General features: G+C 35.2%; 3 protein-coding genes across 5 annotated transcripts; 1 reads left to right on the plus strand and 2 right to left on the minus strand.

Annotated features, from left to right (window-relative positions):
* The first annotated feature begins 12,289 nt into the window (after positions 1–12,289).
* On the plus strand, positions 12,290–30,948 carry LOC142624580 (protein ALWAYS EARLY 3). Its single transcript, XM_075798191.1, has 21 exons — positions 12,290–12,478; positions 14,943–15,090; positions 15,259–15,357; positions 15,610–15,672; positions 16,025–16,102; positions 17,087–17,276; positions 17,596–17,858; positions 17,953–18,313; positions 19,118–19,183; positions 20,074–20,285; positions 20,406–20,459; positions 21,596–21,919; positions 22,004–22,182; positions 22,285–22,567; positions 24,128–24,319; positions 24,550–24,711; positions 25,865–26,008; positions 26,738–26,956; positions 28,894–29,193; positions 29,871–30,038; positions 30,299–30,948. The coding sequence occupies exons 2-20, from the start codon at positions 14,962–14,964 to the stop codon at positions 30,036–30,038; spliced, it is 3,486 nt and encodes a 1,161-aa protein (XP_075654306.1). The 5' UTR covers positions 12,290–12,478; positions 14,943–14,961; the 3' UTR covers positions 30,299–30,948.
* A 2,292-nt stretch (positions 30,949–33,240) lies between these two features.
* On the minus strand, positions 33,241–36,187 carry LOC142623933 (uncharacterized). Its single transcript, XM_075797418.1, has 6 exons — positions 36,082–36,187; positions 35,569–35,659; positions 35,291–35,448; positions 33,898–33,956; positions 33,690–33,806; positions 33,241–33,610 (listed from the first exon to the last, which is right to left on the minus strand). The coding sequence occupies exons 1-6, from the start codon at positions 36,107–36,109 to the stop codon at positions 33,551–33,553; spliced, it is 513 nt and encodes a 170-aa protein (XP_075653533.1). The 5' UTR covers positions 36,110–36,187; the 3' UTR covers positions 33,241–33,550.
* Positions 36,188–38,055: 1,868 nt separating this feature from the next.
* On the minus strand, positions 38,056–51,455 carry LOC142624556 (sucrose nonfermenting 4-like protein). 3 transcript variants are annotated; one of them, XM_075798161.1, is made up of 14 exons: positions 51,163–51,435; positions 50,652–50,885; positions 50,435–50,522; positions 48,674–48,808; positions 47,933–48,067; positions 47,758–47,817; positions 47,061–47,150; positions 46,101–46,235; positions 44,677–44,821; positions 44,402–44,575; positions 43,430–43,493; positions 43,219–43,288; positions 39,342–39,459; positions 38,056–38,607 (listed from the first exon to the last, which is right to left on the minus strand). In XM_075798161.1, the coding sequence occupies exons 2-14, from the start codon at positions 50,774–50,776 to the stop codon at positions 38,516–38,518; spliced, it is 1,431 nt and encodes a 476-aa protein (XP_075654276.1). In that variant the 5' UTR covers positions 50,777–50,885; positions 51,163–51,435; the 3' UTR covers positions 38,056–38,515. The 3 variants fall into 3 exon arrangements, with proteins under 3 accessions (XP_075654276.1, XP_075654274.1, XP_075654275.1); XM_075798159.1 differs by having other exon boundaries at positions 51,026–51,417; XM_075798160.1 differs by having other exon boundaries at positions 50,652–51,455.
* Positions 51,456–52,948: the final 1,493 nt, after the last annotated feature.

The raw sequence follows: 52,948 nt of genomic DNA on the forward strand, positions 1-52,948 counted from the left end.
GCTGAAATTTATGAATTATTTGGAGGAAACCTCTCAGCCATTGAAGCTATAAAGAGAAATTGGATCTTTCAAGCTAAGCAGGCAATTAGTAAGAGGGAGCTTGGATACAGGCATGCGGCTGCTGTAATTATTCATGTCATGGATTCGAAACGCTGTGTTTTTCTTATTGTGTTGCTCAATCCCATTGTTCTTGAACTTGCTTTGGTTCATGTCCAAGAGTGTAATTAATTCAAGCTAGTTATGCTATTTGTGTTTTTTGATTGTCTACTGTTTCTTGTCATGATTGAAGCTTGGGCTTTAACAATATACCTATATATAACCGATCTACCATGCTATAAAAATTGATTCTTGGTGATACTTGAGATTGTTTGGTCATTTCAGTTATTCTTATTGTATCACAATCCTGTTCTACATGGAAGCCATTGTTAGGTCTCGCAAATGGTATGATCTTGTTTGTTAGTGACTTAGCTCAGAATCTATAGGTAACGTGTGGAGCTTTTAAATGTGGTGCTCACTGGGATAGAGAGACATGACCAATTAGTACTGCCCCTATGATAAAAATTGCTCCTAACAATAAGTTCCTCTTTAAGTGTTTATCTCTGTGTGCATGACTCTCCTTTTTTTTTCTTTTTTCTTTTTTCTTTTTTTGCATTTGATTGAGATTAGGCCCAAAATTTTTAAAGACAGTGCACAATTGCTTCATGCTGTATAAGGGAAAAATCTTTCTGAATTTGGTTGGTACACTTTTACATCTATTGCAGTCAAAACTAAGACTTTATCATTGGCCTTTGTGGATCTTGTATGTTGTGCAGGTCCTTCAGTGTGAGGTGTTTTAAGGTTTTGGTTTGGCAGCTTTCAAGAAAGCTGAATTAAAGTTTAAGTTGAAAAATAAAATTTAATAGGATATGAAATTGGGCTAATATTCAGGTAATGTTGTGGAGGTGCCTGGCAAAGCAAATTAACACAAGGTGAGAGCTCTACACAGTGATGATGACATTTTTTAAAAGAAACTTCTGTGAGACAATTTTTTAAAAGAAACTTCTGTGAGACAATTTTTTTGCAAGGTTTATGAGAGAGAATTGGTAAGCTTCTTTAACCCCAATCTTGGAGAGGCAACCCCAATCTTAGAGAGGCTGATTCCTAAACTCAAATTCACGATATATCACTTAAATAGAGGGCATTGTACCAAAGTCTAACCCCCAGAAATGAAACATATTTTGTAACCCAAATCCATATTATTTACAGCACTCACAATACACCCAAACTTCCATAAGCACAGTGAATATCATCAAAAGCCATAATCATTTCCCTAGTTGACTTATTAGATGTAGCACCACCACCCATATTCCAAGTACTTTCTCAGAACCTGCATTGGCCAATAGAAGCAACTTTGCATGGGAAAGTAGAAACTCCTAATTGCATCCCTGATAATGTTCAGTTGACTTCAGAATTTAAAACCAAGATACTCATGGCAATGTTGACTAAAGATACTAGCAGTATATTCGAGATCACAAATCACGTGTCAGGTTCATTCTTTTTTTTTTCTTTTTTTAATGAAAAGTTCAATCATGTTTATATAAATTATAAAGCAGCTTCACAATGTAATACATGTGAGGTTGTTGATCTGCACGGCTTTATTTCACTACGAAATATACGATTTTCGGCATCACTACCCGATGATCCAGTGAGAGTATTTCATATATGGCCTTACATTGACACTAGAGAGCCTTCAAGCTAAGGCGACTCTGCATTTTTTTTGAAGCCAAAACCAAAGTTTCATTCATTGTGAAAAATGGATTAAATCCTGAGTACAGAGCCTCTAGAGCTGGGGAAGGAGAATCCTCAAACCAAATAACATCATCAACTGTATGTTTAGCAAAGAGAGCTAATGAGAGCGAATTTGCTTCTCACTTAGCAGTACTAATAGAGAACAAACGGACTCTGAGTAGACACTGGACATCCTGCACAATATGGCAAGCCGGAGGCAATGAGAACCTGAAATCAATGGAGACTTCATGATGGTAACATTGTCCTCTTCGATGACAAACTCTGAGAACCCATCATCAATTGCAAATTCCATTGTCTTTCTGCAAGCAAGAAGTTCAACCTCTTCACTATTGTCTTTGGCGGAAATTGAAAAGAATCTCTTGATGCTCAAAGTTGCCTTTATTGTGCTAATCTCATCCATGTTCCATTCTGTCTAAAAAATTTTGTTCCAGTTCATTAACTAGTAAGAATCACCTCCTATTTCACGTCGGCCTATTTTGCTTGTTACGATCCATTTCGCTAAATTTTGATTGGTGTGATGATTTTAGTCAGAATGTGAAAAAAACTACACACACAAATATAAATATATATATATATATATATATATATATATATATATATATATATATATTTGTTTGACACTCCAAACATGTTTTTAACTCTAGCTATCAAACAATTAGATACAAAATTTTTCACAATCTTTTTTATAACTTGATAAGGTTATAAGTTCTGATTAAAATTACATCACTTTTACATAGGTCTAATATTTCCACCATTTTATAATTATTAACTATAATTGAGCCACATCAACAATTGTACAAAAAAAAAAAAAAAATTTAAAGTTGTTGGTTGGATTTATTGAAGGCCTTTCAAGATGTATGGTAGGAAAAAAAAATTATAGGCAAGCTATAATTAATTTTGGATAAAATTAATGTCAAAGATTGGACCTTTTATTTTTATTTTTATATAAGATAAAAATTCTATTGTAGTTTAATCTAAGTGTACATATGTGTGAAACTCCCTCCAAGAAACTTGAATCTCGACCCTTATCTCTTACACCTCACAAGCACTTATACTTAAATAAATTAATTTTAAAAGAAAAATTACACTGACTTTCCCTAAAGTTTTCCATTATTCACTCACATCTCCTTTAGTTTAGAAAAAGATAATTACATTTCTTAAAATATAAACTATTTACACATCCCTAATGGACCGAAAAGGAATTAAAGAATATTGAATTAAAAAAAAAATTTCAACCATTTAGGAGAGATCAATATAAATATACTTTTTTCCTATCATATATATATATATATATATATATATATATATAAAATACTTTTTTATATTTTAAGGGAAGTTATGTGAGTATCTTATTTCAAACAAAAGACTTTTTAAAAAAATAAGGCTAAAATACAAACCTGACCCTTTAATTTTTTTCAGATTTCATTTCAGTCTTCTAACTTTACTTTCGTTCATTTCAGTCCTTTAAGTTTCAGATTTTTTTTCAATTAAGGCATTTTCGTTAACTTTTATTAAAATTTTTTGAAAAAAAAAAATCTGGAAAATATTTTTCAATTATTAATTGAATTTTTTTAATATAAAAAATTTGAAGAAAAATTTAAAAAATGGAAAAATTAACCTCAACATATAAGAAAAGTTGATGAAAATGCCTTAATTGAATAAACTTGAAAATTAGAGGATTGAAATAAATAAAAGCAAAGTTAGAGGACTGAAATGAAATCTGAAAAAAAATTAGGGAGTTAATTTTATATTTTACCAAAAAAAGAAAATTCAAACACAAGAGGAGTTGAACGGGGGGAATGTGCAGATTAGGCATGTGGATGCATGAATATAGTAAGTTAGGCATAGTTTGAAACTATGTAGGAAAATAGCAACTCGAGTTTTTGAAACTCGAGATTTACATAATAAATCGAGTTTCAAAAACTCGCTTTATGCTCGCTTTGGGCTTGCTGAGGTGGAGAAAATGCCACCTGGATCTCGAGTTTTATAAACTCGAGTTTTAAGTCTACCTAAACTCGAGTTTTATAAACTCGAGTTTAACTATATATCTTATTATAAATTATGTAGTTTATACGCATATAACTCGAGTCTTATAGACTCGAGTTTCATGCAGTAACTCGAGTCTTATAGACTCGATTTCCTCTGGGCATGTTTATTTAAAACTCAGCCCGTGGCATTTAACTCTCTCACATTCTCCAATCTCACTGCTCAACACACAGAGAAAACCTAAAATCTCAGCCTCACTAACTCTCTCACTCACTCACCCTCACTAACTCACTCACCCATAACTCTCTCACACCACTCACTCTCACAAAACCACATTCTCCACTCTCACTACTCTTCCCTCTCAGCAAATTCATATCTAAGGTAAGGGTTTGCATAATTTGATTGTCATTATAGTTGGGTATGTTGTCTATGGGTGTGGGTTAAAGAGTTTTACCATTTATTTTGTAGATAGTTAACATAACTTAGTTAATTTATCAATATTGTGAATTATAGAACTTTGTTTTGTTAGTGTTAATTTTTTGAGTATTTATTTGTATAGTTTTTGTTATCAAAATTTTATTCATCATTTTATTTTGATCATGATCTTACAAATTTCTTTGACTTTATTTATCATTAGTTTGGGTATGAAATGGGTAGTGAATGAATGTAATGAATGGGAATGAGTATGTAATTATCAAAATTTTATTCATCATTTCTAGGTTTTTATTTTTATCATGATTTTACAAATTTCTTTGACTTTATTTATCATTGGTTTGGGTATGAAATGGGTAGTGAATGAATGTAATGAATGGGAATGGGTATGTAATTATCAAAATTTTATTCATCATTTCTAGGCTTTTATTTTTATCATGATCTTTCAAGTTTTTTTGACTTTATTTATCATTGGTTTGGGTATGAAATGGGTAGTGAATGAATGTAGTGAATGGGTATGTAATCATGCTCCTCTACCCACCTAGTTCTTTTAGAACCCTTTTAGGCATTATAGGTCACCACACAATGGAGTAATAGATAATTCCGTCTCTCCATCCACTAGGATTAGAAGGTTTACGTCTTGGCCTTTAGATATTAATGGGCACTCTATAACCTGGCTTGAATATGTTCATTGGTAAGATTGCATTACTTTTTTCCCTCACTTTACGACTATGTGATTTAACTAACATAGGACTTGACTTGTACGGAGTTCACAATGCCCGATATTCTTATAATCATATACCATGGTGGTCCGCTTAAGAATCCCAATGCCAACAAGGGATTGCCATTTGAGGGGCCGGGTATGAAAACCTATTATGCCGAAGTTGATCGTAGGTTGAAAACCCTTGATGAATTGAAGATACTTGTCATGGAAGAGTTGGGTAAGAATCCCGATGCGTACAACATGCAAATTACTTATCGTATGCCAAATGAAATCATGAAGCACCGGATTAATTACAAGTATATGCTGATAGAAAAAGACAAACATGTGAAGATCATGTTTGACAAGTTGGAGAGTATAGCTGAAGTAAGTAATATTGAGTTGTACATACAGTTGGAGCCGCGTGCAGGATGGCAAGAGGATATCCAACAAACAACTAGAAGCTTACAAGTTGCGCTTCCGGATGCTCAATATGAGTATTCTACACATGTAGAGGATGATGATGTTCATGCCGATGGAGATGATGATGATGATGACGACGACGACTATGTTGATGAGACTACTGCCGTTAACAATGATGATGACGATGATGATGACGACGACGACTATGTTGATGAGACTACTGTCGTTAACAATGATGATGACGATGATGATGATGATGATGATGATGATGATGAGAATCTTGCCATTAACGGTGAAGATTTTGCCGATAAAGATGACTATGAAGACATGATTGAGAGAGGGGACTTTCGGGACTTTGGGGACTTTGAGAGGGACATTGATGACGATGAGACATTGGACGGCGGTGAACCTGATGCAGACAATGTTATTAGTGTCCAAAACATTACAAACACAATCCCTGCCTACGCACCTCCTGCGTTGTCATTCTCTGCAAATACTTGGAAAAATATGGTTGATCCTTCGCATATTGAGATGCCATTTGTGTCTACTTGGAGAGAGGGGATGAATTTGTGCAAAGGGTTGACTTTTGCGAGTAAAGTGGAGGTGAAGCGCGTATTAACAATTTGTGCCCTCAAGGAAAACAAAAACTTTAAGATCACTAGGTCGACGAGGAAAATTTTTTGTGCGAAATGCGTGCATGAGTCGTGCAAGTGGTATGTCTACGCAGTTATGAAGCCCGAGCTCCAAAATCTATGGATGGTCACCGTGTATGTGGGTCCTCACACGTGTTTACCGACTGGGGTGCGAAATGATGGTAGAATGATGAGTTGTAATTTTATTGCAGCAGAAATCCATAACAAGTTACTTCGAGGATCACACCACTCAAATTAAGCATCTCGGATCTCTCGATAGAGGCGAAATATAATGGCCATAAGCCTTCTTACTACAAGGTATGGGATGCGAAACAAAAGGCGATTGCGCTTATGTTTGGAGATTGGGAAGAATCTTACCAAAGGCTGCAAAAGTTGCTAATGGCGTATATTGATCAGGACCCGACTACCCAGTTTTGCTATCGTGTCACACCCACCGATGAAGATCACACCGTATTGTTGCATTATGTGTTTTGGTCTTTCGGTCCATGCATATCGGGATTCAAATACGCAAGCCGGTTATCGCATTGATGGGACCCATACGTATGGTAAATATCGGGGAAAGTTGTTGGTCGCAATGGCAACCGATGCTAACAACAAGGTATTCCCTCTCGCCTTTCTTGTTGTGGATTGTGAGTCGGGGTCCAGTTGGAGGTGGTTTTTACGATGCCTCGCAGAAACGATTGGCCACCCGATACCCGACGACGGCATTTGCATAATTTCGACCGACATCTTGGTATCAAAAACGCCATTGCAAACTGGCCTAGAAGGGATGATGGAAAAGCAAAGGTATTTCATAGATATTGTCTTCGACATGTTGCTAGCAACTTCAACACCCATTTTCGAACTCGACTCTAAAGTCAGCGGCGTTGAAAGCGGGATATGCTAGTCAGGTAGTTAAATTTGCTACCATAATGGACTCCATTAAGCAGGTGGAAATTGAGGCCATTAGGAAGAAGAAGAAGGTGACGGGGAGGGATGGTAAAGAAAAGAATCAAGATTATCTTCCATACACATACCTAATGAGCGAGGATGTGGACATGTGGACCCAGTCATACGATGGTGGGAGACGTTTTGGAGCAATGACAACCAATATATCAGAGTGTTTCAATGGTGTGCTGAAAGGTGCACGGGGCCTTCCTATTGCCGCGTTGGTTGAGTTCACTTGGAGCAAACTTGTTCAATATTTCCACGACCGGCGCAAAGAATACCATTATGAGTTGTCAGAGGGTAAGAAATGGAGTAAATATGCCTTATCCACGTGGGATGGAAATAAGCGTAAATCTGAGAAACACTATCTCAAGCCATTTAGCAATGAAGAGCTGATATTTCAAGTAGTTACCCAACTCAACGTGTCTAGCGCAGGAGGGGGAAACCACAGTTACGAAGTTCGGTTACGGGAAAAAACATGCAGTTGTGGGAAATGGCAAAATATAGGGATCCCGTGTTCACATGCAATTAGAGTATGTGACTATTTACATATTGATTCGACCACGTATATTCACCCATGTTATGGTTTGAACCATGCCCTTAGCACTTATGAGCATGCATTTGTGGTTCCTAAGTCACAGTCATTATGGAGGGATCCCATGGGGCCAAAGTGGTTGCCTAATCCGGCATTGTTGCGGGCCAAAGGTCGACCGGTGAAGTCACGAATAAGAAATGAGATGGATGGAGTGAGGAATAAGGATCAAGAACCGGGATGGCGGAGGGAGGACGCAGATTTGATAGAGAGTCAACCGAAGCAGACATGTGGACTGTGTCATGCTTCCGGGCATAACCGCATAAAATGTCCGCAGTCCCGCGGTGCTTCCACAAGCGGCCATGTTCCACACTAGGTAGGTTGGCAAAAATTTATGCATCGGTTAAATAATTGTTGTTCATTCGATGTTTACTATCTTGTCTCCTAACGTAAATACTCTACGTTTTTCAGGCATCCTTCCATGGACGACGTTGTATTGGCTCTATGTGAACTTTTTGATTGTCGTTGAATGTATTTGTAATTCTCTATCCAATGTACCTCTATGAAGATTGTGATTTGAGTAGTATGGTTAGAATTGCAAATTAAGTGTGGTTGGACATGTTTAGAATGGTGATATATTGAGAATGACTTTTGTTGTGATTTGAGTGCATTTACATTGTAAAACAATGCCTGAAACAGAGCATTTTCTGCTGGGAAAAAAAAAAATTTGCCCAGTAAAAATCGAGTTTTAGACACTCGAGTTCCTTGGGAAAAATATTTGCCCAGTGAAAATCGAGTTTTAGAAACTCGAGTTCCACTGGGCAAAATTTTGTGAAACAGGGCATGGCTCTCTGCCTCTCTGCCTGAAACAGAGCATGATGCTGGGGAAAAATATTTGCCCAGTGAAAATCGAGTTTTAGAAACTCGAGTTCCACTGGGGACGGTAGGAGGACAGATGGTCATAAGGTGCACATGTAGTGTATATCACTCAGTCTAGTTACTAAAGGGAAAGAGAAACAAAACACTAACCAGAAATTCTGAGGACAGGTCAAAGTGATGCTAATGAGTGAATCTATCTACTAATAGACATGGCAAAACAAATTTCCAGACTGACAATAAATTTTTTTTTAGGGAAGCAATAAATCTGCTTACTACTTATATCAACCTACTTGGGTAGTAATGTGGAGTGAGACCACATGGTGCGTAGTGAAACTGCTTCATATCAAATAAAGCTTGACATTAAAGTGATTTGTCCAAGTGAATCTTTAAGCCATGATTATTTGATGGCTGAAACTAAAGTTTCAAAGAACAATTTAATGTCAATCGAGTTTGAAAAATGGTAGCCTTTACTGGGATCTAATTCTAAACTGGTCTAAACCAACACATACTGCATAAATGTGAACAAATTTGGCAGTTGAACTGACAAATCTAACCAATTTTTTACATTTACTTTTTCATTAGCTAATGAACTAGTTACGTCCCCAAACCAATGACCTACATAGCAAGTATGAATATTGCTACTACACTTCCTGCAAAATAAGATACTCAAAAACCCAAAATTTATCTCACTAAGGTATTTCTTTTAAGGATATAGAATCTTCAACCAAAAACTACAAACAATGACTTCAAAAAAATTGCGGGGCCTCTTAAAACTAGACCTAATTTCTCACACCTATTAATTCAAATATAAATCCGATCAAGATTGGTAGGAAGACTAAATTGTGATTGTCCCTTATGACAAGGTTATGACGGGGTTATTAATAAGAAATAAATTATTAGTGGAAAAATGTTAATAGCTTTAAATAAAGGGATGTTCACATTGTGATCGATGTAAATTAGCGACGAGATCTAACCCAATTGTAGTCGAATTAAAAATAATATTACATGGTTTAGGGTGTTTAGCCGTGTAGTAATTGTATATTTCATTATGTTTTTCGGACATCTTATTGCTGCTATTTTGTATTTGGTTGGCATCTGCGAATTTATTTTTGGCATATGACCAATGCCATTAAATCTCTATACGATAGGAGAATAGAACTTGTGATTTAGGATATCAAAGCATCTCTAAGTTCCAAGTTTGATTTTAATTTATAAAATAAAAAATTTGAAACTGATGCAACATAATATAGAGAAGAACAAAACAAGAACGAATTGGTCCGGATGCAAGAGATCTTCACCTTACCATCTAATTGAATCAATACCGGTTATTTCACTTTAAAAATTAAATTATCTTAAGTTTAACAAATTTCAAGACTATAAGCAAGTAAGCAACCAAAATTCATCTTCATTATTATTTTCAGTAATATTAAGAACGGCCTTGTCAAAGCACATAATGTACATATGCCAACCAAAAAAGCATAATCTACATATTGAGGATGGTCATAGTCATCAAAACCAAAGATGGAAACAAGGGCATCATAGACATTGAAACATTAAGACGATGAAATAAATTAGAATGAAAAAAGCTGCGAACAAGTAACTATCATGTCAATCTAACTTGCCGTGCAAATGGCAAGCTATCCATAGAGTCTCTATAAACTACGGCATTATTATGGCATGATTTAAGGATGTATCAATTAACCCACTCACATGCCGGTACAAAATTTAAATGTTCTATTCTTTTTCACATTAACTACTATGATCCCGCCAATGAGCTCTAGCTCAATTGGCACCTCCTTCCCTTGTAAGTGCTAGGTGGAGGGTTCAAGACCCTCGTAACTTAACAAAAAAAAAAAAAAAGACTCCCGATCCCAAAATATCTTTTTGCTTATATGAAGTCCATAAGTAGAGAAAAAAAAATCTTATTAAAAGTCCCGTAAGACACGGCTTATACATATAACTAAATCTCCATCAATACCTTTTCGGATTTCGGTATCCTTGTGCAATAGATATAATCATTATGTCCATTACCAAATGATTTATTGTGTTTTCAAATCGTCTTATATTTGTGTTTAGTCAAATATGCTCAACTTCTCCTTATTAATGATTAAGGCGGGAAAATTAGGCCTTGAAGTGGAAGATTCCGTGTAATGCATTTCTACGCCCCATTTTGCATATTGCAAATGGTCGTATGTCAACCTAAAGATAAAAGAATATATTATGAACTCGAATGTAGCAAACAATTAAGAAAAAATTTTCCTTTTCTTTTTTACTAGAAAAATGACTCAAAACGATCGGTACCATTCATTCACACTAGAAAGCATATCAATATAGCTTTCAAAATTTTAACTACACACAAACCGATAGTTAAAATTAATGAAACCATCCGGACCAACTTCATAGATACACCCAATTAGTTTCAAAGCTTGTAAGAGACAATTTCACAAACAACTTCCATGCAATAAAAATCAACATTTGAACTAACTTAAAACAGACACCTACTACCAAACCCATACAAATTCTTGCATTTTATGTCCAAATAAAGCAGTAACACAGATGACAACCCATAAGCATAGAAGAAGACTAGCAAATGGAACCAACAAGAACTAAAGGAGAGGGGAAAAAGAATGTTACTTGCTGCAAGAAGTTGAAGTTGGGTTGCTGGCTGGCAACGATGGTTTTGGATAGGTGGATACCATGATACGGCCTTGGCCAGTAATGATACCAACCCCAAAGAAATTTATAGAACGGGAAGCAAAAAAGGAAAAAGGTAAAAAGATTAGGAGGATCTTACCTCTTCATCAATAAGTATCAAGCTCAGCATTGGCCTCTTAAAACTAGACCTAATTTCTCACACCTATGATGTTCACAAACCCATTACCCACATTAATTGCCCCCCACAAATTTTCACAACCCAGAATTGGTACCAAAGATCAAAGAAAAGATGGAGCAAAGAAAAGAAAGATGAAAGGAAATGGAGAGAAGGGAGAGAGGCTTACCGGCGGTGTTACGGCGGACCGGCGGTGGTGTAGCAATGGCGGTCGGTGTAGCAGCTGAGAAGCGAGAGAGAGAGGGTTCTGAAAGAGGAGAAAGAGCGTTTCAAAGTGACAGATTCAGAGAGAGCGTTTGAGAGACTGAGAGTTGAGAGATTGAGAGTACTGAGAGTTGAGAGACTGAGAGTTGAGAGATTGAGAGATTGAGAGTACTGAGAGTTGAGAGACTGAGAGTTGAGAGATTGAGAGTACTGAGAGTTGAGAGATTGAGAGTGTTTCAGTTACGCGTTTGAAAGGTAAAGTGGGGGAAAATTGTGTGGATTTCGAGTCTTATAAACTCGATTTCTACGTGGCTAAATTCCGACAAACCCAATAACTCGAGTTTTAAAATCTCGATTTTTAATACATATTTCAAGTCTTATAAACTCGATTTCTACGTGGCTAAATTCCTCCAGGTGGAAACTTTGTCCACGTAATCGAAGAACAAACACGACAACTCGAGTTTTAAAAACTCGAGTTTCAATTAAATCTCGAGTTTCTAAAACTCGAGTTGTTAGTTTCCCACATACTTTCCAAACCCAGCCAACTAACGAAATCATTTGCACAGTAACGTTATTTGGAAAGGATGTTCGAGTTGAACGTCATGACAAAAACCATCAAGGGGTTAAATGTAATTTCTCCTAATTTTAAAAAGCCCGTGGGAATTTGTGTGTTTTGGATGGGGCCATACAAATGACGGTGAGGATGTTATCCATAACCGCACGTACGATCTTCCACAATTCTCATAAATTCCACGTGTACGGTTCATGATGCGATAGACCAGGGAAAACCACCGAAGGAGCTCTCACACCCAAAAACCCAAAAAATCAAAATCAAACTCCAAAACCAAACGAAATTTAAAAAAACACAAAAATCTGAGACTGATGAGAGAGAGAAAATTGTAATTACAAAAACTCTCTCTCATTCCGGGTCTATTATTATCACTTTAAAGTTTCGCGGTTATGCCCTCAAATTCTCATTCCCATTTCTCTTCTTCTTCCTCATCTTCATCTTCGTCTTCGTCTTCTTCACTTGGTGCTGTGCTTCGCGTTCTCGATCAGACAGTGGCTCTGTTCTCTTCTGTCGCTGTTTAACGCTTTGTTCGTAGCGGCACACGATTTGATCGGTGAGTGCGCATTTTTCTTGTTGCTGAATTTCTCACTTTCTAGGGTTAATTGCTCAAACAATTTCGAAATTCCGAACCGGTTTTTTTTTTTTTCGTTTTCGTAATTGTTTGGTTTCTGAGAAAACTGAGGGTTTGGAATGAGATCAAATCGAAGTGTTTGAATTATGATGTAGTTGTGTTTTGCTGCTGTAAGTTCAGTGAGTATTTCTTTCTTTCTTTTTTTTTTGAATTTTGAATTTTGATTTCGGAATTGTGGATTTTGTTTACTTTTCTCGCTATTTGTTTTCTCAGCAACCAAACGGTTTCGGATCGTTGATTTTGCTGTTTTTTGCTCTTTTCCTTTTCTTGTTCTGAAGCTGTTTGAATTTTGATTGGTGTGAATACAGTTGTGGAATCTGAACTTTTTTCCTCTCGTCCTTTCTGTTTGGTTGGCGGGAAATCTGAGACTGAGTTGAGGAAAATAGCGTAAAGAGATAGATTGTTGTGCTTATTATTGTTTCAGCTTGTAAAATGTGAAGGATGACTTTCCGTTAGCTGAATAGGTGGAGGATTTTTTTTCTCTGATCCGATGAGTGAACTCAGAAATCTAATTTGCTACTTGAAGGGTATGCGATGCATTTGCTGATCTTGATTTGGCAAGTGGGTTTTTGTAAAACCCTGTCACGTGCTAAGGTTATGCCTGCAGTGCTTGTGTTAGGTTATTTACTCCTGAGTTAGTGGAGGGTGCTATGGATTTGAATTTTGGTAGATTTGGCTCTGAAATGCTTGTATAAGAGGGGTATTTAAGTGAGAGCAGAAATTGAGGAAAAACTAGCAATCTGGGGATCCGATGGTATGGAGTAACACCTGTTTGCTCTAAACATTGTGTTGAACAGACCCACTTTTCGTTGCTTGTTATTCTTGCAAATTGTTAGTGTGGACCAGCAGTTTGGTTCCCTAGGAAAATGAGGGAAAGACAAGGTTGTATACTTGAGTGTGTGTGTGTGTATATATATTATATCAACTAAGTCAAATATTTTGATATGGGTTTTGCTGAGTCAAAAACTTTTCTTTCCTACATTTTCTGAACCTCAATTAATTGCTCTTTAGCATTAATTGTTTGCTTACACTTCTCTTCACGTTTATAACATAGATGTGTTTTGATTGATGGTATTGCTTTGCTGTTGCTACATTAAGGTATTGCCCAAGAATTTGAGCCATTTCTTAGGATTCATTACCTTACATAGGATTTCTATGACACTTAAAAGTAAGATAAAGAAGAAAACAATTTTAAATTTGTCCTTTGTTGAATCAGTTTGTAAATCTTGGATAAAGAAACTTTGCAATATTTCCATTCTTTTCCTAGCTTTGATTAGCAAAAAAAGCATTAATGTTCTTTTCCTTCTTGTTGCTAATCTAAAATTTATGAGGATGTTGGCAGATGTGAAATTACTTTTGTAGCTTATTAGAGATTATTGTAGTTCGGCATTAGCATATAGATGGCAGGCCTGTAAGACTTGATGTTCAAGAGATACCAAATAGTGAGTTTTTGATATCTTTAATCAATAATTCTTAAAAATAGAGAGGTTGAAAAGCATCAACGGTGCTTTATGGTACTAAATGTTGAGTTGTTAAGAAGAAACATATTCATAAAATGTTGAGGTGTTGCGAAAATGAGAATGTTAAGATTGATAAGTGTAAATATAAAGAAAGATAGGATTTGAAATGAAGATATTCTCTTAAAGATAAAGGTGGTCTTTATTAATGACAAAAGATGAGGGAGAGTCGTTTGAGATGGTTTGTTCATATTTAGAGGAGAACTATTAATGCACCAATGAGAAAGTGTGAGTTGAATCAATTTGAGGGAACAAAAAAAAATGTAGAAGAAGACCAAAAAAACATTAATGGAAGTAGTAAAAAGGACATGTCAATTAAGAGAGTAATAGAGGGTATGAATTTGGATATAATAAAATAGTGAAAAATAATACATGTTTTTGAACCTAACTAGTCTGTTGAGAGTCCGTATATGATGCCAAAATTTTGGGACTATGGCTTGGTTGTTGTTGTTGTTGTTGTTGAGTTGAAGAACCAAATTATCTTTTTTCAAATATTTTTTTGACAATTCAATTTTTACAACAAGATGCAACAGTGGTATGGTGGTAGAATAGTATCATTTTCCAGCCGTTTATTGTTAGCCAATTCAAATATGATTTTATTCTTGGCCAATACATTTGAGCAAACTGCCATTTTCAGATTCCCCCCCCCCCCCCCCCCCAACCCACCCATTAGGGGGACATGGGTGGTGGGAGTTAAAAATGTAGACAAATCTGGTGAACACAGATTTTTTATTTATTTTTAATAAATGGAAAAGGGGTGGGGGTAGTGATTGTTAAAACACTGTGTTAACTTTATAAGCTTTTCTTTTCATCAAGGATATTGCTTTGGTAACTCATGCTTTGCTTCTTCATATTACAATATGATACAGACAACTGAGGAAGTTACTCATGGCCCCATCAAGAAAATCAAGAAGTGTCAATAAGCGGTTTTCTTATATTAATGAGGTTGCATCTAGTAAGGACGGAGAAAATGCTAACAAAAGTAGGCAGCGGGGCAGTCCTGGCTTTGTTCAGAAGGTAATCATGTTCTAAAACTGCTATTGTATGTGAACCTGCCCCAGTATTATTATGCTAACAATAGTATAGTATCTTGATATCATATTGATATAACTGAAACTGGTAAGATGCAACTTGTGAAAAGTTGGATGCCTTTTTTAATTCATTACGTCTTCCTATCATGTGTAGAAGAGGAAGTTGTCCGACATGTTAGGAGCTCAATGGAGCAAGGAAGAGCTTGAGCGCTTTTATGCTGCATATCGTAAGTTTGGAAAAGATTGGAAGAAGGTCAGTACAAACTTCATAACTACAATATAGTATTCTTATTAGATATAGGTTACAATAAGTGCTGTTACCTGGATGTAGCTTTTTGGCCTTCACCACAAACTGTTTCTTGGACTCTCCAATAAATTTTGTGGGATCAAGCTTGCAACTTCATGCTTGAGAATTTGGATTATTCTACTTTAATGCGTAGTTGGAGTCATGTCCATCTTAGTATATGCTTATAAATCTGGTTCCTGTATGATCTGGTTTCTTTAGGTGGCTGCTGCAGTGCGCAACCGATCTGCAGATATGGTAGAGGCCCTTTACAGTATGAATAAGGTGCTCATGGTTTTCAATTACTTGAATCTACCCAGTAACTTATCTTTATTTCATTATTTATTTTGTGATGCTAAGTATCCGTGATTTTGTTGTCATATTTCATGTTTTAATGCTTATAATGATTAACAAAATACTTCTTATCGCATCAATAGGGTTGCTTCTATTGATTTATGTTTTTTCTGTAAATTTGAAGTTTTGCTGTTTCTAAGTGATGCCGCCATTATTTTTTAATTTTTTTTGGGTTGCCAGAGTTTGATCTTTTTGCACATTATGGGACACTCTAAGGAGAATTTTGGTTTGCCTGGCTTTAAAAAAAATTTTGTGGTGATTTTGGTTTGTGCTCTGTTTTCAGGCCTACTTATCTCTGCCAGAGGGTACTGCTTCTGTGGTTGGACTAATAGCTATGATGACTGATCACTACTGTGTACTGGTGAGAGTGGATTTCAGTTTTAAACCAGTTTTGTAGACTTTCACATGGATCTTTCTTTTTTGGAAATATTATGCAGCTGGTGCTCCAATTGATTTTGCCTTCAATATTTGTGAATTATGATCCTTTTGTTTTATCCTCTTTACAAATCCTGCAAGAGGAAAGGAAACCTTAATTTTTGTGATGAAAAATTGAGAAACAGAAACAAAAAACCTGACTCAATGCCAAAATATCCCTATGGTAATAGTGCGGTGGTTCACTATTACTTTTCATGGGAAAGGGTTTGGTTTTCTTCATTCTTTACCTACCCTAGTTTTCCTGTTCAAGAGGGGTACCTTTACCCATCTGTGGGATCTTGTCTCTTGCCATATCACTATAATTTTCTACAGTGGTAGCTGTCAATTTTGTTAATTTTTTGCAGCTTAAATCAGGATCATCAAGGATGCAGATGCTAGAATATAGAATTGGTGATTTGGGCATTGGCTGGTTGTAAAATTTTCTGGATTAAGAATTACTTGGAATTTGGTTTGACTTGTAAAATTCTAAGCTTGTATGATCTGAAGGAGTGTTTTTTTTTTTTTTTTTTTTTGTAATCGTATCTAACTAAGAAAAACTTCCTGGTATTGTTATTTGCTTAAAGTAAAATTCAAAATAATAAAATGCCAATGAGCTCTAGCTCAGATGGTAATCATGGTATTTACTCCTACAGGAATATCATGGAAGGTGAGTCGGGTCATAGGTTCGGGACCTAGTTGGTGTGTGTAACTTGTCAATTAAAAAAAAACTTCAAAATAATAAAATTTCAATATCTGGTTGTTGTGTCCCTCCTATATTTATGATGCATTAGTTGGTGGTTTGTGTACCTCGTATTTGAGTTTGAATGTATATGTTGACTTATCTATTATGTTCATCTGCATCTAGAAAGTGCAACCAGCTTGCGGGGATTTGTACTGTTGGGACTAAATTAAATGTTTTGTGGGCTGTCAGGGAGGAAGTGATAGTGAACAAGAAAGCAATGAGGGTGCAGAAGCATCTCGGAAGCCTCAAAAGCGTGCACGGGTTAAAACCCAGAATAACACCTCCAAAGGATTGGATGGGAATTTTCCTGATGTTTCACGGTCCCAGTCAGTTGCATCAAGTTATGGCTGCCTATCATTATTGAAGAAGAGGCGTTCTGGTGGGAAAAAAGATTTTGCTTGCTCTCTCTCTCTCTCTCTCTCTCTCTCTCTCTCTCTGTATAGGTAGTTTGGCCCTAGGTGTTTTAAATTTAATCTAGGAATTGAAACGATGCCTTCCATGCCTCATGGGAACGTGGAATCTGTGCCAAAATGTTGATTCTTATGATATCTTGTTGCTTATTTTTTACAATTTGTCTTTGGGAGAAAAATACTCTTATTTTTTTGGGGGAGAGAAAGAGGGGGAGTGGGGGGAGTCATTTTTACACTATTTTAGTTTTCCTGAGTTCTTTGTTGATGTTGTTTTGAAATTTCTCTTAGGGATTAAGCCCCATGCTGTTGGAAAAAGGACACCTCGTGTCCCAGTTTCGTATTACGATAAAGATAATGCAGAGAAGTATTTTTCACCAGCTAGGCAAGGTTCAAAGCAAAAGGTGGATTCCAAAGATGATGATGTTGCTCATGAGATTGCATTAGTGTTGACAGAGGCTTCACAAAGAGGTGGTTCTCCCCAACTCTCTCGAACACCTAACAGAAAAGCAAAGGGCGCCAGGCCATCACCTGTTAAGAATGGTGAAAGGATGGTAAGTAAACATTTTATCTAACAGTTTCTGTTACTTTCTGTTAAGTTACTTTAAGATAATTGGTTAATCAATTGTGACCCTTTTTGCTAATCAGCATGCTGAATCAGAAACAACCTGTACCAAGCTTCGTGGTAGCCAGGTGGATGAGGGTGGTTGTGAATTAAGCTTAGGAAGCACTGAAGCTGATAATGGAGATTATGCTAGAGATAGAGGGTTTTTAAGGGGTAGAGAACGTGCTGGTACTGTAGGTCAACAGAAGGTGAAGAGGTACCATGTAAAGAAGCCAGAAGTTGAAGAAAGCATAAACAATGATGTGGATGACATAAAAGAAGCATGTAGTGGGACAGAGGAGGGACAAAAACCGGGTGCTGTCAAAGGAAAGCTTGAAAGTGAGGTTGTTAGGTCCCCTTTTAAGGGTCTGAGGAAGAGAAGTAAGAAAGTTCTGTTTGGAGGAGGTATATTATAATTTTTTCTTAAACCAAGATTTTATTTATATTAATATTATTGTTCTTGTTTTCTACTCTTTTCCTCTACAATAAGATCTCCGTATGCTTTTATTCATTGAATTCTATGTGGGGACTATACTTTTTCTCCTATAAAGATCTTTGCAGGTTATTGCCTTTGTTTTATTAAGGAGATGGAAGCTGGTTTTATTTTTTATAAGAGAACAAGTTAACCTCCAAAATCTTAATTCTTTCCTAAATACATATTTTATGAAAAGAGAGAGAGAGAGAGAGAGAGAGAGAGAGAGAGAGAGAATATTGAGCATAAATGGCTTGTCATGAACTTTACAGACCTTTGAACTGAACTGAAATGACCAAGCTTCATGCATATTTTCCTTGGTTTTAGTTTTTTGCTTTATGTGGGTAAGAATGTGATAGAGCATCATTTGAAATTTTTTTTAGGATGAGGATTCTGGTAGTTGTAACTTGTATGTTTACCACCTCCCCTCCCCCCCCCCCCCCCCTCTTTTTTTTCCCCTCCTGAAGTAATTTCATCTCTACAACAGGATAGTTTTTTGATGTGATGCAGTCATCATATTTTTCTTCCCAGGTTTTAACCTGGTGTTTAATTAACTTATTAAAACTAATAGCATATCTGGATGAGATCTGTTTAACTTGATCATTTACGAACCTATCTCCTCCCTAGGTCCCCACAAATTTATTTATTTTGTTGACCTTTAAGTTTGACCTGTTTCTCTCCATTTTGTTGAAGCATGTTTCTAATTCTTTTATTATTCATTTCTCCTCTTCATGCAGATGATGGCTCTGAATTTGATGCCCTGCAAACTTTGGCAAATCTGTCTTTGATGATGCCAGATACTGGTAAGAATCTGCCCTTCAACAGATAATTTTTGAATAATAAGTCATGCAAAAACTAATCTATGACATGAGGTACTTCCTTGATCTAGCCTGCCATCTCTTTCATTTTGGTTATCTTTGAACTTTGATTATGGTGCATACACTTCATTATGTGTTAAAGTTGGATATTTTCTGAATATAAGTGTGCAACAATTGTTATCTGATATTTTGACATATTCAATGCTAGACAATATGGTACTTTACTGAAGTTGGTTTCAGTAATAAAACAATAATAACAAATTGCTATGAATAGTCAATAGATAGAAATTTTTAAGGAATATCATTACTTAAAACAAAAACCTAATCTGACTAGTAATCTCCAAAGTTGACAATCACATAATCTGATCTTAGGGAAGCTTTTTGTTATGCATGCAATTACATGACTGCTTCTCTATAAAGTGGTGGGGCTAAAGTATGCTCTAGGATATATTTTTTCCTCCAGTAGATGCAATTTGTGGCATTAAAAATGTATCTTGTGGTTAACTACCTAATTAGTTGCTTCTCCTCATGGGATTTTCACCAGTTTGCAAGCAGGTGTGTGTAAGTTCTCATGTTAATATTGAATTTAGCATGATACGAAAAGCATCTAATCTATCTGTATAATGAAACTTGTCCAAAGTCTCCCTAATGCTCCTTTCAATATTCTTGATATCACTGGAGATTCTATTTTCCAAGATGATGTATAATTTGCATTGCTTGATTGATAGCTGATTGTTTTTCCTTTTCTCTACCATTTCTGCAGCCAGAGAATGGGAACAGTAAACCTTTGGGTTTTGCTAATGCTTTGAATAAATACTGTATTAGGAGGTAATTTTACTCAAGATCTGATCATCTTTGGTTTTCTGTCTGTTAAGAGTCATCTGCACAGGTCAAAGAAGAAAGGCTTGACAAGTCTAAAGTGAAAGGGAATCATTCTATTCCAGAAGCCGAAGTCAGTGCTTTGAGGACATCTAAATTGAGCAAAGGATTTACTCACAACATTGGTGCTATTCCTGAAACAAAGGAGGAAGCTCACCAGTCCAATACTGGAATACGGAAAAGGAAGCAGAAAACCTCGCCATTTAAAGTAAGAAAACATAAAACTAACTCAAACCAGTTTGCCTGTATTTCTCTTAATTGGTAATATAATTTTTATCGGGCCTTGGCATGAAGCAATGACCATATGCAAGTTCCTTGTCCGTTGCAGATTTTTGAAGAGGAAGCTCATACCAATTCTCATAGTGAACCTAAAAAGATCGAGGTGCGTAATTTACTAATTCTTTGCACCCTGAAAGTTGTTAACAGAAGCTGTTACAGTGTTTTCATGATTTTTTTTTTAAAAAAAATATTGAATATTCTAACTTTAAAACAAATTTCTAACATGATGATCCTGCACTTTAGTATATGTGTGTGTGTGTATATATGCATTTGGTTGATGGCTTATGACTGGTTGAGTGAGATTACCAATTCTGAAGTTTACAGTGTACTGCTTCTACAATTTTAATGTGCATTGGTATCACATAAATTGCTTTTGGGGTTTGAATTGCAACCAAGTTACTTCATAAAGGAATATGGCTATTATCTTCAAAAGGGAACCAGACTTATGTTTGGTCTGAAATTTTATTTCAGAATGGAGGGCAAATGTTAAAACTGCACTATATGTCATAATCTCTGTTCATAGCAGATTGAAGTAGATATCCTTTCTTGCAATTCTTTTATTTGGTCATAATTCAGGAATTCATGCTTTGGTCCATATGTCATACTCAATAACTAACCTGTTGGTGTCTGTCCCAACATCTTAAGCTATCAGGAAGTAGGCCAACATTTATAGAAAGCAGGCCACTGGCACCCCTCCCTACAACATGTCTGGGCTTGTTAAATTACCACCGAAATAAATGTTGGCCTTGAGCATGTGAAACTTGAGGAATCACCTAAATGGGAGTCATCAAGACTTTTAACCGAAAGACCTCGTATACAATGAGACTCAGTTATCATTTTCGTGAACCATTATTTTAAACACCTTAAAATTTTAGGCGGTGGGCCACAGTGTGTATATATATATATATATATATATATTGGAACTAAGGCTTTGTTGTTGTATTTGGTGATCAATGCATCCATGTGTTTGATTAAATTGGTGAAAATAATGTACTGCACCTAAGAAACTGTATCTAAGTTATATACATATACATATATATATATATATATATACACATATATATATGTATATGTTTGCAAGTTTTTTATGGTGTATAGACCTTAAGTTGAAATTAGTTAGTATGTCTCACTTTATCATGTATGGTTTATGGTAATTGCAATACAATTCTGTTCCCTGCATCTTCCATGTGCATATTCTTGGGAGCCCTTGGCATCTAAGTACCCTGCACTTGGTTGTAGGCTACTGCTGAAGTGGTCTCCGTGAGTAAAGGCAGACGCTCTTCTCATAATTCCGCACAAGCAAAACAAGGAAGGGTGGTGAAACCTAAAGAACGTACATCTTTGAGTACTGATCTCAGAGGGGAAGGAAATGATTCAGCTCTACCAACTGTACAAGTTTCATCAGCGGACCAGGTCAACCTACCAACTAAAGCTAGGAGTAGAAGGAAGGTGGATCTACAGAAACCGGTAATACAGAATGATTCAAAGTCTGCTGAAAATATTTTGAATGACCATCCCAGTATACAGATTCTGTCATCCCACGACAGAGTACTCAGTCTTAAGGTAAAATATATATCATTGTTTATGTTTCAATAAAACTGAGTTTCTTCAAATTTTTTTAACGTTTCATTTATTTTTGTATAACAGGAAAAGCTTTCTAATTGCCTATCTTCGGATCAAGCACGGAGATGGTGCACTTTTGAGTGGTTCTACAGTGCAATAGATTACCCATGGTTTGCTAAAAGGGAGTTCATGGAGTACTTGGATCACGTTGGATTGGGTCTTGTTCCAAGATTAACCCGTGTTGAATGGGGTGTCATAAGGAGGTTTTGATTCTTAACCTTCATTTGAGTTCATACTGTGCTTTCCCACATGATTGATAAAGTGTCAGCTACCAATGCTTCAATCACAATTACTTCTTGATGCAGCTCACTGGGTAGACCCCGGCGATTTTCTCAGCAATTTCTGAAGGAAGAGAGAGAGAAGCTAAATCAGTATCGGGAATCTGTTAGAGGACATTATGCTGAACTTCGTGCCGGTACCAGGGAAGGACTTCCAACTGATTTAGCTCGTCCTTTATCAGTTGGACAACGTGTTATTGCTCTGCATCCAAGGACAAGAGAAATTCATAATGGAAGTGTATTAACTGTTGACCATTGTAGGTGTCGAATTCAGTTTGACCAGCCTGAACTAGGTGTTGAATTTGTCCTGGTACTTTTTCTTCCCTCCCATTACAATTTTCTATTGTGTTTTACATATTGTGTGATGTAAGGCTGTTTCGACTTTAAAAATTGGCACAATTAAGTAGTGTTGTTTTGCAGATATAAGAAAGGTGAATAGGAAGATGCCTCTGTTTTTGCTTTTCTCTCTTTTTTTGTAATCTTTGATATGCTTTGTGCTTCTTTGCATAAAGTAGTTTTTTGAATATACATCTTTCTTACTTATCAAAAAAAAAAAGAAAAGAAAAGGAAGATAATAATCTACCTCTTGAAATTTTAAGAAGTTATTTGATGGGGTGATTTGGTTTCTCATTTGACTTAACTATGTCAAATGGGGTGGCGCGTACACAATGCATTGCTACCTTACATATCCTCTGATGCCCCTTTCTATTAACCTTGTGTTAGTTCCTGAAAATTATCGGAGAAGTTGAGTGTTGGTATTTAATCTACGAAAGTATATTTTTCTTTGGAAATTTTATTTTGCCTCTTAATACTAAAGTTAGATGTTTAATATGTATGTGGAATCTTCATGTCATAGGATCACTTAAGTAGTGGGAGTTTATAGTTGTAGCAGATTGTTAAGCTATTTGTGAATAACTGATTCAGCATATTGTACTCCGGCCTTTCTCACTTGTAAATGTCTTGTATCAGTTTCTAGGAGGGAACAAATTTTTACTGGAATTTTCATCGGTGGATTTATTGTGTTGATGCTGCTCCATGTCTGTGGGAAGGGGGTTTGAGCAATTGGAATTTGTATTCTTAATTGGTTTTATGGCCATAACTTATTGTTAAGTATAGCATCAGTTGTAGCTCATGTCTGGTTTGATTGTTCTATATCCTTATAAAAATTTTACATGCATTTTATATCAAATTTCGAATTTCTGTTCCACTCAAATTTAATGTTGATAATGCCTTTACAACTTGTTGGCTAACTCTGCTCTGTTTAAATTCAATTGTCTTTTTAAATTTAGAAATGTCCTGTGTGAACTTTTGGATATAAGGTGGTAATAGGTTGCAGTTCTCATTACAATAGTAGTAGAAACATGGCGATAGAGTTGATGACTAGCCTCTCGGATTTATTTGTAAACTCCTAATGAGATGAATTCTGATTGCATCGCTGTAGTCAAAATCTAGAGTTCAATTTTCTCAGAAGTTGAACATGGCATTCCACAACCGTGTGACCTTTAGAATGCAAGAATTTGTTTGTCCATATAGTAAAAATCAGATGCCAAATATGGATTGGCTTGATTTTTCCTTTAAGCTCCTGACAATTATATAAAGTACCAAAAGCCAATTGTGGAATTATTTTGTTTTTAGTTTTTAATGGCTTTGAACTGCGCTGCATTGATTTTGGTTATGATTAAATATTGTATTGTGTAGCAATATTATGTCTTTGAGAGACTATGCATGTCTTTTTTTTCTCAGGTTTGTTTGACATTTGAAGATATTTGCTATTAACTATTTTTCTGAATTTCAGCAAATTTCAATGTTTGGCATTCTTTTTATCATTTTTTTAAGGATGGCACAGTGTAATACCTGTTTTCCAACGCAGGATATTGATTGCATGCCTTTCAATCCATTGGAAAATATGCCTGCATCTCTAACTAGGCACAATGCTTCTGTTAAATTATTTGAGAACTTAAACGAGTTTAAGATTAAATTTGCCCCAAGTGAGAATCTGGAGAGCACAGATGGTCCTTATATTTCCCCGTCATCTCATCACATCAGCAATTTATTAAAGCAGGTAAAATTCAGTACATTCTGGAATTTAAGTTATGTTTTTTGCTGATATTTGGGCTGTTGTCATACCTATGGAACTGTGAATCATACAGTAATTCTATTATCAGTATTTTTTCTGAGTGCTGGAACCTACAGCCCAACTAAAATTTTACACGCTAAGAAGAATTTGATATGGAAATCATCTAGAAACAAAGTGAGTGTGTTATTAACTAAGCAGAAACTGCTTTTTGTCAGGGTGGTTCACCAAGTTCCAGCTTACAAGGAAAAGTAAGGCCTACTGATATTGCTAATACCCAACAAGCAGCAAATTCTCAGCCTTTACTTCTTGCTCAGATCCAAGCAAAGGAAGCTGATGTACTAGCTCTTTCTGAGTTGACTCTTACTCTTGACAAAAAGGTTTTACTTCTTAATTGCTATTTCTGCATCATTGTAAATGTTTTTTACCTGTTGGATATTATTGTATTTAAAGATTGGGTAAAATATATTAACTTACCTTGAGGTTTGAGCTAATGCCAATTAAGTCAAAAATGTTTCAAAACTATCCAATTTGGTCCCTAAAGACTAACCTGACCCTAAACAGCTAAACGCCATTACTTATTCTCTTCTCCCTCTCTTCTTTCTCATCCCTCTCTCTCTCTCTCACCGGACCTGGCCACCTGTAAAATCCACAAGCCTTCACCAGCATCAGCGACTCCATCAAACAACCATTACTGCTACATGAAGCCCATGGCCAGTTTTGCATCAATTCACTCACTCTCTCTCTCTCTCTCTCTATTTTCTACCCACCCAAAAATAGAAACACCAACAACAACCCACGGCTGCCACCACCTCTGACCCAGTGCAGCAACAAAAGAAAAAAAAAACTACTGAATGTTTTAAACGATGTTTGCCAGCAACCCCAAAACCAAACCCATCACCACTGCAAACCCTTACCCATATCCACCAACCACATCAAACATTTCTTGAAATACACCACAGACCCATGCTCACAGCCACCCAAATCAAACCAATCCAAAAACCCACGGCAAACCAAACCAAATCTAGCAAGCCACGGCCACCCAAGCCACATGGCCACTGTAAATCTGAAAGGACACCCACCGAAAGTTAAATCCAAACCACAAGCACTAGACTCGAAGACATCCATTCAAGCATCATTTACTGGAAACCCCAAAACCCAAATCAAAATACTAAACCCATAGATCTACGAACAGTAGTACCTAAAATCCCATTTTTCAAACCCACACCCAAATCATCCGAACCTAACAACCAAAGGAAATATATATATATATATATATATATAGAGAGAGAGAGAGAGAGAGAGAGAGAGAGAGAGAGAGAGAGAGAGAATAGAACAAGTAACGGAGTTTAGCTGTTTAGGGACCTAGTTGTCTTTAGGGATCAAGTTGGTTAGTTTTGAGAAGTCTTAGACCTGATCGGCATTAGCCCAAACCTTAGGGATAGTTAATATATTTTACCCTTAAAATTTCATGGCAGTCCAGTTAGCCTTGGTGGTTAAAAGTGAGCTGATAGATAATATTAAAACTTGTAGGAAGCTGTACTGGCTGAGCTGAGGTGTATGAATGATGCGGTTTTTGATAACCAAAAAGATGGGGATAACTCTCTCAAGGAGTCAGAATCTTTTAAGAAGCAATATGCTGCAGTACTCTTACAGTTAAATGAAGTCAATGAGCAGGCAAGAATTTTTGTTGACCGACTTTCATATTTAATTTTGTTTCCATTGTATTACCACTACTTTGCCTTGACCATGCAACAACTGCCTGAGTGATATTAGAGACTGTATCTTTAGATTAGAGATTGAATTTTTAGTTTAGATTTTTATCTACATATTTTCCACGTGCTTTCATAATTTCCACGTGCTTTTGTAATTAGTTAGTTTGTTAGTCTTCAGTTAGTTAGTTTTAGTTGAATTTTCTTGTGCTTTTTCTTGTTTATATAAGAGAAGCAATTGATATAATCTACACACAATTATACAAGTTCATTTTTCCACTATATTTTATTGACCAACTTTCGTATTTAATTTGTTTTCCAGCGCATTGCACCACTTTGCTTTGACCATGCAGAAACTACTTGAGTGATATTAGAGATTGTATTATTAGTTTAGATTTTTTCTATACATATTTCCACGTCTTTTATAATTTCCACATGCTTTTGTAATTACTTAGTTAACTTAGTTTGTTAGTCTTCAATTAGTTAGTTTCAGTTGTATTTCCTTGTGCTTTTGTAATTAGTTAGTTAACTTAGTTTTTTAGTCTTCAATTAGTTAGTTTCAGTTGTATTTTCTTGTACTTTTCTTGTGCTTTCCTGTGTATATAAAAGAAGCTATTGATATAATTTACACATACAATAATACAAGTTCATTTTTCCACACACTATTTTCTAATAGATCACCTTTCATTTCCAGGTTTCTTCTGCTTTGTTTTGCTTGAGGCAACGCAACACATATCAAGAGAGCTCCCCACATTTGTTGTTGAAGTCCATGGCTAATTTAGGTGACCCTGGTGGCCAATTGAGCTCTCTTGAATGTTCTGCTGGTCATGCCCAAGAATCTGGATCTCATGTTTCTGAAATTGTTGAAAGTTCAAGAAAAAGAGCGAAAACTATGGTTGATGTCGCTATGCAGGTATGGAAAGTTCATTTTACATAGTCCGTGTCCTGTTGCCCTTTGCAATTACTGGTGATTCATGTAACTTGCTATACGTAGTCCCTAGGATCAATTTTATGATTATTACAATTTGTTCCAGTTTATTCCTTTTTCATCATATGCATCTATCCAAAAAAAGAGTCCTTTTTCATCATATGGTTGGAATGTCATGCTTTAACATTGGCATTTGCACACAAATTGTAGAACTTACTAGCAGATCACTTGATGGCATTGTTCCAATTCCATTGTTGAAATGTTCATTGCATCAAGGTGTTCCCATTTTCTTTGATCACAATTTGAGACATGCATACTTGATCCTAAATTGGGAAATTCAATGCAAACATATTCTGTTGATGTCCTAAAGAGTAATACTTGGCAGAACCAAATTTATCAAATTAGAGACAACAAATATGTTAAAATTTATTTTCTTATACCAGTTTGTTAGAATTTGGGACCAGCATAAGCTATGTAGGACAATTGGGGAATTTGTCTATGTGCTGTTGTGGTGGGTTTAGGATTAGGAAAGAATAAAATTAGAGAGAAATTAGGGCTGTTCAGGTGCTGTATGAACAGTATCCGTGGACAGTAATTTTAGAAAAAGAAGAAAGGAGGAAGAACCAACAAAACCAATGTGCCTATTGCTCAGTACACTCAATTATATTAATCAACTGATTCCATCTCTTTTGAATACAGAGCACAATATATTTAAAGATTCTTTCTTGTACTAGTAGTAATAGGACTCCTAGTAGTATTAGCCTATTAGGACTACTAGTTTGACTAGCCTAATAAATAATAACTTGGACCCAAAGAAAATAAACCTAAGATACTTAGGATCTCCTAGAAGATTCGAGACTCAAGCAAATTTCCAAAATACCCTTGATTTGCAGGAATTGCGGAAATTACAAATTTTCCCTTGAATATAAAATTGACCATAAATAATAAAATAAAATCCCATATTAAAAACTGTTTTAACCCTAAATGCCTCATACTTGGACCATCAAAACCACACAACTTCACTTCAATTGGACTTCAAATGAGGACCCAATATAATAATTCTTGAATAGGCGAATTTGCTAAGTAATAGCATATTAATCTTCCATGACTTCATCAATACGTGCATTCTCATGAACAATAAATAAAAACATCTACACAAGACACAAAGTTTAACATGATTCAACTTCCGTGCTTACATCCACAGGCAACACCAACCAAAATATACTCTCAACAACATGGATACAACCATACTTAACCAAGCCTCACAAACACACTCAAAAGCCCTCACAAACACAAAATAATCTATATCCCATTACTTACAAAACAAACTCTCGATACCAACTCATAAATTGACAGTCACAAGCCCAAAACCCTAAATATGTCCAGTGGTGCTCTCTTACTCAAACAATAGACAATCTCTCAACTAACACGCGCAAATATATTTCAACTCCAAAAGAACTACCAAACTACTTTCAAAGAGACCCACTCATGTACTTCAAGGAGTCTTCTTTCTCTCCCCATATGGGAGGACCTCTTGGGCGAAAGTCGTAAAATCCTTTATAGTACAATCTATATAGAAGGCTCCAACTCCTATTCTTTGGTTGACAAGGATTATAAAATTACTTCTTTGACCAGGATTATGAAATTACTTATTTGACAAACAATAGATTTTCATTCTTCACCAAGAAGACCTAAATAGGTAACCAAGTTAAAATAGGAATTTGAGACAATTTTTAACAAAATACACAAAAGATAGTTTTTAGATGATTTAATGGAAATCAAGTATTTTCTTTATAACTTTTTTTAGACTTGATCTGACAGCATACATTAGATTACAAGGTCAATCCATCTTGCTTGCCATTTCAGTTCTCTGGTTGTCAGTGCAGTGCTTCTATCTGACTAAAATTTCCTCTTGATTTCAGGCAGTTTCATCCTTTAAAAAGGGGGGAGTTAACATGGAAAGGATTGAGGAGGCTATGGATTTTGTAAATAATCAGCTTTCAGTAGATGATTCTAGCATGTTAGTTGGGAGGGCTTCTGCTCCTGCAGATGCAAATCATGTTACTTTAGCATCTCAGGATCAGTCGACTGCCTGTTCATCAGTTTCATCCGCAACTAATAATGCACCTGATCCTAATTTAGACAGATTGGCCAACCAAAATGAAGTGAAAATCCCTTCAGAACTTATTGTTCATTGTGTGGCTACTTTGCTCATGATTCAGGTAATTTCTAGCATATATTCCATAGTTTTCTGTTTACGATCTCATTTATCAAAACAATTTCAGTTTACTATCTTGAATCCATTAGTTTCAAACCAAAAAGTTGAATATGCTGCAACTTTCTTATGTTTAGTGGTGTTTCTATATTCAAACCGTCCTGCACAGTGTCTCTTATCAACCATTTTATAAAAACATTCCCTTCATTTTATCTGCTTTACTTGAATGCTTTGTCTGAGGACATCACTTGTAGACTTTGCTTACAACATCACTGGTACAAATTTCTGTATCAAATGATCGTATTTTTTCCCCTAAAAAATATATAGCTGTGAGACGAAAGACATTTTGGATATGCCAATTCTTTGGGCCCAATGGTATTTCCTTCCCCAGTAAAATGCTAATTTTTTTTTTCTTGGCCTTTTGCTTTGTATTTACCCATCAAATACAAGTGAAATATTATATATTTAGAACAGATTTACAAAGGATCAAAAAAGTGCATTGTGAAAATTTAAGAGATACATGAGTTGCTTATTAAAGTCCTTGCTCTTCGTGATATCTTCTGGTTATAATGTATGGATTTGATATTAGTCATATATTACTGGATTCATGGTTATGTTATTGTACTGGAGGGGCTGATAACTAGTAATCTCTGGTTCTAACAATCTTCACTAAACAAAATACAGAAGTGTACAGAACGACAGTTTCCACCAGCTGTTGTTGCCCAGGTACTTGATTCTGCTGTTAAAAGTTTACAGCCCTGTTGTTCACAGAATCTTCCAATATACGCAGAGATACAGAAATGCATGGGAATTATTAGAAATCAGATATTGGCACTCGTACCTACTACATAGGTACATTCTTGTTCCTCAGTCTGTAAATTGCACAGCCTTGAGTCACGTTTTGAATGTGATGTGCACTGTTTCACCAAACCCTTTTTTCTCTTCACCGTCAAGACAAATCAATACATGTATTAAAATATCCCAAGTAAATTGTGTATAATTTTTATCGGTACATGAAGCACCTCTCATTTTCTTCTTCTTTTGCAAGCTTTAAGCAGAACTGTCTTAATGCTCGAGCCTTTATATGCCATAATTGGAATCTGATTTGACAGGTCTGCTGAGGGAGAGTGCCATGATATTAGGCGGAGAGAAGGCTATTATTATTATTATATAATTCAATCTGATTGTGGAGGATAAATTGGGGTTTGTTTCTCACTAGTGTCCACTAGCTGCATCACCGCAGGTCAAACAATCAATCACTTTCAGAAGAGACCAGGTAAAATGCCTTGCGGTCCAAACCAAAAATTCATTGGAATGTAAATAAAATTCATGTGGAAGAGGTGGCTTCTCGGAATTTCGCCATTCGCAAACGGTCACTTGTTTCATATGAGGCTCGCTCGATACATGTAGCAGAGTGAGAAACCTTTGGATCCCACCCGTAAGGTATGAGGGCGAGATTCCAAATGGTAGCACTTCCCTGAGTGGGCTTTATACTAAAAGCTACTGCATGTTGGTTATACATTGCAAACTCTTCCAGACGTGAGAAGATATATTTGGCACACTACAAATAATCTGCTAGTTATGTACACTTACAAATTTCAGGCTTACTTAAAAGGCAAGGTAACAAGGGATTTGCTATTAGTCCCAAAATTGATCTGTAAGTACTGTTGTATTTGCCATGCTGGCACTGTAACTCTTAATTCACAACACTTAACTCAAAATTAATAAAGGCAACTTTACTGTGGGTGATTCTTTGGGGCAATATTTGCATCTATAATATATCTCGGACGAGTTATTTTATAATAATTAGGATATTTTATGGTTGTTCATGTAGCTTAAATTAATCTAGTAAACAGATGGGGGGAAGAGTGGACGACTTAGACATGTTCGTATACAATGCTCTCCTGCAATTTAAATGCAATATGAGATGATCTCCCTCAGTATCAAATACCTTTCCAAAGTCTGATATATATATATATATATATATTAAGATCGATTTAAACTATCTAAGTGATTACGGAAAGCTTCTATTATGTCCCATCCTTTTGCAATATGAGGTAGATGTCATGTGACTGGAGCATTCTTGGTTGTGATTATAGAGCCAATTGTATGGATTTATTTTCTACAAAACAAGATCTAAGGATTATTGGTGTTCTCACGTTAATGTTAGCTTAAATAAATCAGCAACTAAGAAAAATTTTCATTGAAAAAAATATTTTAACTACTCTATATTGTAACTCCCTAAGAACCGTGTCAAATAATCTATCTCATTTTAATAAAGGTCAAAAAGGGAAAGAAAAATCGTAGAAAATGATACTTAACTGCACCCTTGTTCACAGGGGTAAGTCAGTGTTAATTGTCATTTTTCATGTCTTGAGAGACTGTCCTGTGGCTAAGAATTTCTGGTCCAGGAATCCTTACCTTGTCCTTCATCAGAATTTTTTTATCCTGATTTAAAAGGCTGGCTTTACAGATTCAGCCACCCTAATTCCATTGATCACAGTTACTCTTATCCCCGGATATTATACTTCCTTCATGGCATTTGGTTCCTTCGGCTTCAAAGGAATAATTGGATCTTCAGTCAGGCCCAACCCAAATCTCCCTTGAGAGGTTCATAATAGGGCCATGGAGTACTTTCTCATCATATCTCCGAATTTCACCCGTAGCCATGGTAGTATTAGATGGATCAGTTGGGAAAAACCTATCCCTAATTGGTACAAACTTAATGCTAATGACTCTTCATTGCGTAATACTGGTAAGGCTAGGGGAGGAGGCGTTATTAGAGACCATCTATGCAACCGGGTGGGAGGTTGTGCTCGTACTATTGAATCATCCTCCAGTTCTGTGGCTAAGCTGCGGGCTGTAGGAGATGGCCTTGCTCTTTGCAATCAGCTGCACATTGATTTTCTAATTGTTGAATTAGCCTCTATGATTATCAATATGTTAAATGATGCTAACAGCTTTTCTAGGTCCTTATCTCCTCTGGTTGATGACTGTAGGGTCCTTCTCAGCAGGATTCCTCATCACAAGGTTCAACATTGCTTCAGGGAAGCCAATAAATGTGCTGACGTTATGGTGAAAATGGGAGCTGACTTGGCTATGGATTATACTACTTGTGAGCTACCCCTTTCTTGAGTTTTGAATCAAATTAGGCTTGATACTAATTTTAGGCGCTGCAGTAGTAGTGCCATAACTGTAGTCTTTCTGTTTTATCTATTCCAGTTAACAAAAAAAAAAAGTACAAATTTGGGTGAGAAACTGAAAATAGGAACAAAAGTAATACGAAAAATACAACAGCTAGACTGAGGCTTATTAGTCTTTTCAATATCAAATAAGTCTAGTTTATGCTACTTCAAAAAATAAAATAAAAGTGTTAGTTCATACTCTCCACCCTATCTGATCTTCGGGCTGACAAAAATATTTCATCTCCCTTGACCTGCCTGCCTGGTTTTTCCTCTTTCAATGAAGTGATGAGATGATGATAGTTTTGCTCGCTCCACCTATTTTGCCCTATACCACCCTAAACACAAATATATAAATATACATGTGTGTGTATTTGTTTGTTTAATATATGTTTATTTTATTTTATTTTTTTTACACATTCTAATTCTATTACTATCCCTCAAAACACTTGCTTTTTCTCCCTAGCCATCGCACAATCATATCTTTTCCCTTTCCAATCAAACTTATTAATACCACCGCACACCTTTAGAATGATGATCATTTCACAAGTACAAAATTTTTGTGGAGAGTGGGGTGCAGGGGCAAAGATCAGGTTTAAGTCTCCAAAAGAAAGTTTCGCGCACATATACACTTAAATTAAACTAGAGTAGAATTTCTATCTTGTAAAAAAAAAAAAAAATCAACCTCACTAATGTTTAAGCGGCCTTCTTAGATATGGAAAAATACCTCCTACCCAGCCCAGCCCTATCCCACTCCGTAAAAAAGTAAATATCACTTCACCCAAATGCTACATTTGCAACTTGACAATTATTTCCTGATATAACATCCCCCCACCACCCCCAAAAAAAAAAGAAAAAAGCAAGAAAACAAATTGAAAAATGAAACAGTAAGAGTAGACTTCCATAGGATCAAGAGCAATTGGCCGGGTACAAAAAAAAAAAATCGACCGAGCAGCATCAGTGTGATAACAAGACACAAATTCAATTGTGCAACTAAAAATGGAACATGTGGTATGTGGATTATCCCAAGGTCAGTTGCACTGAAAACTTCCTAATACACACCCTCCAAAAATCAGAGGGTAAATGACTGGTTCTAGATTGCACTCAGCCAAAGAATATTTTACACAATCAAACATATCATAACTAATTTTCAGGTATATAATTTTCATAGCTTCAATCTGATCACAATTTCAATTTTTGTTTGCACTTCTTGACTACAGCATTTCCAGGATCCAAAGCAAACTGCAGCAAAACAAAATTCTTATTAATGAAGAGTCAAAACATAAAACACAAAAAGACAAAAACATCTCTACCAAACAACCTTTCGTTTTTTATTTTTCCTCTTTTCTTTCTTCTCTTTTTTGTTCTTGTTATTTTTCTTGTTCTTGTTCTTGTTCTTCTTTTGTTTCTTTTCCTCTTTCCCTTCTTCAAAAGAATCCTGCAAAATTTGCAACAATTTGGGTAGTATTAAATAGAGTTATCTCAATTACTATGCGAGGATCAATTATAGGGATGTAGAATCAAAGCACCTCAGTGTCACCAAAGGAGTCTACATGTCGAATAGTGGTTCCTGAATTTGACGTACCACCTGATATAAAAGAGAATTAGGAACTGATTTCCATTTGATGACTTCTGCCATACAATATATACAATGACATAAAAAAAACAAGCAAACTAGACCATGGACATGGACTAATAAGTAGACAGACAGAAAAACCAAATAAAATGTTCCTTCCCAGACAGAATTCTGTCAGTCTACCTTTTGGGGGGGATGATTGAAAACGTTGTTTACCAAAGAGAAGGGGAACAATAAAGATCAAAGCAAACTTCCATAGGCAGAAACACACACAGAGACAGAGACAGAGACAGATAGACAGGGACAGGGATGCATAAGCAGATTGACAAAACAACTAAAATAACTCCTAATAAATTGTTCCTTCCTGGGGTTAGGTCTACCTTTTTCGGGGATGATTGAAAACTTTGTTTACCCAGAAGAAAGGGAACAATAAAAATGAAAGCAAACTTCCAAAGGTGCGCATGTTCACGCACGCGCACACACATACACATATATATAGCCATGAATTACATTATAAAAGTACAAGAAGGGGCACAAGCCCAGTGCATGGAATGCATACAAAAATAGAACCCACAAAAAAATTAACACAAAGCCAGCACAGTACACTCTATCTAACTTTAAACACATTCAGCAAGTTTTACAAAACACGAGCATAAAATAAAATAAAAATCCATGGCTAGACACTAAAAAGAGAACTTAAAGGATCAGTCTCCACTGCAGTTAGGTTGTAAGAAAATTAATCATGTAACCATAATACAAAACACTAATTCAGACAAATGTTCTTAGTTTTGCAAAAAAGAATAAGACACAAATCATAGTTTATAAGCCCCAAGAATCAAGGCTAAATGATTCACTCTTTCGAAATCATTAACGTCTCCTCTCCCACATCCCAAAAAGGAGCCTCTCCATCAGGGGCGGAACCACTTAGAAGGGTGGGGAGCTAAACTTCTCAAATATTAGAAAATACCACTAAATTTACCTAAAATTAAAAATATATATATATTATTAGCCCTCCAAACTCTTCATATTTTATGTATGACACTATTAAATTGGTTCAGTTTTATATTTGTTATTATTTTGGCCCCCCATTCATAAAATTCTAGTTCCGCCCCTGCTCTCCATTGGCTTTAAAATGGGAAATAATCCAATTCATTTGTATGGATTTGGTATTTAACAAATCTAAGACGAATATAATACAATACAATACAATACAGTGTCACATCATTTAAAAACTACAAAAGGATATATTATGGTTTTTTTTTTTTTTTTTGGGGAATGAAACTCGTTAATTTTCCAAAACGACAGCGTATAACCAAAAAAAGGAATAGTATAGAGAAGGAAATTACAAGTAGGCAAAACGGTGCGTTTGGCATTTTGGACAGCGATTTCGACGAGATCGGGATTGATAGAGGCCAAACCGTGAGGCTCCTGTAACTTTCTTTCTAGAAACTTCGCCAATGCCGCCGCCTTGTTCGTCCTCAACGGTCCTCCTGGGTGCGCCAACCTTCAATTCAATATCAATTTCATCTATCAATACCCAAAAAAATTAAAAAAAAACCTAGAAGAAGAAGAAGAAGAAAAGGAACGAGGGCAAAAAGGTCAAATAAAAAAAAGAGACTAGTACCTGGGTTGGGAACGGTGAGCAGAAGAAGAAGAAGGTAGAGAAGGGAGAGGTGCGAATTTGCTTCCTCTAAGAGCTCTTCTTTCTTCTTCGCTTATGGCCTGTTTGGGAGTTTAGAGAGGGAGGAGAGTAGAGGGGAGTAGAGGGGAGGGGAGTAGTGGGGAGGAGAGTAGAGGAGAATGATAACCCTCTACCTTGTTTGGATGTTTTTATAATTAGTAAGGGGGAAGGGAGTAATTAGCCATTTCCCTTGTTTTTAACATTGTAATTTTATAAATATAATAAGGGTAAATTAGGTAATTTAGTTTATCAATAATTTTATGTGCTCTACTCTCCCTCTAAATCTCTCCAATTTGGGGGAATTAAAAATGAGGGGGTTGGAGGTAGTTGAAACCCCTTCAAACCCCTCCAAACCCCTCACCCTCCTTCCTTAAAAAACTCCCAAACAAGGTAATTGAATTACTCCCCTTCCCTCTACTCTGCTCCCCCTCCTTTTTTAAACATCCAAACAGGCCATTAGTGTTTCCAACTCCGATGACCCCATTCTCTCTCTCTCTCTCTCTCTCTAAAACTGTTTTCCTTTTTGGTTTTTTTTGGAGGCGACGCAAATTTGATCTTCTGAGATTATATAGGGTTTTTTTTTTTTTTCGGCTGTTGAAGGTGCCTACGTGTCAACGACGTCGTATATTGGCTTGTAGATGCGTACATTATTAAAAAATATATTTATATTACGCCCACGATATTTTCATAATAAATCAATAGGTGCTTAGAATTTCTCATTTTAAAATCTTTTTTATTTTCCCATAAGCTAATTGTTTTCCATGTAAGCTTTTTTGATTAGTGAATTAAATAGACCACTTCAATAATGTATATATTTTTTTTTCTCACGAGGTTTCTGAGCTAGATTACGCGCACTTCAACTAGTCCTTGCTCATAGTGGGAGCTTACCACTGGCTACAGGGTGTTGCATCTACTGGAACTCGAATTGGGGAACAAACCCAGTTGATCTCCAGAGCCTTACCCAATGGTGGGCCACACTTGGTGGTTTTAAGTTAAAAATTAACTGCTATAAAAAAAAATATAGAAGGACCAAATTGATTGTAGCTCCAAAAACACAAGAAACAAGAATGATATTTTTACCGTCTATTGCCATATAGTTTATTTATTTAAATTGGTTGGTGTTTGGTCTACGGAAAAGTGACATTTCTTGCTTTTTCTTTTTTGATAAGTAATATTTCTTGTATTTAATTCTATTCTCAGCATACTTTCGGAAGGTCGCCTTTTCTTCTTCTTCTTTTTCTTCTTTTTTTTTTTTTTTTTTAAGTAATTGGAAGGTCACTATTGATCTACTACAAATACACGCTATGACGTCTCACACTAAAAGCATTCCCAATGGGTATTAATTGGGTAATGCAAAATGCATTACGCTATAGCAAACAACAGATATTGTTCATCAAATGCAGCCTTACTCTTCGCTTATTTTATTCACTTTCTTTTCTTTCTCAACTTGACTGATTTGTGTTTTGTTTATCAAAAAAGTTAATTTATAATTATTTTAATGAGATAGATTGTAAAATAAAGGAAAATTTTGGCTTTAAAAAAATTAACATGGTTGCATATTTTGAAAATATAACTGATAAATTGCATTATCTTTATGTTCTTAAAATTCCTGTCAAAATTTATGTCAATTGAAAGTTATTTACTATTCAATCCAAAAACTTTTTTTTAATGCATAATTTAAGATTACAAAAACTTAAAATTTAAACATTAATTTATGACAGCTATTGACCTTTGATTTTCTAAAAGTTTTGCAAGCATGGAGAATATAACAATAAGAGGTTGTTCCTATCAAAAACAAAAAAACAATAAGAGGTTGTACAATGGAAGATTTTTCAAAATTCACCTCCAATGAAAATATAATGAATGGAGCTGTAACCAAACTTTGTCCAATAAAAAATGTGACATAAATTAAGTGATGGTGTAAAATGAATTAAGTATGTTTTGGTGATGTAAAACGCATTTTCTGATCAGTTGAATATAGCTATAGTTACTTCTATCTCTTTTTCTTTCTTTTTTTTCCTTTTTTTCTTTTTTCTTGTTGAGCTTAAATCATACCCTTCTTACAAATACTTTCAGCCAATCTCCAAATCTTCCTTTCAACCCATGTACTGAACACAAAAGCTCTGATAGGGGAAGAGATAACAAATTGATTCAAGGTCGTAAATAAAACCAGGCCTTTCTGGATTTGCTTCAATAATTTTCCCCAGCAGCAACCTTCCGCAGTAGTTTAGTAACTCGCTTTCCGTACCACAACAGCTGCGACTGAAGCAAACAACAGACTCAAATCTTATCACTCCCATAGTAGCATAAGAGGAGAAGGCCTCGGGTAGCATTTAAACTTTAAAGCATAGCAAACAGATGGGATGATTGGTGCTGCCATTAAGATAATTTCTTTCTTTTCTTTCTCATTAAAGATTAGACCACAAGAAATTGAAAAAGCAATGCATATTAATGGGTTAATGAAGCTTAACACCATAACTTTAATCATTTAGTATTCATCTTCCCCAACTCTTTTCTGCACTTGCTTCATTGCAGCATAGAAATATTACAGGTGACAGGCTCCCCATTAAAAATGCATCTAAAGGTAACGACATAATGTACTTGAGAACAATATGGACAGGGGATGATAAACAAATTTGGGAGAGAATCAAATGTTCTCAATTTACAGCCTCTTTCTTTAGCCTAAAATCCTAAAAAAGCAGGCGTTGAAGCAAGAGGCCAATCCAATTGCCAATCCAATTGTATATTTTAGCGAAACGAGATCAAGTCATCGTGTAAACTACTTGAGTCTCTATGGAACAGTTGAGCAGGTGATGATGCCCATAAACATCTGGAAATCTTAAGTGATTGCACAAGCCTCTTCTAATATATCATCAATCATTGCTTTGAATTAGCCAAATAAGAACTTGAAAATGTCACTGAGTGAAACAATGCCTTCCACTCGCTTGCTGCCAGCCTCCACAATGACAAGCCGTCTGACACCTGAAACCCAATATTAGATAACGGCAGTTAATCTGGTGTAGAAATTTCAAGAGGGATTGACTGACCTATTGACAAAACCAAGTGGTATACAAGATTGGTGTGGAGCACAAGAAAATGCCATCCACAACACATTGATAAACAATAACTCCCCATCATGTGTAATTGTCTAGAAGTATCAGGCCCCACGGACTCCACAATACAATACACTTTATGCGGAGTTCGGATTCTAAATAATGCTCAAGTGAATTAACTTTAAGTGACCATGTTTGTTAGCATGCCAAGTAATCACAAGTATAACTGTATCCATTTGTTTTGATGACAGCATCACGTAATTGCAACATTGGCAAGCAAATGGTAATAAACCACGTGAAACAAGAACAGCATATCCAACTTATCTGTTGAAATAGTGCAATTAAGAGCAAAATTGGACGAAAGAACCATAGTTTTTCAACAAGTTTTGGATGCTAATCACAACAATTCTATTAATTGTCTTGCAACTTTGCAATCATAAGGATATAAACCACCATTTCTAACCTATACTCCTCCCAAAATCCCTATGAAGCTTATGCATAAACCTCATAATCTTGTATTATGCATGTCCATATGAGAATAGTACTACACCCTTTAACCCTTTATCCAACAGCAACAGGCAGGTTCTTTCAAAAGTTTAATCCTTAGTTGAAACAAAGAGGACATGCTTTAAATAGAAAATTATTAACAAAATAAGCTTTTACCTGGATTTGCCAACCGCTCCATAACTTTATGGAGTGAATCAGAGCGCAAACACATCTGACATCTTTGACTCCTTAGCTCATAAGCAGAGTATAAATCTTGACCCAACTGCTGCAATGCCTAGAGAGAGAGAGGGTGGGAGAGAGGGTAAGCACCAAAAGGCAGAACTCAAAATATAAATGCAGCCAATGCAATTAGTTGGATTTAAGGCTTCAATTGAGTTGAAAATTAAATGAAATCATAATAGGGTCCAAAGAAAAAGGATTTTTGGCTGTACAAAGCTTAACAAAAATAGTTCTGTAAAAGGCTTTAATTGAGTTGAAATTTAAATAAAACCATAGTAGGGTCCAAAGAAAAAAGTTTTTTTTATAGGTAAAAAACTTTTATTGAAATAGCAAAACTTCCAAGAATTCAAAGAAAGATCCACATCAGCATCTCAAAGAACAGAACTCTAACAAATCTAAAAAGGAAGCACAAGGGAAATCTTGGAGAGCTCTAGCCTATTCCAGCAAAGAAGAAAAGAAAAAGGATTTTGCCTGCATAAGCTAAGAAAAATTTGATTCTGTAACCAAAGTCAAGTACCAGGGAGTACAACTTTGCTGTTGATGAAGGTGTGAAAAGGACAAGTCATTGAACCAATAATTGAAACCTCACAGTTAGATGCAAGATTTTTCTAACAAAAATTGCTGCTCATAAAAATTAGACCAGAAAAATCACTCAAATTCTAGAGCTATTGGAAATTCTAGAACTATTGGTTCACTTAATTGCGTGTACTTTCTAAAACAAGTCCTCCACTCATACTCATATGATATTGTCAATGACTGCATAGTAAAAAGAAATTGGATTCTCAAAAAAAAAAAAAAAGAGGGATTGACATTGCACCCCAACTTACCCACACCTGACCACCAAAAAAAATCATAAACGCATAAATTCATGACATCTGGGAATGTTATCATATAAATCCATTAGGTCATATGCCACTGTTGCGCACACAATTCCTATTAGCTTATCTAAAATATATTCCATTAGGCTTAGCTTAATTTACATTTTTCTTATGGGTAAGCACAATCAGCTGGTGAGACATGAACCCATGACCTTGCTCTTACAAGGGGAGGGGGAGCAATTTAAGGTAGAGCTCATTGGCAAGATTGATAGATATTATTAGACAGATGTACCATCAACTAGAGCTTTTGGGACTGATGGTGTCCATGGCTTCTGTAAGGTTCTTGATTTGAGCACTGCAGATACTCATTCTGTCATCTCAGTTTCTAGTTCGACATTTATTTCTGTCTACATTCTGCACATGCAAAGCCCACATTTGATTCAATGTTATTGGGCAAGCTGCACGTGGGGCCTGTTAGTGCTAATGCTTCCTATCAACTTAAGCTCTGGGGAGAAGTGGTAAATTATCAGTCCCACCAATTGGACCGGTTTGGGTTTAATAACTACGTCAAATATCTCCTGCAAGAACATATTCACTCCAATAAAAGGTAGAACTTGTTCATATCACCTTCATTTCAGAGTCATCCTCCTTTGGCTGCCTCATCTAACGCTCCGTTTGTTTCAATAGAAAACCTTGTGTAAAGATAATTTTCCTTGTTTTCCAATGTTTGGTAGCATAAAAAAAAGATGAGTAAAAAGAAAACTATCTTTGATCAACATAAAAAGTATGGCTTATTTTTGGAGATTGTTTTCTATTAAATTTTTTTGGAAAACAACTCTATCTCACAGCAAACTAAATAAGGGAAGTTAGGAGGTTATTTTTCAACTCATTTAAAGTTGCTACCAAACATTGGAAAATGAGATAGTTTTATAGAAAATATTTTTTAGAAAATAACTCATTTTCTAGAAAACATCATTGTTGAAATAAACAGAGCGTAAGACCAAGCTAACCCCCCACCCCCTTTTTCTAACAAAATTATAATAATAAATCATGCTATCCAAAACCTTTCCCTCACACCTCCAAGATGCCAAACTCCTCTGTCACACCCATTGTAGTCAAAGGCGAGCCAGGCGCTTGGGTGAGGCGAGGCTCCTTTGGTGAGGCGCTCGCCTTTGGAGCCTAGGCAAGCAAGGCAGCAGCCTTAGCCATGAAAAAGGCACTCAGGCGAGAGCCTCAAAAAAAATTTTAATTTTATATAAGGAGGTTGTAAAACCTATTTTTAGATTATTAATTTAAAAAGGAATGTTATAAAACCTATTGCTAGATAAATTAATTTACAAAAGTTGTAAAACTAATTGTCAGATTAATAAATCTATATAGAAGCTTGTTATCAAACCTATTGTTAGAGTAACTAATAGTCTAATAGATGTAAACCATGCTGATCCTATTTTGAAATAATTTGATAGACCTAAGGGCATGTTTGGTACACTGTAATGTTTATTACATGAAAATAGGAATAAGTATTACAAGGAATACATTAAGTTGGAATGTAATAAATATTACTATTCATTAGTTTAGTAACCATTTAGGAATAGAATACTAAATATGCATCCACAATTTAGTAGAGTATAAAAATAAGGTGTAATTAATTCATTTTTAAGTCAAATTTCCTAAAATACACTTATTTTAGGGTGTTCAAAATAGAGCTAATAATTAAAAAAAAGGAAAATTTATTTTCTTTCCTTTTGAAGATGTGGCAACTAATGGCTTTTTAATAAATTTTTAAAAAAAGTTATTACATAAGGTGAAGGAATAGATATTTAGTACTTTTGATAAGAAATAGTTATTCCTCATTTTGAAGAATAGCTATTCATAAGGAATAATTATTCATTGTAATAAAAACATAACCAAACAACCGAATAGTTATGTCATAGGAATATCTATTATATTACAGTGTCTATTACAGTCTACCAAACATGCCCTAAGTTCTTCATACAACACATTGAAAACTTTTGTTGCCTCACACCTCAGGTGATACAAGGCCTTGGCACCTTAAGGTTGCCTTTCACCTTTGACCACCTAGGTCACACCAACTGAATTCCACCTGTAAGCTATGAGCTGTATAAATATGCAGCTAAAATATCCTTGAAACTGAAAGGAATGCATCATAGATCCAACTTTCTCATATATGCATAAACCCCTCAACCTGGATCCAAATATTATTCTCAAACTAAAAATTACATCTAAAGCTCTCAACACCCACAATCACACTAAGTACATATAACATGACCAGACATCATTTTGCACAGTACACATTCAATTCTATCTAAAAAGAGCAACTGCTAAATGTGCCAATATAAGAAAACTACCTCATCTGAACATGACTGTATCACAGCAATTATTCAGTGTCATCCATTCATCTTAGCTGCACTATGACAGTTTTGAACTAACAAATTAAAACATTCACACTACGTTTACTGAACTATAACATTTTTTTTAAATAAGTAAAACTGTGGCATTTTTAAAGGACCAGCAAATAAAAACAACAACGCTAAGTTTGGAAGTTCAAGGGGAAATGAGGGAATAGTTATTTATTTCATTTATTTGAATGTTTTACAAAATATAATGAGAGGAGAGAAGTATCCCTCCCTTATTTAGTTGTATGATGGAAAAGAGAGTATAAGATATCATACAAATTAACAATAGAATGACTCCAGTGATAAGAGTTTGTTTAGACATTACTGAAATTTTAATAAATTATTATGGGCAAAAAAGAAAGTACAGAAAATTTAATAAACAAGGCATTCCCTCCCTTCAAATTTATTACATGTAAGAAAGTTGTATAATGATGACATATATACATACGTATATATATACACACAAATTTGTACTTTTGCTTTTACAAGTAATAACTCAAAAAGACAATTTTTACTTCAGGGGGAAAAATGTGTATAAGAAAGTTGATCAATTCATTATAAACAAGTTACAGTCGTTACCTGATGAACTGTCATTTCATCAAGATTAATATGTGTATAAGCTCTGTCTTTAGCCAACGCTGTTATATCACTGTCAACAACATGCACAGATAATGAACAATATCCCGCACAGTCAATGAAAAGGTAGCTAAGAATTAATTCTAAGCTTCTTAAAAAAAAAAAAGCATCCCATAATTAAAAAAATAATGAGACTTAAATGTCATGTACTAACCTCCGACAATATATATCCAGTAATGAGTCATTGTCATCAACAATTGGTATTGAACTTACTCGAGCTGCGAAAGGAAAGGATAACATGAAAGATAACACATGCAAAAGTACATTTTTGCAAAAATATGGCTAAAAGAACAAAAGCTGAAATTTATTCAATTAGTCAAGTTTACCAAATATTGGGATGAAATTCACCTTCACAAAGGATAAAGTTATTTTATGTAAAGGAAGAGGTCCTCTAGCATGCTTATCCATAGGCTCAAAGAGGTAAGGGAGACAAATATAATCTCACAAACCTATCGTATATCTATTGTCGAGATAATCAATTTGCAATAAAGAATTATAAATAAAACTCGTTTCCGCCATCAATCTCAATGAATTTTGCTAATTATTCTCCATAATATTCATAGTTCATACTTAAGGCTATCTGCCTTAATAGTGTGCTACAAATCCCAACTAGTGATAATAACACAACTGCCTCATGTGAAACCTGCCATTAGAGATGCATAGCAACAAGTGCTGTAAAAAAGTGCCCAATGGGGGAAATGCACCACACTCAATAATTTATCCATTATAAATGTTTCAAGATATGGGTGGCTGCACACTTCAATAGGACTTCAAGATCAAATTAGAAAACAAACATTCCTTGGCATGAGACCACTGCACAAAAACAATAAAAAATTCTATTCCACAATAAAGTGTAAACATTTTATTAAAAATATACATACACACAAAACTTTAATAATTTTTTTTTTTTTTGATAAATAAAACTTTAATAATTATTCATTCTAAATACAGTTTCCATCAAAACTTTAGTAACTCATAGAGGCAGTTTACATACACAATACAAACATGCAGATGAAAATCCTCAGTCCTCACATTCATAATAATGTGTAAATGGGTATGCTGTAGAAAATCTCTTCCCCCACCCCTTTTCCTTTTTCTCTGCATGTGATGCAAGCAAGAATCCTACCTTGAACTAACAAATTTAATGCTGAACGAAGGGAAGCGCTAGGTCTCAACATTGCTAATGGTTGACGATTTGATTCTCCTATTTTTGGAGCCCATGTACCCACAGGAATTGAACAAATTGGCAGTTGGAGGATAGGTAATGAGCTTGTAGAATGTCTAAAATATCGGCAAATACCTGAAATACCGTCCACAAGTTTAGTATTAAATGTGTCATTAATTAGCGAGCTAGCTTTATAAACCTTGTACTATTAATTAGCAAGTTACTATAAGGCTTACATTTTAGAATTCCAGTAAGTGAAGCAAGATGTAATAATTGTGGAAACGAGCCATCTTCTGAAGATGAATAGATAATCGGAACTGTGGCCACCTCATTTTGCAGTATCTTGAGAGCAACATCATTCAAATTGTCATTTGGACCAGCCTGCAATTAATAAATGATGAGGACAGTGGACAACAGTAAAAAATGCTGCCATTCTAAAACAGAAAGTGCCGTGAGAAATTCAGTGATATAAATCACAAGAAAACAAATTGGCAAGTTAATCAACCCTGCAGTTCAATTTACGAAGAGAACTGCATAGTTGACCTCAAAAAGCTATAACATGCACTTTTGAACTTGCCACAGCACAGCAGTTACAACTCAAGCATCACTACAATAAGTGTTGACAGAGCCGTTACACCACATGTTGTCTGTGTGTGTTTGGTATAGCTCATTTTAAAGAAATAAAATAAGCTGGCTTAATGTATAAATTAAGCCATAGATACAGCACCATAGTATTCCTGTTGTCATTGCATTTATTGTTTATTTACTAGCTCATGGCTGAGAGACCATTTTCTATCATGATAGATTATGATTAAAGCCTAGTATCAAACAATACTTAAGATTTACAATGGCACTTTTTACAACTTCAATAAAAGTCTCTATTTTCTTTCACACTCTTAAGGTTTATAGGAAGAAATTTTTATGATGGCCTCTTCAAAATTGAATTAAGGGTTTCAAATTTCTATGTTTCCTCAAGAAGGTGTCAAACACCTTAGTTTTAAGCCTTCTTGAAATTGTCAGAATTTCTAATTTATCAAAAACAATGTTTCTAAGTCAATTAATACATGAAAAGATAGAATTCAAAATGAGGAAATTTGCTTAAAGATAAGGGTAGCCCCTGTTGATGAAAAAATGAGGGAAAGCCACTTAAGATGCTTTGATCATGTTCAAAGAAAAGAGACAAATGCACCGGTAAGAACGAGTAGTTGATCCAAGTTGAGGGAACAAAAAAAGGTAGAGGCAAACCAAAAATCACTTTAGTAGAAGTAATAAAACAAAGATACGTCAATTAAGAGAGTGACAAAGAATATGACTTTAAATAGAATAGAAATTATAGAAAGGAGGAAAAGAATACACGTGGCTAGACCTGACTAATCTGATGAGGATCCATAGCCAAACCCAAAATTTTGGGACTACAGCTTTGTTGTTGTTGTACATCTTGAAAAATATGAGGCATGTGTTGTATGAAAATATATAGACACATAAACACCCCCACATACACATCATTAACATCTCTCATTTTTATAAATAAATAAAAAAGTACACATCATTAGCATCTCTTGCGCGTTATTAATCCACAGGGAACTAAAAAATGAAAATAGCAAACCCAAGTGGTCCATTTGCATGCCAGAGATAAAATCACACCAGATGCTACACTTACATGGATGAAACGCCTAGGAAATGCTCTCCCATGACAATCGTTTTGCCTGTTAAGATATGCCTTTCCCTCTTTCCAAGCGGATATAGTATGTGTTTCAAGTTCTTCCTCTGTCAGATTTGACGCATTATTCCCAAGCTAAAAATAAAACATGAGTTAGCATGCTTAACAATTGTTATTAACCATTAACCATGCAAGTACACATACATGAGTATATATTTAATTGAACTTAACAAGAAACAGACAAACAATAAAATCTTATCTAGTATGAATTGCACCAAATATTAAAAATCCAATAAATATATTGCTGGCACCAAAAAAACACAAACACACACACACACACACAAGTTATATTTGTTGAATGCTGCACTTGCTTTTATAAGTAACAAAACTTTATCAATGAAAAAAGTTGCCCGAGTACATGTCGTTTACTATGGGTAAAACACTCAAGTTATATGTCTAATGCAGCATTTTGTGCATCTGAAGATGAAAATTTCATAAATAGCATGGCACTAGACCTGTTACTCATACATATAAGTATACAGAGACAATTAAATACTCATTCCTCTAAATGTCCTGTCAAGACATCATAACTAATGCTCCAGATTTTTCCTTCAAAATATTACAGGGTAAGGAAACCCAAAGGAATAATGCCAAAAATAAAAATGATCTGAATAAGGTGAATTGGACACTCCTCTCCTACTGGTTATGTTCCAAAAGGTTCAGCAATAATATTCTCATGATTTGTCAAAAATTGATACCAGAAGAAAAATAAAACACAGTGACATCTACCAGGCTTATCTTACCTAGCCCATAATCCCTATACATGGCATATTGGTAGCTTCAAGAATAATGCATTAGTTTTATCGTGAAAGAGATCATAAAACGTAATAGCCATAAGAAGAGTTTGCACTTGGAAAACTCACCAGCAGAAAATGTTCATAATTCCCTACAAATACGTACCTCTCTTAATATTAAAATAAAATCGTATGCACTAAGAACTCCAACAAACTGCCCCTTGCGGACGTCACAAAGAGGAGCCATCGGGATTCCCTGAAATTAGTTTGAATTAGAGAGATGCATATCCTAGCCCTTTCTTAGAAAATAAGTGAATGCTGAAGAATACCAAAAACAAGAGGAAAACTACAAATGTGAAGGCAGAGACTAGGTGAATTTCATCCTACAATAGCTTTAATGAATTGACTGGAAACTCCATTATCAGCACAGTGCTAGGTTACATAAAGGATGGACATGGATGCACAAGGGCCCCAATAATAAGGAGATTACTATGGGAATTTGTTTCTCTTCTCATCATTAAAGCTTTAATCTCCCCCATCCCTCCCTCCTAAAAAAAGAATTAAAAAGACATGATCTGATTCGCTTTTCAGAATTACTTTAGCACCTCCAAAATGTTAATTAAAAGTCACTGTAGATTCATTTCAGGTATGTTCATTATTCCCTTGCGTATATCAGATTAATAGTGTACATTGACCCAATATAAGTGAGAAAATTTTTAACCCTCTTTTCCCCTTTTTGGGTTAGTGGCAAGTGAGGTGATATTGGTAATAATCCAATACATGTCTCTTAGAAGAAAATCTTTCAAAATATGCAGAATTGACTTCAACTGAATTCTAAACTTGGGGGAAAATAAAGTAGATACCTGCTCATGTAATATGTGGAATGCTTGCTTCACTGGTAAATCAACATCCAAAGCAACAACCTGTAAGCTAGATGTTTTCAAATAAGGAACAAAAATGACTAATTCACGGTGATCAACATTAGATAGAGAGTAAATTGTGAGTCTCAAATGAAGGCTAATGGTAAAGCATCCAAACCTTGCCTGACTCAGGAAGTAACTCATAAACAGTGTGATTAGTCAAAAATGCAGATATACGTTGACGGGATGCCTGTAAATCAGCTTCCAATATGCTGGGCACCACCTCAGTCAGTGTACCATCTGTAACTCGGACCTGCATTGTACATCAGAACCCCAGTCCACTTATAATTATATAATTCATAACAGAAGAACCTTTTTTATATAAGTGGAAAAGATACAGCCCATATGAAGTTAAGGGTTTGGCTTGGGTCCAGTGCTCCAATGCATTGGACCCAATACAATTCGGACATGTCCAAAATATGCCATGTGTCCACCTCGTGTCGGGTCTAGTGCACTAGAGCACTAGACAGACACAAGCTTAACCCAAAAGTTAAATGCTCAGATGCAACAGAATACCAAAAGTATACTGTGAACCTATTGTTGCATTGGATATGACGAGGTAAGACCATCCAAAAGATGCTCACTCACGAAACATGAACTGATACTTATGATTGACTTTAAAAAAAAAAAAAAAAAAGCACTTGCTCCATAGGCTCATAGGTTTCAAATGAGCAAAGCTTGGCTGGGTATTAAGAACACCAAAGTTCAAACAATTCCTCAAGTCAAGCCCACAGAGACATATGGATATCGCTAAGACATGACTTCCATCAAAATCAAAACAAAACAAAACAAAAGACAGCAAGAAGAGCCAAAGTATCATGGTAATCATGATTTCAAACATATGGTATAACTGACTCACCACACGCCGAAAGGTTTCAGTATCGACATCCATGTCATCCGTAGACAGATGTAGTGTGTTCACAATCCCATATTCACCAGACACATGATGTTCAGACTCATCATATCGCCATTGTCCATCAACATAGAACTTGTACTGCATGCAAGATAATCCACATATAAGGACATTAATGTCTGTTAAGAACCAAAATTTAAACATCTTTACCACAATGGCATAAAATGGGTATGCCTCATAGTAGAATTCTTTGTTCAAACAGAAGGAATTTCTAACGCTTAAATTTATTTTGACAGATTCAAGCACTTTAAGCCCATATATCAGTATAGTAATAATTAAAACCTTAGAATATAATTTTGGAAGAAATAAAAGAAACTTCGCTGGTGAAGAAAGAATTTATTTATATTGTGTCAGTTTTTTCAGCCACAAACGCACTCCTTTCTACGTTATAACCACGCTTGGTATGCTATAATCTTGTTTCTTCAACCTTTATAAAGAATCTGAATCACCCAGAAATCCATTCCACTTCTATATTGCCAAGATTTAAAAACAAACGACCTTGATGCAGAACTTGATAGAAGACCCAAAAGGTAATTCCAAACTACAAATGCACAAAGTTTCAATGTTCTCTTTCTAAATAAGACACACATGCGTGATTGTGTACACACACACACATAGTAAAAAATCATCAATGGGGACACAACTCTAGTGCTCATGAGTATACAAAAGGCACCCTGAAAAAGAAAAGAACTAAAAATCAAAGCCCAAAGTTTTGAACATCTATAAAATCAAAGACCCTGAAAGTCCAAAAGAAGGATGAACCAAAACTCACTCAAGCAGAATTTTGAGAAAGCCCAATCAATGTCAACGCTTAAACTCTGTGAAAGCTTTAGATCCATTTATATTGTCACAAATACTTACTTCTGTCAGGGGTGAATACCCATGGATTACTCGGCAATTGGTTCTTGTGGGTTTTACTAGCTAGAGGCAAGTCCAAAGGGCTCTTCTTTAGAAAGTTTCACTACGTTATCCAAAAAGAAAAGCATATCCTGCCTACACAGAACTCTATCTACTTGAGAACGTGTGGCCATTCACGGGTATTTGGGTAGCACCCACTTGGCTTTTCTTCAAATAACTTACCATAAAACAATTTGTTTTCATTCATTTTAATTGCCACAAAGGAGAACTGGTTCACAAACCCTAATTCAAAACTAGCAGCCTTTTTGGTTTTTTTCTTCAATAACTGTCAACCCAAATATTCTCTTCTTAGCAGACATACATTCAACCAAATTCCAAAGAACAAAACGCCTAATTACGGCCAAATATTTCATTTCTTTGACGATGACGATAACAGCATAAGAAATAAATAAATAACAATACTACAAAGTGATTAGGTACATCCTTATATAGAAGATCTTCTCGATCTGCTTCAGCTCCTGATATAGATCTCACTGTTCTTAGCCACAAGCCTATTTACTTCTTCAACCATTTCAATACCTTATCGCCTTTTGCCTCCCACTCTACACCCTAGAAGTGCTTCGGCACTAACCCAACCCTTCAAACCCATTGTCAACAAGTCAAATCACAACCCACTATAAAACAACCCCCAAGTTGCTAACACAAGCTTGACAATTGAATTCACCAACATAACCATTATATCATAAATGCAAATATCTTAACAATGTGATCCAAAATTAAATTCCACCCGCACGGCATTGCTTCAAAGTACCAAAAAAAAAAAAAAAAACTAATTACCCACAAACTGACCTGATGGAATCCAGGCAATAAGCCATAAACAGTTTGAAACACATTATCACAATTCTCAACCGGCAACATCGGCACAAGCTGAGACCACCTTCACAAAAACAAAAGCACTTCCCACTAAGCACTTTTTCAGTAAGTAAAAACTAAACTAACAGCATTCTATAACAATCAAATAAAAAGTGAAAAAAAAAAAAAACCCAAAATAAAATCAGAGACTCACTGAGTGAAAGAGCCGCAAAGAAAAACACTGTTTCCACCATGTCTCCAAACGAACCGCATTGGGATTAACACTGTGCCCGGAAGTGCGGCTTCTTCCGGCACAGAATTCATGTTCGGCGAAAACATTTACCCCTGAATTTTTCAACAATTTACGAAGAAATGCCCTCCAAGAAATCAACTTTCTTCTTCTTGCTTGCTTCTTCTTTTTTTGTTTTTAACACACAGCTCGTTTTATCTATTTACCATAACAAAACCCCAAAAAAATCAAAGCAAATTCGCTGCAATTTAGTACAATCCAGCGCAATAACCAAACCCTAAAAAAAATCAAATATCAAAAATTTTCAAAAGAATCAAAAACCCCCAATCACTGCTTACCAATTATCAACTACTACTACAACTCGTAGTTAACAAAACGCAAAGCTCGGAAATGAAATTGTACGAACAAACAAACAAAAATCCCTAACCCTAAAAAAATTAATTTTTTTTTTTTGGGGCAAAAATCACAAACTCACCGTTTAGATTTTAAAGCACCCCAAAACGACTTCGAATTTGAAAAAATTAAAATTAAGATTAAAATTCTATTTCAGGAATTGGATTCGAAGAAGCAGAGAGAGCGAAAGAGGTTAATGACAAAAAGATCGAAACCCTAAATAAGAAAATTTTTTATTTTTTGAAAAAAATAATAATAATAATAATAATAATAATAATAATAATTAAGGAAGAAGAACAAAAAAAGAAAGTGGGTGTGAAAATCGAGAGGGAGCGATACGATCGAATCTGATTTCGGACCCTAAAAGACGAAACTTTGAAAGAGATGTTTAGAGAAATATAGAAAAAAAAATTTTAATTAATAATAATAATTAAAATTTTTACCCAAAGTGAAATAAAATAAAATAAAAAGGAGGTCTACTCTATTAAACTGTCTAAAGCTAAGCTAAGAAATTCTAAAAACTTGTTTTTTTTTTTTTTTAAGTAGGGAAAAATTTACTTTTTTTTATTATTATTACAGTGAGATATGAATTATGAGTGGCATATAAAAGAGAAAAAAAAAATGTATATGTGCCTCATGAGACGTTGATGGAGTTTTTAAGGTTATATGTCTAAAGTTGCAACACGTGCGGCCTGCTAGGTGGGACCCAAGCAGAAATAAGATATTATTATTTCGTTTTTTTATATTTATATAAATAATCCAAGGAAAAATGTTAGATAATTATAAATTAATTATTAATAATTGAAAATCAATGGTTTTTTCTTTTCTAGGAGAAATCAATGGGTTCTATTGCCCAATGTTTCAATCGATTTATTTAGTACTAGTCTCATCACACGCGCCTCGCGCGTGCGATGAGACTTTTCTTTTTTAGTGGTCTTATTTTGTAGAAAAAAACTGTATTTAATTATTTTATATACATTATGATTTTTATCTTTTTTAGTGGTCTTATTTTGTAGAAAAAAGCTGAATTTAATTATTTTATATACATATATGATTTTTATTTTAAAAATATAATTTATAAATGAATAAATCAATTTAAAAATTAATAGGAGAGTGGTCCTATTTTTTAGGCAATATTTTAGTGAGAGTTGGAGTTGTATTTTTACCGGATTGTCCTTTAGTTTTGTCTCTACTTCAACATAAAACTGTAGGGGCATCTTTGAACTAAAAAATGAATTTTACCGAATTGTCCTTTAGTTTTGTCTCTATTTAAACATAAGACTATTGGGGCATTTTTGAACTAAAAAAATAGAAATCCAAACAGGGAAAGCCCCTTAAATAGTAGTATAGATATTACGGCCACTTTCTTCTTCTTATTTTTTTCTTTTTTCTTTACTCTGTCAAGTAAATGTTATAGATATAAAAACAAAAAATCATAATAATTTTCACAATAATTTTTTTATTATTAATATCGAATTTTACCAAACGGCGTCTACTTTATAATAATTTTGTTTTTATTATCAAGTTAAGATATCAATCAATTTTTGTTGCAAGTGAAGTTCAAATATCTATTTTTCACAACAATTAAACTAGCAAGTTTTTACTTCTCTTCTAATTATTATTTTTAACAACTATTTACAACTTACCATATTAACAATTATGAAATCTTTTTTATGTCTCTGAAGATTGCGAGCCTGTTTGGTTTAGTGATATTTTGGATCATATCATTCAAAGTCATAACTGAGCTATCAAAATATGTGGGATCCACATAAATTTTTTTGTTTGGCTTAGTTTTCAACCCTTGTTTCCATTACTCAATTCTCTAATTTTTGAGCGATGAGTTATGGAAACTAAAAACACAATTTAGG

Source organism: Castanea sativa, chromosome 2 (genome assembly GCF_040712315.1).
Source record: "Castanea sativa cultivar Marrone di Chiusa Pesio chromosome 2, ASM4071231v1".
Taxonomy (NCBI): Eukaryota; Viridiplantae; Streptophyta; class Magnoliopsida; order Fagales; family Fagaceae; genus Castanea; species Castanea sativa.

Coding starts and splice junctions, on each gene's coding strand:
- LOC142624556 (XM_075798160.1), bottom strand. CDS start 50,776: ATGTTTTCGCCGAACATGAATTCTGTGCCGGAAGAAGCCGCACTTCCG. Junction 48,068..48,673: donor CTGAAACCTTTCGGCGTGTG/GTGAGTCAGTTA, acceptor TGTACAATGCAG/GTCCGAGTTACAGATGGTAC. Junction 46,236..47,060: donor TTATTTTAATATTAAGAGAG/GTACGTATTTGT, acceptor TTTTATTTTTAG/CTTGGGAATAATGCGTCAAA.
- LOC142623933 (XM_075797418.1), bottom strand. CDS start 36,109: ATGGGGTCATCGGAGTTGGAAACACTAA. Junction 35,660..36,081: donor ATCGGAGTTGGAAACACTAA/TGGCCTGTTTGG, acceptor AACAGGCCATAA/GCGAAGAAGAAAGAAGAGCT. Junction 33,957..35,290: donor ACGCACCGTTTTGCCTACTT/GTAATTTCCTTC, acceptor CTTTTATATCAG/GTGGTACGTCAAATTCAGGA.
- LOC142624580 (XM_075798191.1), top strand. CDS start 14,962: ATGGCCCCATCAAGAAAATCAAGAAGTGTCAATAAGCGGTTTTCTTAT. Junction 19,184..20,073: donor TTTGATGATGCCAGATACTG/GTAAGAATCTGC, acceptor CTGTCTGTTAAG/AGTCATCTGCACAGGTCAAA. Junction 22,183..22,284: donor GAATGGGGTGTCATAAGGAG/GTTTTGATTCTT, acceptor TTCTTGATGCAG/CTCACTGGGTAGACCCCGGC.